Source organism: Quercus robur, chromosome 2 (genome assembly GCF_932294415.1).
Source record: "Quercus robur chromosome 2, dhQueRobu3.1, whole genome shotgun sequence".
In the NCBI taxonomy this organism is placed as follows: domain Eukaryota; kingdom Viridiplantae; phylum Streptophyta; class Magnoliopsida; order Fagales; family Fagaceae; genus Quercus; species Quercus robur.
Window position 1 is genome coordinate 77,122,843 of NC_065535.1, and position 72,089 is coordinate 77,194,931.

The following is a 72,089-nucleotide window of genomic DNA, read 5'->3' on the forward strand; positions in this document are numbered from 1 at the left end:
GCAGTGGTCACTCCACAAGTATAAATGCTTGTGGGGTGTGGGAGGCAAGGGCCGGGGTTCAAGTCTCTAGGAGAGAGCTTCACACACATATACACTTAGATTAGGCTAGAGTAGAAACTCTATCTTGCATTAAAAAAAAATGTTTGATAAATAAAAGGCATTTTGATTATATTAAACATTGCTAATCAAAGGTAATGGCTTACAAATTTTTTGTAAGCCATTGCACGTTCAAGTAATGGCTTCTTCATCAAATTGTAACACAAATTGGAGTTATACAATAGCAAATCATGCAATGATGTAGTTTTTTAATTAATTTAAAATTTTATAAAATTAATTTTAGTCTACCTCACAAATAGGTAAGTTCCCGTGCATAGCACAAGTTAGGAACCAGTTTTATGGGATTAGGACGCTCTAGAATTTTTAGAGCAGTCCTACATTTCTGTCAATTATTTAATGAATACTAAAATTTTACCAGTCCATATATATTTAAATAATTAAAACACAGAAAAATCCAATTTACTCCATTCAATATTTTAAAATTGTTTTACACATGCAAGTAGAGTTATTTTAAGAATTTTAGATGATGTTACTTAATCCTCACTTGGGCTGTCTAGTGGCAGTGACTGCTTGTGAAACAAAGACCCGGACCACAAGGCTAAGATCAATGAAGTAATCCTCTTTGAGTTCTCTTTTAATTGGCATCTTGACCAAAATCTAGAAACTTGATTTTCACGGGACCCTTCGAGGAAAAAAAAATGGATCTAGTGGCCCACAACAGGCTAAACTAACAGCACATGACTTTCAAGCATCTTCTCACATTATGCCTTTACCAAGTCAAATTATTGGGGCTAGCAATTCCAAGATGAGCAAACTGTTGCCTTTCTCTGACTAACATTAGTCTTCAAATTATTGTTTCAATCCTTAACAGCTTAAACAATCAAATTCATATCTTTCATCTCTTTCTAGCACAAACTATATCCTATCTTAATTTATGCATCTATATAAACCTATCAACCATTCAGCTATTCATTCAGAGTAAAAAGAAAAGACCACCGTCTGAAAACATGGCCAAGATCATTGTGCTATGCTGTCTAATCATCCTTGCAGCATTTGGGTCTGTCAATGGCTCTTCAAAAAAGCAAGAAGTTGGGTTCTATGAACTGAAGAAGGGTGATATCTCTATGAAATTCACCAACTGGGGTGCAGCTATTGTCTCCCTTATTCTTCCGGACAAACATGGTATGTTTTTCCTCTAAGTTATAATGTTGGTTTTTCTGAGTAGCTTTTTACTTTTGCTTCTTCTTTCTCAAAATTTTGTTTCTCATGCTACATATTATTCTCCATTTCTAATTTGTATAGTATTTGTGTGTCTTTTCAGGAAAGCTGACTGATATTGTTCTTGGGTTTGATTCAACTAAGGAGTACCAGGTAGAGTTTTTGCTTCATATCCTGCAGATGTTTTATATTTTTTCTTTCTAGCTTACATTTGTGGTACCAAAATCTCATATGAACATGTTTTCAAGTCATAAAAATACAATATACAAAACAAAAATTTGCCTTTTTGCTTAATCTCTCTCACAAATCCCAATCAAAGTTCAGACTTATGTGATGGCCATATTAGTTGTAGTGTTTTTGTCGTTTGTATGTACTATTCTTGTAGATAAGATAAAGCTGATCCAATGCTGACCAAATGGTAATATTCTTTGTAATGTGTTATACAAGTTGTATTTAGGTGACCGTCCTGTATATCCAAGCTTCATACAAGGAGCTTAAATTCCACATAGACCTTAATAAAAGGGAAAGTTCAAAATTGATGCATACTTAAGGGTAGGATGTAGTGAAGAAACTTGTAGTTCAATCGCATAATTCAATCTCCTTCTTAGAAAAAAGTATGGTCGGAATTACCTAACTACTACTACTACTACTATTATTATTATTATTATTATTATTATTATTATTATTTAAAAAAGCTTATTTTTAGAAAAAAAAATGTATAAAAAATTATTTAATAAAATATTAAATGCACTTTTAATTTGTGTCTTTCGGTCACTGCCAACAAAAACCTTTTTTCTTAAGTGACGAGTACAATATTGACATTTTGTTAAAATTATCTAAAAGTTATTGTTGTTGAAAAAAAGTCCCCCCTTTTTTTTTTTAATTTTTTTTTTTTATGTCATATTACATCTTTCCTTTTGGATCTTTTCACCAAACCATCATTTTCAAACAACTTTTTTATGTTTAATGTTTTTAAAGTTTTGTGTTAAGAATTAATTGGTATTTTTTTGTATTTTTAATGAAAATCTTCAAAGTTCAAATCACTTATTTCCAATTAACTAATTAGTATTTTGATCTAATGATAATGAGCAATCATTTAAAGTATACGTTAAATGAAAATTGTCTTTACAATGATTCAAATGAATTTCTACCAATTAAGCAATAGTGTCAATAATAAATGATTAATTCAATCATCTTCATTACTAAATCATAATAATGATTACAAACAACTTGTGATTATAGCAATGGCCAATTAGAAAAATAATTTTTTTCGAAAGGTATGTTAGCCATTTAGCCATGTAGGTACTAAGAACCTTGCCAAAAGAGCAACATTATAAAAAAAATTGAAGGCGTAGAAACCTAGATATGGTATGTGCTTTACCTATCTCTATCACACAACATTAATTTTTCGTACCCACTCTATATAAATTAATAGGGACCTATCTCTAAACATAAAGCAATTAATAATCTCTTGCCCCGCTCCATGGAGCGGCCTTTCACAACAAACATGCTACATGTTTCCTGCAATATTTCTCTCTCACATGAGAGTGAATCTTATAAGCGTGAAATTGTTCATCAAAAAAAAAAAAAAAAAAGTGTGAAATTCACCCATGTGTGAGTGATGTTACATACAATCTTTATATAAAATTCTACCTTCAATTTTTTTAGAAATATTGATCACCATGCTTGAGTGTATCGATCCATAACTTTTTGCTATGGGTTTCCTAATTGAACTGAAGGTCAATATTTCATTTAAAAAATTGATTACTCACGGTAGAATATGGTTGGGATGGTTCAGGTTCTTATAGGAAAATAAGGGTCAAAAAAGAAAGTGGAGAAAATAATGGCAGATGGAAATGAATAATAAGTGTATGTATATTATTTCATATGACATGTGATTCGTATTTCTATGTATATGCAAGGTTGTCACTTGGTTCGAAAAGTTTTTATATGTATTATTTTTAATCAGAATTTTTTATCCTCATTTTAAAATTAATTAAGTTTAGTCTTTGTTCCATTCAAATAAGTCTGTTTGTTTTTAATTATAAAATTGTATCAAACTTCAAACCGAAAAAAGTAAATTCGTTCCTAAAAAAAAAAAGTAAATTCATCCTAAGTCCTAACACAAGGGGAACATATTTTTAACTCTAAAATTTCTTGTGGGCTCCGAGGAGCTGTTTGAATCTATTCAAATTTAAGCAAGTGGAGAATGGTCACAGAAAAATTTCAATTATGTTGATGATTTTCGCTGGCTTTGTTGTGTAATAGTAACTCATAATACGTCCATAAAATTTATTTAAAAAAAAAAAAAAAAAAAAAACTCATAACTCGTGCAATTACTTAGATGTTCCATGCTGGTTCATGATTCCCATCTGATCACTTCACCAATTCACTAACCAAAGTATTCATGATTTTTTTTTTTTTTTTCTGATTTATAAAAAAAATGAAATTAAGATTTTGAAATTGGGTTTTGCCTGCATAAAATTTTCTTAAATAAGAATACATACATCACTTATGACATCCTCTTCCTCCTGCAATTAAGAGCATCCTGTTGTTCTTTCAATTGATAGTGCAGCGTCTTATGCTAAACTCTATTACATGCCACTATATATTGTTCTTATTTTTGCCAATTTGTTCTTTTTGTATTTTTAACTCTCACACAAAACTGATATCTTGGTTCAAATTTTAATCTTTAGACGAATGCACCAAGCTTTGGTGCTCTTGTTGGACGAGTTGCAAACAGAATTGGAGGTGCTCAGTTTACTTTGAACGGAACGCATTATAAGCTAATTGCTAATGATGGGAATAACACACTTCATGGTACATTATTCTTATTTTAGTATCATTTTTCCCTGGAAAATTATATATATTTTTATTTATTCTGTAATTCCCATAATAAAATATTTTTTTGATCATAGGTGGACCCAAAGGATTTGGGCATGTTGTTTGGAAGGTGAAAAAGCATAGTAATGAAGGTCATACTCCTCACATTGTTTTCACCTATTACAGCGTTGATGGTGATCAAGGTATGTATAATCATTAATTATTTTCACTAAACTTTTCTCTATTAGTGTACTCTAGATTCTTATATCAATTACTTTCATCCTTCTTCAACAAATACCAACCAAGTTTTAGTCCCAAAATTTTAGAGTGGGCTATAGATCTTCAACGAACTAATTAGAGTAGTTGGTCACATATATTCTTTTTCACCATCCTAGTTTATTCACAGTCATATTCTTTGTTACATCTTTAATTGTTATGTATTTTTTTTTTCTTTTTTTACTACTTTTATTGGTGATATTTGACTTTGATACTTTTATGAGTAAATAAGAATGTACAAAGTGATGACCTTTGTTATATAGACCATCTCAAATGATAAGCTGATGAGCAATCTTTTGGTTGAAAATTTAAGAACCCCACTTGCTTCAATGTTCTGCAGGATTTCCTGGTGCTCTCCTTGCCACTGTCAGATATGCACTCATTGGTAACAACCAATTGAGTATCACAATGAAAGCCAAAGCTCTAAACAAGCCTACTCCAGTGAATCTGGCCCAGCATGCATACTGGAACCTAAATGGCCATAACAGTGGAGATATCCTGTCTAATGTGATCCAGATATTTGGATCCCAGATCACACTTCTTGATAGTCATTTTATTCCCACTGGAAAATTTGAATCAGTGAAAGGAACACCCTATGATTTCCTCAAACCACACCCGATTAAAAGCAAGATCAATGGGCTAGCTAATGGTTATGATATCAACTATGTGCTTGATGATGGTGTTGGCCACAAGTTGAAGAGGGCAGCAGTGGTGCATGATCCGAAGTCAGGAAGAGTGTTGGAGCTGTCTACAAATGCTCCTGGTGTGCAGTTCTATACATCTAACACTCTGGATATTAAGGGAAAAGGAGGATTTGAGTACAAACCATTTGCAGCACTATGTTTGGAGACTCAAGCATTCCCTGACTCAGTCAACCACCCCAATTTCCCTTCCACTATTGTAAGCCCTGGAAAGCCTTACAAGCATTACATGCTCTTCAAGTTTTCTACTAATTAAACCTCCATCTGATTAGCCATGTGTAATAAGGTCAATCTCTTAAATGGAAACGTTAGAGTTTGAGTATCAAAGCTCTTACATTTTGTGGTTCAAGTAGTTGTAATAATTGGCTGAAGGAATAATTTTTGAGGCAGAGGCACTTTTAGGCTTTGGTGATCAGCACCAAGATTACTCTAATTTGGTGTAACTTTGTAATCTTCCCTTAGTCAACTATTCAGGCCAACGCCTGATTTTTTTTTTTTTTGGTGTTGTTTCACAAAGGCTAATGTGTTTGTAACTTGTGTCTCTGTCACTCCCTAACAAAAACCTTTTTTCTTATAGTGACGAGGACAATATTGACATTTTTGTTTTTGTTTTTGTTTTTTTTTAAGTTATCTAAGGGTGTGTTTGTTTGAAAGTGAAATAGGGTAGATAAAACTTTAGAGAGAAAATGGAAAGGAAAACTTTTTTGGAATGTGTTTATTTGGGTAGGGAGGAAGGAAAATAAATGATGAGATTCAAGTATTTTTTCCCTAGGCCCACCAAAAAGTTTTCTCCAAAATAGAGAGAAAACTGAAGGGAAAAATTAGGCATCATTTTTGGACAAAAATATCTATATACAATTGCACATAGGCATCATCACGTTGCTTTTCTTCACAATTTTTTTCTTTTTTTCCTCTTGGACGTGGCTGCCTCTTTTTTATTTTTATTTTTATTATTTTTTTTTTGGGCAGGCTTGTCTAGTATTCTTTTTTTTTTTTTAGGTGTGATTTTTTTTATGGACAAGATTTTTATTTTAAAAAAAAATTAGGTGATCGATTTTTTTTTTTTTTTTGGTTTATCACTTTTTTGGTTTTAATTGGGCATCATTTTTTAACAAGGGTATATGCATAAAAAAGAAGGAAATTAAAATCTTTTCTACTCTCCCACTTTTCCATCCTCTCACAATTTTCTATCCTCCCACTTTTTCACCCCTCCAACCAAATAGATCCTAAAAGTTTTTTTTTTTTTTTTTTGGTTGAAAAAAGTATCTTTCATTTTTTTTTTTTTTAAATGTCATATTACACCTTTCCTTTTGGATCTTTTCATCTAACCATCATTTTTGAACAACTTTTTTATGTTTTGTCTTTTGTTAAGCTTTGTGTCAAGAGTTTTGCAATTCAATTAGTTAATACCTCCTTGCATTTTCAATGAAATCCTTTAAATTCAAATCACTTACCTCCAACTAATCAATTAGTGTTTTGGTTTAATGCTAATGAGCAATTATTTAGAGCAGATATCGCAAATTAAAACTATCTCTAAAAAAAAAAAATGATCCAATTAATGTATTTCTACCAATTAAGCAATAATGTCAATAATAAATGGTTTTTTTTTTTTTTTTAGGGTGAATAATAAATGATTAATTAATCATTTTCATTAGAAAATTATAATAATGATTACAAAAAAAAACTTGTGATTATAGCATGGGGGGTAATGGCCAATTACAAAAATAGTTTCTTCAAAAGGTATGTTAGGCAATTAGCCATGTAGGCTGTAGCAACCTTGCCAAAAGGACATTATAAAACAAGTTGAAGGGGGTAGAAAGTAGAATCCTAGATATGGTATGTGCTGTATGGATTAGGAAGGACCTAATGCTATCACCCAACTAATTTCTCGTGCCCACTCTATACAAATTAATATTTCATAGCACACATTCACTACAAAAAAATCGTCCTGTCCTAGCATTTTTTTTTTCTGGTGTTTTTACAAACCGCCGTAATAGATAAGCCTATACCAGTGCTTTTTGAAAACACTGGTATAGGAAATCATATTACAGTAGCTCAAAATTGGCGCTTGTGCTGCAATAGGAGGCCTATAGTGGCGTTTTTCAAAAACGCTGGTATAGGTAGCCCAAAAGCGCTGGGATAAGGTTCTTGATTTCCCTTAGGGGGAAAGACCTATCCTGCTGCTTCAAAAAGCGCTGGAATAGGGTTAACCTATTCCAGCGCTTCAAAAAGCACTACAGGTCCCTCCATTCCCTTATAAAGAAATACCTATCCCAGTGCTTTTTGAAACACTAGAATAGGGTCCACCTATTCCAGCACTTCCAAAAGTGTTGGGATAGGTCACCTATAAGGATTTTTAAAATTTTTTTTTTTATTTTTATTTTACACAAGATAGAATTTCTACTCTAGCATAATCTAAGTGTATATGTGTATGAAGCTCCCTCCTAGAGACTTGAACTCCGGCATTTACCTCCCACACCCCACAAGCACTTATACTTGTGGGGGGATTTGTTAATTATCAAATGACCAATACTCCTCTAAACCTAAAAAAAGACCAAAGTACCCCCCAAAACATTGAAAATGAGCAAAAACACCCCGATACCTAGAAAAAGACCAATATACCCCCGAAGCCTAATAAATAATTGAAATACCCCAAAAACATCAAAAATGACCTAAACCCCCCCTAAGGCATCGAAAATGACTAGAGTACCCCTTCTTTCTAAAACTAGCCAAAATACCCTCGATTTCTTGAATAAGAATAAAATGCCCCTATAAGTCTGGTAAATGACCAAAATGCCCATAGAAAGACAATAAGTGTCCAAAACACACCTGACACCCAGAAAATGACTGATACACCCCCGAAACATAAAAAATGACCGAAATACCCCCAAAACATCGAAATGAATCCTAATAGCTAGGAAATGACAAAAGCACCCCCCATGCATAAAAAGGTGGAAAACCCCTTGATTACTTGAATAACAATAGGGGTGACAAAATCAACCCAAATCCATTTGCCCACCCAAACCCGCCTACTTAAATGAGACCCAAACCCACCTAATTATTAATTGGGTTAAATGGTTATTAACTCAATTAACATTAACGTTTATTGAGTTTTAAATGGGTACCTAATTAGACCCAATTATGATCCAAGTATCATTTCTACAAATCAACCAACTTTAAAATACCCTAAAACCACTAAAATTACGAAATACCCCTTAAAATTAAAAAAATGACCAAAATACCCCCAAGTATCATTTCCTGGCGCTTTTGAAAAGCATTGGTACAGGTCTAGCGACCCTATACCGATAGTCACTATGTGGCGGTTTGAAGCGCCGGGAAAAAAAAACGCCGGGATAGGAATTTTGACCCTATCCCAACGCTTTTTGGGGCTATCCCAGTAGTTTTGAAAATGCTGGGATAGCCCCATTTTTTTGTAGTGATCCTACATGCATATTCCATGTAATATTTTTTCCGTATGAGAGTGAATCTTGTAAGTGTGAAACTCACTTATGTGCGAGTAATGTTGCATGCAAGGCGACCCTATACTGATAGTCACTGCGTGGCGGTTTGAAGCGTCGGGAAAAAAAAACGCCGGGATAGGAATTTTAACCCTATCCCAATGCTTTTTGGGGCTATCCCAGTAGTTTTGAAAATGCTGGGATAACCCCGTTTTTTTGTAGTGATCCTACATGCATATTCCATGTAATATTTTTTCCGTATGAGAGTGAATCTTATAAGTGTGAAACTCACTTATGTGCGAGTAATGTTGCATGCAATTCTTATATAAAATACAACCTTTAATTTAAAAAAAGAAAAAAAAAGAAATATGGATCACAATGCAGAGTGTATTGATCGATAATTTTTTGCTATGGGTTTCCTAATTGAACTGAAGGTCAATATTACATTTAAAAAATTGATTACTAACAGTAGAATATGCTTGGGATGGCTCTTATAGGATAGTAAGGGTCAAAAAAGAAAGTGTAAAAAATGATGGCAGATGGAATTGAATAATAAATAAATAAATAAATAATTTATATTATTTCATATGACATGTGATTCTTATTTCTATGCATATGTATGGTTGCCACTTGGTTCGAAAAGTTTTTAAATGTATTATTTTTAATCAAATTTTTCTTATCCTGATTTTATTACATTAATTAAGTTTGGTCTTTGTTCCATTAAAATAAGTTTTTGGTCTTTGTTTGTTTTTTCTCCCCTTGATAGGATACATTTGTCTAATAGGGTTTATTTACTTTCTAAGTATAATTGTATTTTAATCATTATAAAACTAAAATCTCTAACTTTTATTTGACTTTTTTTTAACTCCCTTAAAACTTGACACGTAAGTTTTGCACCCTCCACAATTTTATACATCAGGAATATTAAAAGAATAATAATAATTAAACTCTCCTTCTCCCCAACAAACAAAACCCAATCAATTTAAAAATTCTTTTGAAAATATTAGTACTATTTTTTTAAAATCTCTTAAGTAGTTTTTATGTAAATTGAACGGGTTAGTGACTAGTTTAAACAAAATAAACTCATAAAAATATATAATATATTCATCCTAACAAAAGGGCAACATATTATAAAGGAAAATGCTATGGACACAAAAAAAAATCCACAACTTTTGCTACAATTCACTACGTGGCGAGTTGTGAGTGGTAGAGGTAAAATGGTGAGTATACACCTTCACCAAAAGTTGTGGACTTTTTTGTGTCACTAGCATTGTTTGAATCTATTCAAATTTAAGCTAGTGGAGAATATGGTTCTTGAAAATTTTCAATTATTGTTGATGATTTTCGCTGGTTCACAGTTCCCATGGGAACTCACTATTTTAATTGTGAGAGCTTTCCTTGGTCGCTTGTATTTGCTAAGTCTTAAACTTTACCATGACAGATCTGATCACTTCACCGATTCACTAACCAAAGTAATCATGAAATTTAAATAATAAAAAAATTATAAACAAAAAATTGAAATTAAGATTTTGAAATTGGATTTTGCCTGCATAAAATTTTCTTAAATAATAATGCATACTTTCACTTATGACTTCCTCTTCCTCCTTCAATTAGAGCATCTGGTTGTTCTATCAATTGATGGTGCAGGGTCTTATGCTAAACTCTATAAAACGCCACTCTATATTGCGCTTATTTTTGCTAATTTGTTCTTTTTTGTATTTATAACTCTGACACAAAACTGATATCTTGGTGCAAATTTTAATCTTTAGACGAATTTCCCAATGTTCAGTGCTGTTGTTGGACGAGTTGCTAACAGAATTGGAGGCGCTCAGTTTACTTTGAATGGAACACTTAATAAACTAATTGCTAATGATGGGAATAACACACTTCATGGTACATTATTCTTATTTTAGTAGCATTTTTTCCTGGAATTATTATTATTATTATTATTATTATTTTCTGATTCCCATAATAAAATACTTTTTTTCATAATAGGTGGTCCCAAAGGATTTGCTCATGTTGTTTGGAAGGTGAAAAAGCATAGTAATAAAGGTCATACTCCTCACATTGTTTTCACCTATTATAGTTTTGATGGAGATCAAGGTATGTAAAATCATTAATTATGAAAGTTCAAAAACGTGTACAAAACACCTTTGAACGTTTAGACCCCCAAAATACAACTTAACCAATTCAAGCAATATGTCAAACAATTAGTGTGCGGAAACTTAACACATGCTATAATATGAAATTGGTTATAAACTATCTAAGCCATAACAAAATAAAATCCACAGCAGATAAATATAAAGGCAAAGATAGAGAGGAAGGAAGATGCAAACACAAAGACAACACGCGATGTGTTATCGAAGAGGAAACCGAAGTCCTCGGCGAAAAACCTCTCCGCCGCCCTCCAAGCGGTAATCAATCCACTAGAAAATACAGTTGGGATACAAGGACAGCAATAGACCCTCCAAGCCTAATCTACCCAGTGCACCTAAGCCCTCCAAGCTTCTTGCTCCAACGAGGTTGCGTCGAACCTTTTTCTTTTCTAGCTTCCCGGATTCCGCTACTAGACCGTAGCATCAACCAATGAAGATTGGCTCCTTCCTAACTGCTTCCCAGAAATCCAAACAACTGTCTCACAGAGATGATAATGGTGAGAACCAGGTTTGGTATAATGCCTCTCAAGGATTTGACAATGGAGAGGAAGAGAGTAGGGGAATTTGAAGAGACTCTAAGGTATAGATTGTGGGTGAAACAATCTGGTTTTTCTTTAGGGTTTCTCTCTCAAAATTCTCTCTGGAAGCTCTCTTTCAATCGTGGGTTAAAGGGGTATTTATACTGGAGTGGGAGAGGAATGCGAAACGTCAGGTTTTACAAAACAGGGGTGGCTCGCGGCTTGACCTCGCGGCTTGACCAAGTCGCGAGATCCAATCGCGAGTTAACCGTATGGCCAGTTGTCCTGTTTTGTCCTGTAGTGCTCCAGCTAGCATGACCGTTCATCTTCCAGCATGCTTGGCACGTGTGCTGCTTCTGGCGGCTTGCAGCCGCGAGTCCACCCGCGAGTCCCAGCCGCGAGTCTCTGTTTTCTTGCACACTCTTGAGCAAACTTCACTCTATCTCACTCACTACCCTTACAACAAACCCACCTAAATACAGGGTTACTAAATGCTGAATTACAAGCAAATTTGGCACGGAATAAAGCCAATTAGATGGTTGAATAAATTCAACCTTACAATCTCCCCCTTTGGCTATTCCGTGACAAAACCCTAAAACAGACTCTAGACTTAACATGTGAGTTGGGAACAGTTGAACAAAACTCACTCACACCTAACTCTAGAAGCTGTGAAGCACTTGAATCATATGAACATAATACTCCTGAAACAAAATAATACACCATGATCATTGTAAGCAGAAAATTATAAATGCATATGAAACAGGCAATATGTGATCAAGCAAAAATGGAGTTAATAAACAAACCATGGCTTGATCAACCAAGTGAACACCACAAGGTAGTGATCACAGTGCTCATTCACACTTGGAATGAACACAAGAACATACAAGTTAACAAGCACAAGACAAGACACTTGTATGCACAACACTCAACCAATGCATAACACACAAGGCATATGCATCTAGGAACAATCCTACAAGGGCACAAGAGTGACAGTACATGAACCAAAATGCAGAACATTTAGATTAAAGTACTGATTTCAACATAGCATAAAGGCTGCACTAAGCAAGGTACATACCATAAAGCCTACAAACTATGCATAAAACATTAACCCTAAAAGCTTACAAAAGCACATGGGTACAAACCACAAAAGCATCCTGAATAACAGTTTACAAAACACAATATATCAACTTAAAGAAAAAAATTGAAACTGAAAAAGAATGTAAAGACACTCCCCCTTAAGTAATATTCTCCCCCTTTTTGACCGGAATGGCCAAAGGGTCACTGGTCATGCTGAGTTGTGAAGCTGTCAAGTTTAGCAGCCAGGACATCAATCTGGTCTTGCATGGCTCTCATCCTGTCAGAGTGCTCAGTTTGGACTGCCCTGATCCCATCAAGCCTTTCCAGAATGATCTGGAAAGCATCTGGAGGTGTATCTGCAGAAGTTGAAGCTCTGTGTCTTTTGCCACTCCTCCTAGGTGTTGAGGTTGATGCATGCCCTGCTGCCTCTGCTTCTGTCGCTATTGGGACAGCCTCTCCTTCATCACCTTCATCTTCTTCTCCTGGAAGCCTAACACTTATCCTTTTGCAGGTAAGCTTGTTAATTGCAGAGGGTGTGGACATGGGACTGATGTCTTGAGGGATTGGAACACCCTTCCTTCTAAAAATCCTCATTAGCAAACTGGGAAAGATCAATTTGGGCCTAGAGGTTGTTCTAGTCTCATCCACAATGGTGTCATAAATGTGGGAACTTATGTCTATGAAATTCTTTTCTTTGAGATCCATCAGAAAAACTGCTCTAGCACAATTGATTGTAGTCAATTTCTTAATGGGATAGAGGTTAAATATCATGATTATTGTAAGGCACCTCATGTCCACTGGAAAGGCAGTGGTATTCAAACATTTCCCTTCTCTCTGCCCACCTATCCTTTGTTGAACTGTTTCAATAGAAACACTCCTATCCTTGTAATTGATAAATTCTTCATCATCTAATCCTTCAAGCCCTAATGCATCATCTATGACATGAGCATCCAAGACAGATTCTTTACCTCTCACCCAGCAACTTAATTCATTCTCCTTTATCACAGCATTTGAGTAAAATTCCCTAATTAGGGGTTCACACACAACAGGGAAACCACTCAGAAGTTTTTCCCATCCTCTTCCTTCAAAATAGCTGGGAATAAAGGTTTGTCTTAAGTCCTCCAAATCTACAAATCTTTCTTGAATGATTCCTGCATTCAAGAAGTTATCCTTGTATCTCTCAAAGTGGTGAACTGACCTAAACAGTTTAGAATCCATCTTTAATCTTTTGTCAGCCTTCTTTGCAGTAGATTTCTTCTTCTGAGGTGAGGGAGCCATCTGTGAACAATCAGAAAAGCCCACAACAGCATAGAACAATATATGTGCAGAACCAGTCAGTACCATGTAATTAACAAAGAGATATCATTCATACAAATTAACTTTGAACACTTAAACAATAAGCTACTTAATCAATCACATGGATAAACCAAGCCTAAGATAGGAAACACATGAACAACATGGAGAAACTATCCTAAAGGCAGATATATGTCATTGAGACATATAATAAAAAATGACATGACACACAATCAGAATTATGAGACTAACAGAAGCTCCCAACAGATTAACACAATAAAACATGCATATTCAGCACAGTAAAACTCACAACCTCAAAATGAACAAATAGAAACAACTCAACAGCTCAAAGTTCAGATTAAAATAAAAGAAACACTTAGCTAGGCACAAGATGAAGAGCAATAAGGATATGACTAACATCAACACAAACTATAGCAACAGCATCCACAAGCTAAGCATGAACAAGGAGCAGAAACCGAAACATAAACCCATTTCAAAATCATAATCATATGCGAAAAAGTCAAAGGGGAAAAGCACAAAATCAAGAAGAAAAGAGTGTAAAACTGAAAACCCATACCTGTAGCTTGACGATTTTGAGCTACAAGAATGCAACAATGGAGATTGGAAATGGGAGCACGGAGTGTTTGGGAGGGAGATAGTTTAGAGAGAAGATGAACAGTCACAAAAGTTCGAGGGAAAACTGAAAAAAGTTTAAAAACAGCTCCTGTTTCTGCAAAACACGCGATTTTCGCGACTTGATTTAGTCGCCACACAGTCGCCAGATCAAGCCGCCAAAGCACTCAAGAACAAAATTTTGAAAAATTTTTCTAAGTGTTTTTCGCGACTGGAAGGTCTACCCGCGAGTGAGTCGCGAGCTGAGCCGCGAAAATCTCTGAGTGAACCTCGCGACTGGACCTTCCACTCGCGAATAAGTCGCCAAAAATGACCAGCGAAGATGCGACTGACGCTCGCGACTTGACATACCCGCGACTGAGTCGCCAAAACAGGGCAAAACTGGATTTTTGAAATTTTCAGATTTTTCAAATAAAATACTTTCCAAAAACACCTAAAACACTCAAAAATCTTTTTGTGCTTGAATTAACAAAGATTGAGCCTGTGAAAACACATTTCAATAAGTACAATCACACAAATGAATATGGCATTTATTGAACATAAACTTGTGTGTTGTGTGTGGATACTAACAATGAGATAGTCCTTCGGCTAATGTGAAGCTTCAATGATCAATTCAACCAAGGCATACACAATTAGCACTAGATCATGTGACCCATCTCAATTATAGAAATATGTATATATGACCTCCCACACAACTTGATAACATAACTTGGAGCTTTTCATTTGACTCCACTTTCAATCATAACATTTGATCTTTTTGATCTTTTTGAGGCAATCACCTCTCATTGTGAGAGTGATATTTGACATTTCACCTTAATGAATAAGCTTTTGGCTTTTTGAATAAACATTCACTTTAATATAAGGTCGCTTACCCTTTTTCCTAGTCAAATACTAGAATGTGCGACAGGCTTTTGCAGCTCAATATCTCTTTTCATTTGGAGATTTACATTTGGTGAGCTCTTTTTAGCAAAGCAAAAATAAAAAATGGGAAGATATATAGACACAAGTCTATGCATGTCTCAAGATCAACATAACCATTCACTAATCATTCATGACAAGTTTGAAGATCTATTTACAACAATCACATAGATTTCAAGATTTTTCCCACAGTGATATGAGTGCATGTAAACAAGCAATGCTCGAAAATGCACAAAGCCATTAGCACAAAGGTACAAGGCAAAACAAGTTTTGAGACAAAACTCAACAAAGTCAATCAAGCTTTTTGATTTTCTAATTTTTTTATGTGATTTTTGGATTTTTGACACAAGAAACAAAAAGATTGATATGACAAAATTAAAAATATTCACAAGAAGACAAGCAAATAACCAACAACAAAAACAGCAAACAAACCAAACAAACATAGTCACAAAGCATAGGAAGTATTAATGCATGGACATGTTGTAATGCTTATGCATGAGTACCCTTTTTCACCCACACGTCACTTGCGTTTGGGGTGATTTCCTTATAGGATTGGGTACGGGAGTTAGGGCTTTCAAACCTTCGTGAGAAGCTTTCCAAGCAGTTGGTGAATGCACCAATCATCTTCATCACGTTCATCATTCCGGGATCTCCATTTTGATCTCTAGATTGATCACCTGCTCAAATTCTCCTATCATTTCTGGGTCCTCCTGACCTTTGAGGAGTTGCACTGTTCTTTGCCCTCAGCTTTTGGCAATTTGGTCGAGTATGTCCTTGAAGTCCGCAATAATGGCACACATAAGTTCCTCTAGGACCTCTTTGTGGTCGTGGACGTGACTTGGCACGAGATTCAGACCTGCCCATAGACTGATTACGGGGATTCAGCATCCGTTGGTCCACCACATTCTTCTTCTCCTCCACCTCGAGCTTCACACCAGTAAGGTCAGCTACAACTGGATCTTTGGCCTTTACAAACTTCACCTCTTTAGTGACATTTCCAGATGAACTACTTCCTCCGGTATATCCCAATCCGGATTTGTCTGTAAAGCTCTTTTGAGATGATATAACATCATCTAGCTTCTTGGTGGTGACCCTCTCTATTTTAACATTCGCTTGCACAACCTCATTCTCAAGAAATCTCACTTTTGTGTAAGCTTCGGACAACTCACCATTCAGTGTTTCTATCTCACATTTGGCCTCCCTATATCGAATTAGGAGACTTTTGTAGTCCTCCTCAGCCTTCTTCATTTTTCTCACAGCAGCCTTGGCCACCCTTGTGTACTCACCCGACTTCTCCAAGAGTGAGTTATAATTCTCTTGAAGATTTGCTGTGCTTTCTTCTTCTTCAACTTCTGATTCTTCAACAATTCCTAGTGATTCATCATCACTATGTTCTCCAAGGTCTCGTACAAGCAGATTCAACTCATCCAAAGACTCAACATGAGCAATAGTCATAAAAGCTGAATAGTTCCCTTCTCCATCACAGCTCTCTTCAGATTCTGAGTCAGACGAATCTGAGTCACTCAAGGTCGTGGCATACACCTTGTCTTTCGATTTCAAATAATTCGGACATTCCTTCTTAAAGTGTCCATGCCCGTTACATTCAAAACAAGTGACACCTTGTGTGGATTGGGATTCTTTTCCATCTTTCTTTTTGAAATCCCTCTTCTCCCTTCCAGAACTTTGGAATTTTCTTTTATCATCAAGTTTGCCATTATTTTTGAATTTCAAAAACTTTCTGAAATTTTTGACAAGATAGGCTACATCTTTGTCAACCACATCTTCTCCCGATGAGTCTTGATCTTCCACCTTCTCATTAATGGTCTTTAGAGCAAGGGATTTACTCTTCCGTTGATTGGGCAGCGACATCTCATAAGTCTGCAGAGAACCAACCAGCTCCTGTACTTTGATGTCGTCAAGATCCTTGCTCTCTTCAATGGCTGTCACTTTAGCACGAAAACTTTCCGGCAATGATCGAAGGATCTTCCTTACAATCTTTGAGTCCTCCGTTTTCTCCCCCAAGTTGAACTTACTGACAACCACCTCATTTAGTTTCCCATAGAAAGAGTCAAAAGACTCATCCTCACTCATTTTGAGCTCCTCAAACCGAGTGGTCAGCATTTGTAACTTGGTGTCTTTCACTTTCTTCGTGCCTTCATAAGTTGTTTCCAGAATCTCCCATGCTTCTTTGGCAATGGTAATGTGAGAAATCCTGTGAAATTCATCTGGAGACACATCACAGAAAATAGCATTGAGTGCTTTACTGTTAGCATTAAATGCAGCAAGTGCTGCCTTATCCCATGTGGATTTGGCTGCCTCAGGTTTGGTCCAACCAATCTCAACAGCATCCCAAACGGATTCATCAATAGAACACAGAAAAACTCTCATGCGAACCTTCCAAAAAGCATAATTACTACCATCAAAATATGGAGGTGCATTTAGGGATTGAGACCTATCCATCTCAAAAGGGAGTCAAAGATCACACAATGGTAATGAAACCAATAGCAGTGTACCTGCTCTGATACCAATTGAAAGTTCAAAAACGTGTACAAAACACCTTTGAACGTTTAGAACCCCAAAATACAACTTAACCAATTCAAGCAATATGTCAAACAACTAGTGTGCGGAAACTTAACACATGCTATAATATGAAATTGGTTATAAACTATCTAAGCCATAACAAAATAAAATCCACAGCAGATAAATATAAAGGCAAAGATAGAGAGGAAGGAAGATGCAAACACAAAGACAACACGCGATGTGTTATCGAAGAGGAAACCGAAGTCCTCGGCGAAAAACCTCTCCGCCGCCCTCCAAGCGGTAATCAATCCACTAGAAAATACAGTTGGGATACAAGGACAGCAATAGACCCTCCAAGCCTAATCTACCCAGTGCACCTAAGCCCTCCAAGCTTCTTGCTCCAACGAGGTTGCGCCGAACCTTTTTCTTTTCTAACTTCCCGGATTCCGCTACTAGACCGTAGCATCAACCAATGAAGATTGGCTCCTTCCTAACTGCTTCCCAGAAATCCAAACAACTGTCTCACAGAGATGATAATGGTGAGAACCAGGTTTGGTATAATGCCTCTCAAGGATTTGACAATGGAGAGGAAGAGAGTAGGGGAATTTGAAGAGACTCTAAGATATAGATTGTGGGTGAAACAATCTGATTTTTCTTTAGGGTTTCTCTCTCAAAATTCTCTCTGGAAGCTCTCTTTCAATCGTGGGTTAAAGGGGTATTTATACTGGAGTGGGAGAGGAATGCGAAACGTCAGGTTTTACAAAACAGGGGTGGCTCGCGGCTTGACCTCGCGGCTTGACCAAGTCGCGAGATCCAGTCGCGAGTTAATCGTATGGCCAGTTGTCCTGTTTTGTCCTGTAGTGCTCCAGCTAGCATGACCGTTCATCTTCCAGCATGCTTGGCACGTGTGCTGCTTCTGGCGGCTTGCAGCCGCGAGTCCACCCGCGAGTCCCAACCGCGAGTCTCTGTTTTCTTGCACACTCTTGAGCAAAATTCACTCTATCTCACTCACTACCCTTACAACAAACCCACTTAAATACAGGGTTACTAAATGCTGAATTACAAGCAAATTTGGCACGGAATAAAGCCAATTAGATGGTTGAATAAATTCAACCTTACAAATTATTTGTGTGATGCCCCAATTTGATTGATTGTGTGATGTGTGTGGGTGTGTGATGAGTCCCACATCGGGTATTTATTGGGTAGATTTGGGCTTTATAAACAACTGCAAGGAGCCTTAATTGTGATTAGTCCTTTTGAGGTATAGCGCAGATGTGGCTAGTACTTTTTCTTGAGTTGTTACATATGGTATCAGAGCCGGCCCAGTAATCCTGTGTGGGCCCGGAGACACTACCCCACAAAATGGGCCCTAACGAGGACGTTAGGGATTTAAGTGAGGGAGATTGTGATGCCCCAATTTGATTGATTGTGTGATGTGTGTGGGTGTGTGATGAGTCCCACATCGGGTATTTACTGGGTAGATTTGGGCTTTATTAACAACTGCAAGGAGCCTCAATTGTGACTAGTCCTTTTGAGGTATAGCGCAGATATGGCTAGCGCTTTTCCTTGGGTCGTTACATATTTTTAAGTAGGGGAGATTGTGATGCCCCAATTTGATTGATTGTGTGATGTGTGATGAGTCCCACATCGGGTATTTACTGGGTAGATTTGAGCTTTATTAACAACTGCAAGGAGCCTCAATTGTGACTAGTTCTTTTGAGGTATAGCGCAGATGTGGCTAGCGCTTTTCCTTGGGTCGTTACATATGGTATCAGAGCCGGCCCAATAACCCTGTGTGAGCTCGGAGACACTACCCCACAAATTGGGCCCTAACAAGGATGTTAGGGATTTAAGTGGGGGAGATTATGATGCCCCAATTTGATTGATTGTGTGATGTGTGTGGGTGTGTAATGAGTTCCACATCGGATATTTACTGGGTTGAACTGGACTTTATTAACAACTTCAAGGAGTCTTAATTGTGACTAGTCCTTTTGAGGTATAGCGCAGATGTGGCTACTGCAGATGTGGCTAGCGCTTTTCCTTGGGTTGTTACAATTTACACTAAACTTTTCTCCATTATTGTAATCTAGATTCTTATATCAATTACTTTCATCCTTCTACAACAAATACCAACTAAGTTTTAGTCCCAAAATTTTTAAGTTGGTTATAGATTCTCAACAAATTAGTCAAAATAGTCGATCACATTTATTCTTTTTCACCATCCTAGTTTATTCAAACTCATATTTTTTGTTACTTCTTCAATTAACATATCCCTTTTTTTTACCTACTTTTATTGATGATATTTGACTTTGATACTTCTATGTGTAAATAAGAATGTACAAAGTGATGAAGTTTGTCATATAGACAATATTCTCAAATGATAAGCTGATGAGCAAACCTTTGGTTTCTTATAAAAAAATATTATAAAAAATATTAGCCTGGATAAGACCCATCATTTTTAAAATGGTATTTTGTATAATGGGAGATATATAAGATCTTTTTCACATAAAATTAGGGGTGGCAAAATTATACACGATTTGCAAACTAGATACGATACGAAATTAGCAGGTTATGAGCTGAAGCTTAATGAGTTAGTGTCATATTCAAGTTGACATGACTGAACTATTTAATAAATGGAGTGAGTTAATGTCCAATCTATGAAACCTGTTTGACTCGTTTAATTAAATGAAATTTTACCAATATACCCTTCAAACCTTAGGTATATAAACTTATTAGTTGTTGTAGTTTATTTTCTTTGACATATTATGATTGATTATTTGTGATATTAAGATATGTTTTAGTTTTGAATTATTATTTATGATGTAGTTACTTGTTAATTTTGAATTTTATATTAAAAAAATATTTTTTGTTTTTTTATAATTCATATCAATTTGGTTAATACTATTTTTTTTCTTTTCGTTTTGATAAAATTTGATAAACAGGTCAACATAACTAACTCGTTTAATAAATAGGTCGTGTTAGAGTTGAGGAATTTTGACCCATTTAATAAATATGTCGGGTTAGTGTTAACTCATATAGTCAGATATTTATGAGTCGACATGACACAAACCTAACACGCGAACACGAATTTCCACCGGTACATAAAATAGGTCTCATATAGTGATATAGTCATATTTATGAGTCTACCTCTATGTGAGAGATATATACTAGGTCTGTATTTGGTTACACCTTATATCCGATAGTTTATTTGCATGGTATGAGATAAAAAGCTAAAAGCTAAGATATTTTTGAAAAGCTAAAAGTTAGATATTTGAAGTAAAGTTAAAACAAAAAGTTGAAAGTTGTAGCCAAATGGATATGCACTGGTTACACGATATAAAAATTCCAAAATGTAAGACTCTCCTTATGTGAGAGAGACCCATCTTATGTGAGAAAGATATTATATATTCCCCAATACAAAAATAATTAATTAATTAAAAATTTAAAAAATTTCCATGGTTACAACCAACTTTTTTTGGGAGCAAAAAGGAAATATTTAGTGCTAGGTTTTTATCCTTCATACCTTTTTCTTTAAATAAAAAAAAAAAAAAAAGTCTTGATCCTATGACCTATGCATAGGGATGACCATGAGGTGAGTTTGGGTTAGGTTTCCTTGAATTCGAAAACCAAAACCTAAAACTTGATCCTTGCCTCGCCCCAATCTTTGTCTTGAGTTTATGCCCCATGCAAGTACCCCAACTTGACCCAAACCCAATTTTAACAAACAATCCCTCCAACCTAATCATATCTTGTTAAATGTTCCATGATGGAAAAGAATGTAGTGACCAAAAAAAAAAAAAAAAAACTCAAAATGAAAATACAACACACCTTAAGTTCAAATTCAAATTTTAGTGGCATTATCATGGCTTGCATGACTCCTTGTTTTTAAATGAAAATACAACACAACAGAAAAATAGGAAAAATCAATATTTACAAAAAAATTGGAGCAACCTATGGGCAATGAGCTATGAATGAGTGATCCTCAAGTTCCCATATCTCGTGTTTCAATCACGCGTTAACAATCCTTCGTCTCTCCAAATTTGGTGCTCACAAGCCACAAATTCCAGTAATGTTGCAATGAGATTTTGAGAATCAATTACAAAAACACCAATCCTATTTAGGAATCTCCCTCAATTTTTAATTTTTTTAATTTTTTTTTTCGAGTGCTCGTGTACTAAAGGGTTTTAGCCATCCCTAAGATTGATCGTAGCAATAATCAGCAACAAATCTAGGTCCATAACCTACATGTAGGGATAAGGAGATTCTTAGTTAAGATTTTTTTAAGATTCTTAGTTAAGATTGATATTTTTGTAATTAATTATCAATATCTCATTGCGACATTGTGGAAAATTGTGACTTAAGTACCAAATTTGGAAAGAAAGACTATTAACGCATGATTGAAGCATGGGATATGGCAGGTTAAAGAGCACTCATTCGTAGGTTATTACCCGATGGGATCTACTTTTTGTCCAAACTTTTGTGATTATTAATTTGTCCTTTTTTTTAGGGCAATCTGCTCCAATTATGCCCCATGACCATCCTAAGTTAATATATGCTCTCAAAACATACATTAATTATCAATTTAAAAAAGAATTATAAAAAATAAAAAAACTGTCAAAAAATTATTTATTTATTCATTTTTCAATATATATATATATATATATATTTTTTTTACCATGGTTTATTAATGTATGTGACAGTAAAACTCATTGGCCAGTGACCCGACTTTACCAAATCTCACTTGAGGAAAAAAAAAAAACCTTCGAATCAAAATCAGCATATTAAAACTGTTTGTATGTTCCCCAAGTCCAACCCAAACATTAGCTCTGAGAAATGGTTGTATATTTTTCAGCTCCTTTGGTTCAAACCCTCACACTCACACACCTCCCCTACTTGACTCTCAATTCAGGTACCTTCCATTGCTCAACATTTAGTTTTTTCTGAACTATGTCAAGCTGCATGTTGATTGAGTAAATCCCATCTACTTGTACTATAATTTCCAAGTTTCTCAACTTTCCCACTTCCTCTCTCTCTCATTTTAATGATAGTTTCGCGGTACTTTTGGTTAAACTGAATGGTATTGGCAGATACATGGAACCTTTGCAGATCAAATTCTTGGGTCAAGCATCGTTCAGTGAATGCTAACCGTAATTGTAAGGAAACCCAATTAGGCCAAAGTTGTAGTTTTGCAATGTGTGCTTCTCATTCTTCATCTGGGTCGTACCAAAATTCAAAGAGGGTATGGATTTGGACACAAAGCAAAGAGGTCATGACGGCTTCTGTAGAGAGAGGATGGAATACTTTCGTTTTCTCGTCCAAGCATCGACAACTTGCCAATGAGTGGTCTTGTAAGTTCCTTAGGACCCTCCTCTTGTTCTTCTTTTGTATTTCTAGATTACGATCAGCTTATAGTTTTGTTTTGTGTAGTTTTGTGCTCTATGCTTCTTGGATAGACACCAGCAAGAGAAAAGATGGGTATTTTGTGACTTATTTTTGGAATAATGGTGGTTGAATGATTAAATTCAAGCACTTTAGGCTTTTAGGAAAACTGGTAGAAAAATGGGTATTTTGTGACTCATTGTTAAAATAATGATGGTTAAATGATTAAATTCACACACTTTAAGCTTTTAGGACAATCGGTAGTTTATCGTGGTATCAGGGTAGCAGTTGAACCCTCTATCCACTCTACTTTCCATTTAAAAATTTAAAAATCTCATGTTGGATCCCACCTATTAAGGGAGAGATAGGGCATGTGAGGGAGAGTTTTAAAATAATAGTGGTTAAAGGATTAAATTCACCATGTTTTGAATAGCTTAAAATTTTAGGACGTGGTAATTTATCACCAATGTGTGGATGTTGGTGATTTTCATTATATTTTTGTCAAAGCATGAGCCTTTTTGCTTGTTGGTGTTGTGAAATATGGAATCTTAGATTGTAAATTTGGTTGTGAGGTTTACAGTGATTGCGTTGATATGTCCTCTTTATGTTGAAGAGGGAGGGATTTTTGATAATGAGAATAGAAGGGTTGCCACAATTTTTGAGGTTTCAAATCCGCAAGAATTACTGCAGCTAAAACCAGCAAAAGGGGAGGAGGAGAATGTTGTTATCAATTTACTAGATTGGCAGGTATGCCTTTTGCTGACTGCTGAAGATAATTTATATCATATAAAATTTGTTTCTTTTATGTTCTTATATTGGCAGTCAAGAACTGCATGTCAACTATCTCAGTTGTATGATTTGAGCTAGAATGAAATGAAGTTTACCATTGTCTTAAAATATCAGTGGCTGGGGATAACTCTTTCTTGTTAGTACTGGTAATAAGAACATTGAAATCTTGTCATGGTTGCAAAGTCTTGGCCACTTGCTTACTGACTTGAATGCTACCCTGGATTGATGAGAGAGTAAGATAATCATCTGGAAGTCATTAATAGATGATACTTTGTTGAATTGCAGTTTTCATAGCTAAGCGTGGGCTGAATTAATTGAATTTACTGAAATTTTATTTTATGTCAATGATTTTAGTGAAAACTTCTGGGACTTGCCTTACATGCATTAGGACACTAGATGGCTTTAGTGTTTTCTTCCATTGCTCCTAACTTCCTGTTCATCAATCTGCACAATTCATATACAAAGGCATCATTGGGAGGGGGTGGCTTTAAATCCCCCTTTCAATATTACAGTCATGACAGCACATGTGCGTTATATGATAACACTCATAAATTGTTTTGATCAGGGATCGCTTACATAATCTTTGTAGCACTTTTTGTCACAATTATTCAATGAACCTATCTTGATTCCTGCTCCTTTTAAATGCAATGCTACTTCTCACTTGGTCCTATTTTTTTTTTTTCTTAGGTTATTCCTGCAGAGAATATTGTTGCAGCATTTCAGGACAGTCAAACAACAGTGTTTGCCATATCAAAAACTCCCTCTGAAGCTCAAATCTTCCTTGAGGTACAATTAAGATTCTCTAACATTGGGGCTACAATGAACTTCGCATTTTTGAAGGACTTCTTAGATGATCTGATTTGTTAATTTTTCTATTTAGATGCATCCTAAGATCCTTTTCATATTCATTCTTCCTGTTTGTAGGCCCTAGAGCAAGGCCTAGGTGGTGTTATTTTAAAAGTTGAGGATGTGGAAGCTGTTCTTGAGCTAAAGGTAATTCATTTTTGGTTGGGACTTGTGGAGTAGTGAAGCATTGCTTCTTATCATATAAAAATTATCAGGACTATTTTGACAGAAGAGATGAAGTGAGCAATCTTTTGAGCCTGACCAAAGCTACTGTAACTCGAGTTCAAGTAGCTGGAATGGGGGATCGAGTTTGTGTAGATCTCTGTAACCTTATGAGACCTGGTGAAGGGCTTCTGGTATGCTTCCACTTTCTCATCTGTAATTCTACAATCATGATTTATTATTGTGCTAATTGAATGGGATGCATTCATTTGTATGGCCCACTTATTTCTCAGGTTGGATCCTTTGCTAGAGGACTATTCCTTGTGCACTCAGAATGTTTGGAGTCAAATTACATTGCCAGCAGACCTTTTCGTGTCAATGCAGTAAGTTTTGGCTTTGGATTTTTTAGAGTTGATATTATGATGAAGGTTTTCTTGTAAATCGGCAAGCACTCTAATCCCAAAGGTTTGCTACATCAGTTGTCAGTTCAATAGTGAAGCTAATAGTGTCCCAGTTCAGCACATCCAATTTACAATTTATTTATTTTTGCTTATTAATCTTAAGCATTGTCTCAAAAACCTTAAAGCAGCTGTTTGGAATCATTCAAAGGAAAAGTTGTTCCATTTCCTACATCATTGTTAATTGTAATGTTTTTCATACAATTCTTTACGAGTCAATTGTTTTCTCAGATGTACATTGCATACCTTTCAATTAAATACTGTGGAAGTCTAGATAATTTTTTTTTCCCATTCTCTGCAAAATCCAACTACCGTATATTCCCCACCAATTCTTTATATAATTTGGAATTGTGAAATGACTCTGTCAACTCAGCATGTGACATCTACAAAGCTTGTGTTTTGAAGGCTGGCATGGGTGTTGAATCTTGGTCCCTATTTTTTTTTCTTTATGTTGGTATGTAAGGCATGCAACCATGAACAGCCAGCTCTTTTCCAGGAATAAAAGAAGTTTGTTACTGCCATTTGGGAAATTAGAAAAAAATATATTTAGGCAACAAATTCATGTTCCAATCTTCCAGTCACCAAAGTACTGGAAGGTTATCAGAGCCATTTTTTTGGATCTACTGTTCTTGTATTCTTATGCAGCTGTATTTACCAAGTATATTGAAATTTTACAGGGACCAGTACATGCCTATGTTGCTGTTCCAGGAGGAAAGACTTCCTACCTTTCTGAGTTGAAGGCAGGAAAAGAGGTGATAGTGGTTGATCAAAAAGGTCAACAGCGAACTGCAATAGTTGGGCGTGTGAAGATAGAGACCAGACCACTGATTCTTGTGGAGGCGAAGGTTAGTTTTAAATTCTGTAAGGAAGAAAGAAATTGGTCTTCTGATAATATTTCTAATCCAATGACTGTTCATTTTGGTTGGTGCTATTTCACATGCTGAAATTGCTCAAGTTCACAACTGCCTATGATAGCATTAATTGTTCAACAATTATTACCAAGTACATTTGCAAAATGCATTTAGAATCCCTAATACAGCTTACTACCAATTTTAATTAACGATTCAAGATTAAGTCCTGGTAGTTAATTAATTTAAGCACAACATTAATCATGGATAAACAAGTAGAAGATAAACATCAGATGATTTTTGCATATAAAGGTGTTGTATTGCCATCTTCCATAGTACAACCTTAATCAAGGTATAGGCTTTTCAATGTTTTCTGTTGGCATCTTCCTTAGTAAATTAGAGTTTGATTTTTCATATATAAAGGTGTGGGGTTTGAGGTAAGATTGGCCACAAAAGCTACCTTGAAGCCCAAGTCAGTGCTTTCCTTAAAAGGATTCACTTGACTGAATGACTGGCAAAATTTTCTGTCCAACTTATTATTATATTCGTTTGACTGATTATGAAGTTCTCTTGACTGAATTTTGCAGACTTGCACAGTGAACAACAATATTTAGTCTTCAACCTCAATTACACCATGCAAACACAGTTGAAAATTGTTCAATGATGACAAGCAAACTTTGTCATGGAATTAACCAACACCAAAAATTCTAACAACATCCATGCCATGTGGGGTACTTTAGACTCGTTTGCTCTGAAGTGGTACGCAAAAGTGCAGAAACTGACATAGGAAGTGGTCAAGTAAACATTTATAAATTTTTCTATTACAGCAATGTCATCAAGATAGTATGTTGTGATTTAGGTGGTCAAGAACAAAAAGTGGATAACATTTAATGACAGAACTGCAGTATAGTTTGCTGGTAATAATGTCGAGCTATATCTGATAAAAAAGGGTTTCTGTATAGAAGAGTGGCAATAACTTACTGATATTTAATCTAAGAGATTGCTTACTATTATAATGGTTTGCAGTTTATTTAGAGTAAATAGGGAGTATTGTATCTAAGAGTGATTAATTATACTTATAAAAAAAAAGAGTGTGATTAATTGCATATTTTCAGTAAATCTAGAAATAGCTTTCTTTAAACCATGCAATCCCTGAAAAGTATTAATTCATTAAGGGAAATAATGTATGGGGAATCTGATAAGACTGAAATATGTATATCTTTGGTGTGTGTGGAGGGATGAAGTTACTAAGTTTTTCACTTGAACTATTGTGACTTCTGAATCGAGCTCTTCTATGTTTTGTTGTCAAAATAATGCAGGAAAAAGAACGTCATATGATTTGATACATCTTTAGTCTTTATGTTTGCCACTGCCTATCATTTAAATTGAGCTTATTTCTAGTACGTCCAACCATTGTGACTTCTGAATCGAGCTCTTCTATGTTTTGTTGTCAAAATAATGCAGGAAAAGGAACGTCATATGATTTGATACATCTTTAGTCTTTATGTTTGCCACTGCCTATCATTTAAATTGAGCTTATTTCTAGTACCTCCCAAATTTAAGTGCTCAGTTAAAAGTTGTCGCTTGTATAAATAATTAAATAGAGCTAGTTTCTTATGCTAATTCACAGCCTATTCTTAATATATATTAAACTTGGTCTATTGCAGAGAGATCTAGATACTCAAACTATTTACAGTATCCTTCTACAGAATGCAGAAACAGTTGCCCTTGTCTGTCCCTGCCAAGGTATAAGACTATAGCAACTGGTTTCTTGTAGTGTGAAGTTATCTATTTCAATATTTGTATCCATTATATGATAAGAGTTGAAATTTTCTGCTCATCCTCTGTAGAAACTGGGCATCAAAAGACAGCAATCCCTGTGACATCACTTAAAGTTGGAGATGAAGTTATGCTGAGAGTACAAGGAGGGGCCCGCCATACGGGAATAGAAATTCAAGAATTTATTGTTGAGAATTGAGCAAGCAAGATTACCATGTGAAATTTGTTCATGAATAGTTGCAGATACAATGCAAATAGAGATAACCGACAATGTTGAAGTCTTACATATGCACCTGACTGAGATAATGAGATAAATTTCCTCATGGAATTGCATTTGTATTAATTGTATTATTTAGCCAAATGTTCTACTTCAACTTTTATTGATAATAAAATCTAACATGTTTATTTTGAGTCAGTTTGTTATCGTCCTTTTCTTTTAGCTTTCAAGGTTATTTGTTCATCTACAATTTTTTAAGGTCTCACTTTTAGTCTTTTTTTTTTTTTTCTAAAAACAACCATATTTTAACCAAATTTCAATGAAGGCAATCAACAAAATGCCAAATAAATTTTTTTTTTTAAAATAGTTGCAGTATTTAACTGAAATATTTACAGCTCTAGATTAGAACCCAAACTGGGATATTTCTATGGCCTTTTGAAGACGAGTGACTTGGATGTGGGCCATCAGCCAAGTCCTCAATTAAGCAGTTTGAAGGAGTGTAACGCAGTGTCAGAGCATGTGATGGGAATTATGATTGCACCCAAGGAATTCATATTGGAAATTATAATGTGAAAGAAAGGAGTGGGTGATGTCTTTTCAACAAGATTCCAAGGCCATTAACCGGACCCTTAAAAGTATCCTAAATACAAAAGGAAAGAGAGAGAGCTATGTATAAAATTTGTCATTATTGCACCATGAAATTGATTGCAACGGAAATTCTTCCACTAGTTGGTTTCTTCTCAATAATTTAGAAGACCTGAACTTTTCAGAAGTCATCACACGAAGTTACCTAGGAAATTTCTCGGATGACTTACAGTATTTCTCGGATGACTTACAGTACGTGTATAGCGTATTAAAACCTCCATGACGAGTCACATGTAGCACACAGCAACTACACACTTCACAAGAACAAAGCAAATTCACACTTCACAAGCATGACACACTCCATTTCAGTTTCCATAATGGCTGTAGGTGTTAGTTTTGTTTTTGCCTATGCTGCTAGTATGGTTTTTACAACCACATTAGTGGCAGCATCTGAATCTTCAGCACTTGATCTGGAAGCAAAAGCTCTACTTGAGAGTGGGTGGTGGAGTGACCATACTAACGACACTTCAAGTCGTTGCCGGCCGGGGTGGCTCGGTATAACTTGTGATAAAGCTGGAAGCATCATAGAGATTGACCTTGCAGATAAGTTCCCGGTGGGAGGTAAGTTCAGTCAATTCAACTTCTCTTGCTTCCCAAATTTGGTAAGTCTTAGTCTTGCTGGAACTGGACTTGGGGGCTGCATCCCGCAAGAGATAGGTGCTCTTTCAAAACTCAAGGACCTTGACTTGTCTAGGAATTCTCTTACAGGTGAGCTACCTCTTTCTCTTGCAACTCTTACCCAATTAGAAAAGCTTGAAATTTCTTCCAATAAACTCAGTGGTCTCATTCCCCAAGAATTGGGGAATTTGAATAACCTTCTAAGACTACACCTCAATTCAAACAACCTTAATGGTACCATTCCTTCAAATATAGGAAAGCTAAAGAAGCTGGTTTCTTTAGACCTAGCATATAACACGCTCACTGGTCTAATCCCTTACACATTGGGTTACTTAACCAGTTTGACCCATTTGTCTCTTGGTTCCAATTATATCAACGGGTCCATTCCTCCCCAAATAGCCAAACTAAGAAAACTCAGTCACTTGAGCCTCGAAAATAATGAACTTATTGGCCTAATCCCTGTAGCTGTGGGTGATTTATCTGATTTAAAAACTCTGTCCCTTAGTTCGAACAAACTCGAAGGTTCCATCCCCCAAGAGATAGCGATGTTGACCAAATTGTCTTCCTTGGATCTCAGTGTTAATAGGCTCAGTGGACCAATTCCTTCATCCTTGGGTGCTTTAACCAATTTGAAAACTCTCTCCATTCATTCAAACCAAATAAATGGTGTTATATATAGTCAAATTGGATTTAATAACCTTTTGGAGGACCTTGACCTATCAAACAACGACATATCTGGCATTATACCGTATGAGCTTACTCTACTAACGCACCTGGAAAAGCTCAAACTTTCTTCAAACAAACTTTCTGGCAAGATACCTCTTGGTATAGAAAAACTTGACTCTCTTTCTGCTCTAGACCTGTCCCAAAATGAGCTGATCGGTCCCATCCCAACTCAACTTTCGGATATGTTGGAGGAGTTGTTATTGAGCCACAACAACTTAAATGGAAGCATTCCCTTTCAAATTGGTAACCTTAGCTTGCTAACCACTTTAGACCTTAGTCATAACCATATAAGTGGAGAAATCCCTTCATATCTTGGAAATTTGACAAACTTATTGACCCTGGATCTCAGCCACAATAATCTCACTGGCAACATTCCCTTTTCTCTCATTACCAAGCCAAAAATAAATTTGTCTTACAATTTGTTGAATGGTACAATCCCAGAAACTTTAGCGAAGTTTCTTCCACCAGAGTCATTAATGGGGAATAAGGATATACACTTTGCCAATACAGATTGCCCTCTTTGCATTCCGTCTTCCCCACCTGTTGGCTCCATGAACAATGGAAAAAGCAAGAAAGTCATGGAACCCAAAACAATTCCTCTTCCCATCGTAACTTTCCTTGTCTTCTTATTAGTTGGAAGTTTGTTATTCTCTCTATGTAAGTTTGAGAATAAGCAATCTGAGACAAGAGAGAAGAAGAATAAGCAATCCGAGGCAAGAGAGAAACAGAATGGCGACATATTCTGCTTTTGGAATTATGATGGAAAAATTGCATACGAAGACATCATTGAAGCAACAGAAGACTTTGACATCAAATACTGTATTGGAACAGGTGGTTATGGTAGTGTTTACAAAGCACAATTGCCCAATGGCAAAGTGGTTGCCTTAAAGAAACTTCATTGTTTTGAGGCTAAGAATCCAGCTTTTGACAAGAGTTTCAAGAATGAGGTGAAAACGCTGACAGAAATTCGACATAAGAACATTGTCAAACTTCATGGGTTTTGTTTACACAAGCAATGCATGTTTTTGATTTATGAATACATGAAAAGGGGAAGCCTATTTTGTGTCCTAAACAACGATCTTGCAGCTGTGCAATTGGATTGGACTAAGAGGGTGAACGTCATTAAAAGCATAGCGCATGCTTTATCTTACTTGCATAATGATTGCACCCCAGCAATTGTACATCGAGACATAACGACCAACAATGTGCTACTGAACTCAAAGTGGGAGGCTTTTGTCTCAGACTTTGGCTCAGCTAGATTCCTTGATCCTGCCTCCTCAAATCAAACTATAGTTGCTGGAACTTATGGTTATGTTGCCCCAGGTAAACTATTTATCTCGTTGATCCCTATTTATTAATCTTTTTCACTACCACATCTTAGTTTAAAAAGGTTGAAAATTGATACTAAGTGGGCTTGCCAAACAGTCACGGTTGTTGAATTTTCTAAATATGTTATTATAACAGTTGTATCACTAAGGTGTAATATACATGCACGTTGAACTTTGTATGCTATAACATATTTTTAAAAGTTTGTTCCCAATATTTTGTGCCTTCAATTGTGAACAAAAAAGAAGTTCAGTACTCATTAATAAAAGAAGAAAACGATCATTGATTTCGTTAATTGCATTCTTTTTTTAATTTTTTTTTCCTCCAATGCAGAGCTTGCCTATACTATGGTTGTGACTGAAAGATGCGATGTATATAGTTTTGGAGTGGTAGCACTAGAAACATTAATTGGGAGGTATCCAAGAGAGATGTTGCCATCATTGTTGTCACTATCTTCTCAAAAAACAATGCTATATGAAGTGTTAGACCAACGCCTTCCACCTCCGGATCAAGTGGTTGCCCATGATATTGTTCTCATTGCAGCAATTGCATTTGCATGCCTACACACCAAACCAAAGTCTCGGCCAACAATGAAATGTGTGTCTCAAGAATTTCTTGTCCAACAGCCACCACCAACCAAGCCATTAGAAGGAATCTCGCTAAGACAGCTATGGAATCAAGAAATCTACATGGTTTGTCAGATGGAAACTAAACCATGAATTTTTGTTTTCTGGGTGAGTATCATATTTGTCTAAAGACAGATAAAATGGTACTATGGAAAAAAAACTAATATTGCACTGAAATTAATTTTCCTTTCTAATTGCATCATCATAATATTACTGTTTATGCTATTGCCATTCGATTCAGAGCCAAAATGCATCTTCAATGTGGATATTCACAAGTTCGTCCTTTGTGTTAGATTACGCGCAAGGATTTCATCAAGAATTCCAAATCTTTTAAGTGATCAAAATTCGAAAGCATGTTAATCTCGTTTTCCATTGTTGATTTCCTTCCTTCAAGTTATAGCACCAATGTTCTCGAAATCTTCTTGTTGCTGGGCTGCCATTGTCTGATCAGCTTCATGGGATTTCAAATTTCCAAAATGACAAATCTAAGAATTTTATGTGCATTACCTTCCATGAAGTTAACTGCAACTTGATTGAAGTTTTTTTTTTTCGAAGATGAAACAGAGGAGCCTTATAAAATGTATTTTCAATATATTGGAGCAAATTAAGCTATCCCAGCATTTACAAAAATATGATTTTCCTTTCAAAGGAATGCATTTACATGAATGACAATATTTGGTTATTGCAGCTATTTTTTATAATAATACGATGAATAATGTATGGACATTGTTCGAACTGGGGCTCAAGAATTGAGATGGTTGCACTAATTGTTCACTAGAGTTTTGACCGTCACCCAATCACATGTTCGGGAAGTACAATAGTTACTTCAATGATCAAGGCGTAAACATATTACACTCGCATGGGCAGATTCCTTCAGTGAATAGATATTCCATTTTTATGTTGGAAATTTTTTTTCTTCCAAATCAAATTCGAGAACCCGTCAATTGTTGATTCAAATTATTATTCACTTGTTCATTTAATTATCTAACTTATTTTATTATTATATACCTTAGTTTTTAGATAACTTAAATATTAAATTTTTTTGGTAAAATTATACTTTACTATCTTAAACTATAACCCGTGTTACATTTTGCACCCTGCCATTAATTTTGCCATTATCTCAAGTAGCAACACATGAAAAGACCAATTCTCAATTAACAATTTTAATCACTCTCAAAAAAAAAAAAAAATCCGTTTATAATTTTAAGAAAATCAGTTAAATCTAGTCTTTTTGAATTAAGAAAATCAGTTAACAATTTTAATCAATCTCCAAAAAATATTATCACCAAATTACCAAGCCAAAATGGCAATCACACAAGCACAAATAATTACATGAAAAACCCTTTCTCATGGAATGGAAAAAATTACAAGGCCTACTTTGAATAAATCAAGTATTATAACATCAATTACAAATTCATTTTTCAAGTTAATGCCTAACTTGAGATCCACACCAAATACGATATTTTATCTCTCTAATAATTTATGTAAATTCACTTGAAATCTTCACCCACATTGAATACAAAAACTTCCCATGGATGTAGCACCCAAAGCCTTGTTATTTTTCTTTACTCTCACACGCACTCACTCCACTTTTTTTTTTTTTTCCATCACTATGCTCACTGCAATTTCTCTTATTTTCTCTTATGCGGCATACTCTTTTTTTTTTTTTTTTTTTTTTTTTTTATTCTCCTCTTCTTTTTTATGTTTTGCAACATTAATCCTAATCTCACAAACTCTCTTTGATTTGTGCACTTTACAAAAACCTTTTTGAGAGAAAATCCAAACATTCTTGTCTTTCTCCTAGTACTACCTCCCATGCAAAAAATCCTTTTTTCCTCTCTTGGTTTCGTTCAATTTTTTCTCCTCTCCCCATAGAAGAGGATCCTTGGGCCAAAACCATTAAATTCTTCGTTGCACTGTTTATTTATATGACTTAATTCCTCTTTCTTTGTGAACAAGAAATACATTATTTCTTTGACAAGAAATATACTTTCCTTTCACTCTAAGAAATATCATTTTCTTCCAAACCAAGTAAACCTAAAAATAACCAAATTAATTTTTCATTCTTCAACTAAAAAATCCAATTAGCTTTACAAGTCACTGTTGGATTTTGAAACAATTTTCTTACAATTCTCATAGAAATTGTGACGTTAATTCCATTTCCAGCATATTTCAATTTGCAATTTAGCAACAATTTGGCAAACTTGAAGCCAACCCATCTAGTAAATCTACTCATACAAATTCATTTATTTTAGAGTGCTAATTCTAGATGAAATATTCTTTTAAGTGGAACTTGTTCTTGACTAAATGCCATTAACATTTAAAATTATACTTGATTATTAGTGGTATAAATTCTTAAGTATAAATCATGGCTATTACACCATTAGCTGATTCCACTAATCTATTTAAGGACCTCATCTGAAACCTAAAAGTCAAATATAAATCATGGCCATTACACCATTTATTGATTCCACTATTAATTTGGACCTCTTATGAGACCTTCAACCTTCAACAAATTGTAGGAAATAAATTGTGGCCATTAAACCATTTACTGATTGCACTTTGCACTAGTCAGATTCTTTGCAACTTGTCCTAATTAACTCAAATTGCTAGCTTCACAGCAATTTCACTAAAAAGAGAGCTGGACTTACAGACATCCAACAGGGGCGCAATTTGGAAATTGCACTTCAAAAAGAAATTTCCAAGATGATTTGGAATTGAGGAAATCTCACGAGAATCGATTTCAAGATGATTATTCAGTTATAAAAGAGGAATAGCCCATCCGAACTCTCAAAATTTTTACTAATAATATTAGTATATTGAACTAAAATGTCTTATTTGCCCTCCTAACACAAAGGACAAAAAACTTTTCTATTTGTTGTGCTGTACATGTACTAGTTTGTTTGACTTTTATTCAATTCACGGCAATTTTTCTTACACCTAATACTAACATTCCGTTTGTTTTGATAGAAAATTTTGTATAAAGATAGTTTTTCGTATTTTTTAGTGTTTGGTAGTATAATAAAAAAAAAAAAAAAAAAAAAAAGCCAAAAGAAAACTATTTTTAGTCAATATAAAAAGTATGACGTGTTTTTAGAGATTGTTCTACTAATTTTTTTTTGGAAAACAACTCTATTTCATAGCAAGCTAAATAAAGGAAGTTAACGGATTGTTTTTCAACTCATTTAAAGTTACTACTAAATATTGAAAAAATGAGATAGCTTTAAAGAACTCTTATATGAAACTAATGGCTCCCACCTGGTAATGATTAAAAAAAAAGAACAACCCACTACTCGGAATAAGAGTCAAAACTAAGAAGCCTAAACCTAATAGAATTCTGAAACAAAGAAAGTGTAAATATATATATATATATATATTTATATTTATATTTATATAAAAAAATAATATTATATAATATAAACTATGGGCCAGAAAATTCATGGCCCAGGCCCGCTCTATATCAAGGCCCAGGGCCTGATCTGGATGAGTTTAATGCACGGATAGGATAAGTGAAAAGACTGCCAATACTGTGGTAGAGAACTCTGTGCCTGACAGGCCCCTATTCTTGGCCATGCTATTCAACCTTTACGTCTACTCCCAACCACTGGGGGTATGGGCTGATAAGACAAGTCCTCTTCCCCAAAGGTAAAGCGTACACGTGGACCCTAAAGAGAGGGAGGAATGCGAGTATAAAAGGAAACGAAAGCCAAGAGAAAAAAGAGGAGGGGAGGGGGAAGAACTTGATGCTCCTCGGACTAAGTCCGAGGAGTCCAACCCCTCAGGCTATGACGCTGTAGGGCTTGAATGTTCAAACCGAACCCTTTTTTACATGAGCCCCCCTAAAATCAGGACCGGACCATCGCCCCGTGATCAAAGGCAAGCCTTTTAAGCCCACTCTCTACAAATCATATTGTGAGGGATCTTTTATATAGGAGCCCAACGTCATTCCTGGGCCGTTAAACAATCGTGTCCCTACATAAACAAACTACTTTCAAGCACACCTGACGCCTCCCATCAAAAAAGAAAATTTCTTTTGGTACTAGTCTCTTTTGGTTTGTAACCTAGAGTTTTTGTTGAATTTTTAAAAGCATTCATGCCATTGAATTACATTTAAATATTCACAGATATATTGCATATTCTTAATACTAAATTTTTGGCTCCACCACTACTTACACGTGAGCTACCACTTTCTCTTTCAAATCTTACTCAATTAGAGGAGCTTGACATTTCTTCCAATGAACTCAATGGTTTTGTTAGAGATATATTAGACATATTAGCCTAATGTAATAAACCTAAGCTCACTCCTACTTGTACTAGTAATCTAGGGTTTAGTCGTCTATGTATACTTATGTTAGGGTTCATTATAACACAGATTATTGTACTACGTTCTTACATAATAAAGTTGTAGCCCTTAAGGGATTCTTCCGTGGCCATAGGTCAACAAGGCCGAACCATGTAACCCTTGTGTTCTCAGTGTTCCTATTCTATACTTTTCCTTCTGCATCCACTCTAACATATATAATATGGTATAACACATCGTTGCTAATATATTTAACAGGTACCATTCCCCTAGGATTGGGTAATTTGAATAACCTTCTTGTATTACGCCTCCGTGCAAACAATGTTTTTGGTACCATTCCTTCGAATATAGGAAAGCTAAAGAGACTTGTTTCTTTGGACCTAGAGTATAAAATGCTCAATGGTCCAATCCCTTATTCGTTGGGTTATTAACTAGTTTGACCTGTTTGTATCTTGGTTCCAACCTTCTCAGTAGGTCCATTCCTCCACAAATAGCCAATATAAGAAAACTCAGTTATTACTTGAGCATCAATAATAATAAACTTATTGGTCCAATCCCTTCAGCTATGGTCATTTAATTAATTTAGTGACTTTATTCCTCAATTCCAACAAATTCAATGGTTCCATCCCCTGAGATATAGGAAATTTGACCAAACTTGCTTCCTTGGATCTCAGTGTTTACAGTCTCAGTGGATCAATTCCTTCATTCTTGGGTGGTTTAACGAGTTTGAGAGCTCTCAACATTCATTCAAACCAAATAAATGGTACGATAAACTCTGAAATTGAATATTGTACACTTTTGGAGCAGCTTGACCTATCAAACAACAACATATATGGTATCATACCATATGAACTTACTCTATTAACCCACTTACAAATTCTTAAACTTTCCTCAAAAAAACTTTCTGGAATGATACCGCTTGGTATTGAAAATCTAGACATTCTTATTGTTATAGACCTGTCCAAAAATGAGCTGATCGGATCCATCCCAACTGAATTCCCAATACTTTGGAGAAGTTTTTGAGTGACAACAAATTAAGTGGAAGCATTCCCTTTCAAATATGTAACCTTAGCTTGCTTGCTACTTTAGACCTCAGTCATAATTTTATAAGTGGAGAAATTGTTGGGTGCACGTGACACCCTGGAGTCCAGCCCACTTGCTACCTACATGCCTTGTCAAAGCTCATTTATGAGCTTGGTTCCAGAAGTCTTCAAGTCAGCCATGCCTCTTAAGGAGACTTGACTGAAGCATGTCTAACATGCTGAAGGAAGAAAGGAAATTGGGTGGCAAAAAGCATTGTCTGACTTCTCTTAATGAGAAGTGTTGCAAAGCGTGTGGGACACGCTGAAGAAAAAGAAAAGAAAGAAGCAAAGGCCATTCGGCCTTGGAGAGTGCTGAAGCAAAAAACAGATAGCCACATTCGGCCAGTGTGTGTGAGTTCTAGAGAGAGCAAAACACAAAGGGATATTCAGCCATTTTGAGAGGTGCAGTCTGTGTGAAGAAATAGAGAGAAACACAGTGAGAGTGTGAGAGAGTGGTGACATTTTTCTTTGCTCAAGTTACATGCAAGGAAGAAAATTGGTGGAGTTTACATGGAATTTTTGAGTGCTACAACCGTGGAGAGTTGGAGTATTCAGAGGAAGATTTTGCTACTGGCTTTGTGGTGAGATTGTATTTACTCCTTGAGATTTATTTGTTGTATATCCAATTTATTGTGAACACAAGTTTAGCATAAACTTGATAGTTGTAATCTCTATTTCATAGTGGATGTTTTTTGGAGCTGTCCCGTGGTTTTTTCCCTCTTCACTAGAGGGTTTTCCACGTAAGATTTGGTGTTCTTGTGTGATTGTGTTTATGTGGTGCTTGCCGGAATTTTTTTTTGTTTCCATAATATTGCTATTGCTTGGTAGTCATTAATTTTAATTCACACATAGAGGATATTAGGATTTTTCCCCAACAGAAATCCCTTCCTATTTTGGGGAGTTGACAAACTTGTTGAACTTGGATCTCAGCCATAATAATCTTACTGGCACCAATCCCTTTTCTCTCTTTTACAAGACAAACAAGACAAATATAAATCTGTCTTACAATTCCTTGAATGGTACAATCTCAGTAGCTTTAGTGAAAGCTCTTCCCCCTGATTCACTAATGGGGAATAAGGATTTACACATTGCCATTACAGATTTCCCTCTTTGCATTCCACCCCACCCATGAACAACGAAAAAAGCAAGAAAGTCGTCATGCAACCCAAAACAATTCTGTTTCCGATCTTAAATTTCCTTGTCTTCTTCTTAGTTGGAACCTTTTTATTCTCTTGATGCAAGTTTGAGAAATAGATCCAATTAAGCAAGAGAGGAAAAGAATAGAGACATATTCTATAATTGGAATTATGATTGAAAAATTGCATACGAAGACATCATTGAAGCGACAGATGACTTTGACATCAAATATTGTATTGGAATAGGTAGTTATGGTTGTGTTTACAAAGCACAATTGCCTAGTTGCCGAGTGGTTGCCTTAAAGAAACTCAATCATTTTGAGGCTAAGAATCCAACTTTTGACAATAGTTTCAAGAATGAGGAGAAAATGCTAACAGAAATAAGACATACGAATATTGTCAAACTTCACAGGTTCTGTTTACACAAACAATGCATGTTTTTGATTTATGAATAAATGAAAAGAGGAAGCCTATTTTGTGTCTTGAGCAATGATCTTGCTGCTGTGGAATTGGATTAGAGCAAGAGGGCGAATGTCATTGAAGGCATAGCACATGCTTTATCTTACATGCATAGTGATTGCACCCCATCAATTGTACATTGAGATATAACGACCAACGATGTGCTATTGAACAAAAAATTCGAGGCTTTTGTTTCAGACTTTGGCTCAGCTAAATTCCTAGATCCAGCTTCCTCTAATCGAAGTATAGCTGCTGGAACATATGGATACCTATTTAATTAGGTTTTTCACTTCCATATCTTGGTTTAAAAAGGTAGAAAAGTGATACTAAGTGGGTCTTGCCAAGTAGTCATGCTAGCTGAATTTTCTAAATTTGTTTTTAGTTGTATCACTAATGGTGTGTAATATATTGAACAAAAAGAGCAACACAACACGTAGTGAAGAATAATACAACTCTTTATTTCATACAAAGACAAGGAGCTCTATACAGATACACACGCCACATATAAACACCCGTCAACTTTGCCTCTTGCACTTTTCCTTCACTAGACTTTTTAGAAGACACACACCAACTCACCTATGCACTTTACTAAACACACTAACTTTTGTATGGACACTTGGTCACTCACACTATGACTTGGTGCTTATGCTTCACACACAAAGTGGGAGCCCTTTGGTCCCTGTTATATACGTGCTGAAGTTGGTTAAGTCACCGACTTTGAATTTTCCAGCACATTCATTCACTAACAGTAAAACAGCAAATATCTTTGTGTTGATTTCTAACATAATAAACATGCAAGTTGAACTTTTGTATGCTATAACTAGGGGTGACAATTTTTATCCATATCCATGAACCCACCCATTACCCACTTTATTTGGATAAGTCTTAACCCAACCCATTTGAATATTTGGGTTAAATGGGTAAAGATCCATTTGGTTATTTAATTAGATGGGTCTAAATGGATAATCCCACTTATACCCACTAAACCCATCTAAAATTTAAATAAACAACATAAAATCTAAATTTCTAGAAAATGACTAAAATACCCCTGAAACTTAAAAAATGACCAAAATATAACCAAAACCCAAAAAATAACCAAAATACCCCTAAAATCCAAAAAATGACCAAAATACCCCTGAAACCTAAAAAATGACCAAAATACCCCCCAAAACCTAAAAATTACCAAAATCACCCCAAAACCAATAAAATGACCAAAATATCCTTGAAACCCAAAAAATGACCAAAATATCCCCAAAACCCAACAAATGACCAAAATACCCCCCGAAACCTAAAAATTACCGAAATACCCCCAAAATTCATAACATGACCAAAATACCTTTGAAACCCAAAAAATGACCAAAACACCCCTAAAACCTAAAAATTACTAAAATACCACCAAAATAAAAAAAATGACCAAAATACCCCTGAAACCTAAAAATGACCAAAATACCTCCAAAACCCAAAAAATGACCAAAATACCCCCGAAGCCTAAAAATAACCAAAATACCTCCAAAACCCAAAAAATGACCAAAATACCCCTAAAACCTAAAAATTACTAAAATACCACCAAAACCCAAAAAATGACCAAAATACCCCCGAAACCTAAAAATGACCAAAATACCTCCAAAACCCAAAAATGACCAAAATACCTCCAAAACCCAAAAAATAACCAAAATATCCCTGAAACCCAAAAAATGACCAAAATACCTCTGAAACCCAAAAAATGACTAAAATACCTCTAAAACCTAAAAATGACCAAAATACCTCCAAAACCCAAAAAATGACAAAAATACCCTCGAAACCCAAAAAATGACCAAAATTTCCCCAAAACCCAAAAAATGACCAAAATATCCCCAAAACCCACAAAATGACCAAAATACCTCCAAAATCTCTAAAATGAGCAAAATACCCCCTAAAACCTCTCAAATGTCCAAAATATCCCCAAAACCCAAAAACTGACCAAAATACCCTCAAAACCCATAAAATGACCAAAATACCCCCAAAACCCACAAAATTAGAAAAATACCTCCAAAACCTCTAAAATCAGCAAAATACCCCCCCCACCCCCCCCCAAAAACCTCTAAAATGTCCAAAATATCCCCAAAACCCAAAAATTACCAAAATACCCTAAAAACCCAAAAAATGACCAAAATGCTTCCTAAACCTAAAAAATGACCAAAATGCTTCCTAAACCTTAAAAATGACCGAAATACCTTTGAAACCTTAAAATTACCAAAAATACCCCTGAAACCTGTAAAATGATTAAAATACCCCAAGACCTAAAAAATGACTAAAATAACCCCAAAACCTAAAACAATGACCAAAATACCCCAAAAACAAAAAAAAATGACCAAAATACCCCCAAAACCTAACAATTACCAAAATACACCCAAAACTTAAAAAATTACCAAAATACTCCCTAAACCTAAAAAATTACCAAAATACTCCATAAACCTAAAAAATTACCGAAATACCTCTAAAACCTAAAAAATAATTGAAATACCCCAGAAACCTAAAAAAATTACCAAAATACCCTGAAACCTAAAAAATGATTGAAATACCCCCAAAACCTTAAAAAAATGACCAAAATAACCCCAAAACCTAAAAAAATTATCGATAAAAACCCCTAAAACCCAAATTATGACCAAAATGCCCCTAAACATGTAAGATGACCAAAATACACCTGAAACATCTAAAATTACTGAAATAGAGGTTTCGGGGTATTTTGGATGTTTCAAGGATATTTTTGACAAATTCAATGTTCTAAGAGTCTTTCATTCATTTTATAGGTTTCGAGGGAATTTCGGTAATTTTTTAGATTTCGGGGTTATTTTGATCATCTTTTAGATTCTAAGGGTATTTTAGCATTTTTTAGGTTACGAGGGCATCTCTGTCATCTTTTAGTTTTAGGGTTATTTTGGTAAATTTCTAGGGTTTAGAAGTATTTTGGTAATTTTTAGGTTTTGGGGTATTTTGGTAATTTTTTAGGTTTCGGTGGTATTTTGGTCATTTTTAGGTTTAGAGGGTATTTCGGTCATTTTTTGGGTTTCAAGGATATTTGGTATTTTTTGAGTTTCGGGGGTATTTTGGTATTTTTTGAGGTTCGGGGGCATTTTGGTACTTTTTGAGGTTTTGGGGGTATTTTGGTAATTTTTTGGGTTTTGAGGGTATTTTGGTAATTTTTAGGTTTTGGGGTATTTTGGTTAGTTTTTGGGTTTCGAGGGTATTTTGGTAATTTTTTAGGTTTCGGGGTATTTTGGTCATTTTTTTGGTTTCGGGGGTATTTTGGCCATTTTTTGGGTTTTGGAAGTATTTTGGTCATTTTTAGGTTTCGGGGGTATTTTGGTAATTTTTTGGATTTCAAGGGTATTTGGGTAATTTTCAAGTTTGGGGGTATTTTGGTCATTTTTTGGGTTTTGGGGGGTACTTTGGTCATTTTTTGGGTTTCGGAGGTATTTTAGTCATTTTTAGGTTTTGATGGTATTTTCGTCATTTTTTTGGGTTTTGAGGGTATTTTGGTCATTTTATGAGTTTGGGGGTATTTTGGTCATTTTTAGGTTTTGGAGGTATTTTGGTCATTTTTTAGGTTTTGGGGGTATTTTGGTAATTTTCAGGTTTCGGGGGTATTTTGGTCATTTTTTGAGTTTTGGGGGTATTTCGGTCATTTTTTGGGTTTCAGGGGGTATTTTGGTCATTTTAGTGGTTTTTAAGCATATTTGGTGATTTTAGAGATATCAGGGGTATTTTGGTTATTTTAGAGGTTTCATGAGTATTTTGCTAATTTTAGAGATTTTGGGGATAATTTTGGATGTCCAATGGTATATTGGTAATTTTGGAAGATTAGGGGTATTTGCATCATTTTTGGTATTTATGGGTATTTTGGAGGTCAAGAGGGTATTCAAGTAGTTTTAGAGGTATTTGGGTCATATTGGGTTAAATGGGTGGGTTACTAATTAAATGGGTTGGGTTGGTAATGGATAATTAATTTATATATAAACGGGTCATAAATGGATAAATGGATAATTATACACCCAACCCATCTATGACTCAACCCATTTATGACCCAACCCACCCATTTGCCACCCCTAGCTATAACATATTTTTAAAAGTTTTTCCACAAAATTTTGTGCCTTAATTGTGGACAAAAAAGAAGTTCTATGCTTATTGATAAAGGAAGAAAACGATCATTGATTTGGTTAATTGTATTTATTTTTGTCCTTCAATGCAGAGCTTGCTTATACTATGGTTGTCACTGAAAAATGCAATGTTTATAGTTTTGGTGTGGTAGCTCTAGAAACATTGATTGGGAGGCATCCAACAGAGCTGTTGCCTTGTTATTTTCCTCGTCTTCTCAAAAAATGATGCTATGTGAAGTATTAGACCAACGTCTTCCACCTCCGGATCCAGTGGTTGTCCATGATATTATTCTCATTGCAACAATTGCATTTGCTTGCCTACACACCGAACCAAAGTCTCGGCCAACAATGAAATGTGTGTCTAGAATTTCTTGCCCAACGGCCACCATTAACCAAGACATTAGAATTAATCTCACTAAGACAGCTAATGAAGCAAGAAATCTACATGGTTTGTGGAAACTAAGCCATGAATTTTTATTTTCAGGGTGAGTGTCATATTCATCAAAAGACTTGGATGAAAATGGTACTGATGGAAAAAACTAATTTGCACTAAAATTATTTCCTCTCTAATTGCATCATAATATTTATGTTTATGCTACCATTTGATACAGATCCAAAATGCATCTTCAATGTGGATGTCCACAAGTTCTTCCTTTGTGTTAGATTACGTGCAAGGATTTCGTCAAGAATTCAGAATCTTTTAGCAGATCTAATGCATGTTAATCTCCTTTTCCATTGTTGGTTTCCTTCCATTCAGTTATAGCACCAATGTTCTCAAAAGCTTCATGTTGCCAGGCTGCCATTTCCTGATCAGCTTCATGATATTCAAATTTCCACATGACAAATCAAGAATTTTATGTGCATTACCTTCCATGAAGGTTTTTGCAACAGTTGAAGATTTTTCCTATTCGAAGATGAAACAGAGGAACATTATAGTTTGTATTTTCAATAGATTGGAGCAAATTAAGCTATGCCAACATTTATACAAAAATGATTTTCGTTTCAAAGGACTACATCTACATGAATGAGAATGATGATATTAGGTCGTAGCAGCAAATCTTCATAATAATATGATGAATAATACATGGACTTTGTTTTAACTGGGGCTCAAGAATTAAATAGTTGCACTAATTGTTCACTAGGTTTTTGACTGCCATCCAATCACCTGTTCGGCGAGAACAATAGTTACTTAATGATCAAGGCTTAAACATAATACACTTTCATGGATATGCAGATTTTCCTTCAGTGAAGAGAATTCCCTTTTTTTATATTGGACAAAAATATTATTCCTAATCGAATTGGAGAAACCATTATTTGTGAATTCAAGTTATCATTCGCTTGTTTGTTTAATAATGCAACTTATTTTACAATCATTATATGTCTTATTTAAATGACTTAAAAGATTAGAATTTTCATTAGTGGTCATCTAAATTTCCATATAATGGGTTGAGGTCATAATCAGTTTGGAGAAAAAGTTTGTTCTTAATAAAATTAATTTCTCATTTGTTTTGAGGGAAATGAACTTCATAATTTTGGGTATACTACAATGTTCTTGTCTTGTTAGGTTTTGAATGCACTAATGAAAAATGTACTCACACTTACTGCCTTCGTCAAACCGATCTCAGTGTACGCATTAGCAGTAGCCAACGGTACTATTTCACCCAACGTCCCTAAAGACAGCGACTCAACGATTTGCTAACGATTCGACAAGGACAAAGGTTGAATTATACATGAAGAATATCTATAAGACACTGATACCTATAGTATTTATGCAAAACTAGTATTTGATTGGGTTACTGAATCTTAGGGTAACAATTTACAGATACAATGGCTAGAAAAGTGAAATTCCATAGGTGAAGATGTATTGCTCTTGTGAGGCAAAATAATGTGCAGATACGTTGGCTAGAAAGTGCAGCATTTAAGTTAGATTTTGTTGTATCTGATAGTCCCAACATACGTAATTTGCCCCCTTTTTTTGGGTCATTTTGGGTATGTGCTATGAGAGCTTTTGTCCTCCTAACTTTACTGTTTCATTCTCTTTCTTTCTTTCTTTCTTTTTGTTTTTTTTTTTTTTTATGAGAAGAAAATATTACATTCTGTTTCTATTTATCTATGAAGATTTTTTACGACAAAAGGGGAAGGAAAAAAAAAAAAAAAAACCTTATAGTTTCTTGTCAAGACTCAAGATCACCATAACTCCTAGGTTTAGAAGATATGCACATAGGATTTTTTTTTCCCCCTATTTATTTCTTTTTTGAGTGCAAAAAGTAATTGTCTTTAGAGGCTATGACAATGTATTGGTCATTAAAAAGGGTTTTATATATAAAATATTTATTCTGCACACTCGGTGTATTACATTGCCTTGACCTCAAGTAAATGTAGATCCCAAGTGGAGGATTCACAAGTGGAATCCACCACCACATTTAAAAAAAATCAATAAAAAATCAAGTGGGTTGATTAGTTTCATATTTTTATATAGTGGTGTTTTTAGTTGGGTAAGTGTGAAATGAGCTCTAGTTTCATATAGAGTCATTCTCATATATTTCTATTTAATGTATGAAGATTCTTTATGACCAAAGGGGAGAAAAATCTCTATAGTTTCTTATCAAGATCACCATAATTCCTAGGTTTAGAAGATGTGCTCATAGGCTTTATTTTTCCTATTTATTTATTTTCTGAGTGCAAAAGGTAAATGTCTTTGAAGACTGACAATGTCCTAGTCATTTAAAGGGGCTTTATATATAAAGTATTTATTTTGCATGCTCGTGTATTACATTGCCTTGATCTCAAGTAAATGTAGTTTCCATGTAGGGCATTCATGGAATCCACATTATGTTAAAAAAAATCTATAATAAATCAAATGGATTGATTAATTCATATTTATATATTGTGGTCTCTTTAGTTGGGTAGTTGTGAAATGAGTTCTAGTTTCATATTGAGTCTCTCATATATTTCTATTTTACCTATGAAGGTTCTTTATGAACAAAAGGGGGGTGGGGATCCCAAATAACTTCTCATCAAGATCACTATAATATTAGGTTTAGAAGATATGCAAATAGGAATTATTTATTTATTTATTTATTTTTAAAGTGCAAAAAGTAATTGTGCTGGTTAAAAAATGATATCGTGCTGGATATTAAATTGGCTTTATTACATAAAGTATTTATTCTACACCCATGTATTACATTTCCTTAATCTCAATTAAATGTAGATACCATGTAGGGGATTCACACGCAAAATCCACCTTATGTGAGAAAAAAATCTATGATAAATCAAGTGGATTGATTACTTTCATATTTTTATAATGTGGTCTCTTTAGTTTGGGTAGGTGTGAAATGAGTTTTAGTTTCATATAGAGTCATCCTCATTTATTAAATTATATTATAATAATTGAAAAATGAATAAAAATATATAATATAACAAGATATTTTAATATCTACATAATAAAGAGATTCTAAAGATGCACACCTATTTTATAATATATATTTTTTGAAAAAACTATTTTATAATTAAACTGTTATAATAAGTAGAAAAGTGTGATTCAAATGTGGGGTATTCTTCACACTTCCTCATTCTCCATCCCCTGTATTTTTTGTCTATATTATCTCAAAAAAAGAAAAAAAAAAGAAAAAAAAAAGGAGTATTCTTAAGGATTCCCTCAAATTCCCTCCAATTTTTAGCTAGATGTGTGACACATGTCATTTATTTGGTTTTTAAATGTCATATGTCTTACATTTAATAAAAATTGGAAGGAATTGGAGAATTCAAATGGAGGGGAGCTTATAATAAAACTTTTCCGCATATCTAACAGAACTACAACTAATTAAAAGCTTGTAATATTGTTTCAATTGTTCATATCTAAATAGGGTTAACTATGGATTCAAGTCATAATACATGGTTTTGTAAAACTCTATGATTTTCCCCATCTAAATAAAGCATGTTAGTCTTGCTTAAAGGTTGTTTGAACCGTTTTTGAGGGCTTCTCACAATTTTTGCCACTTTAATTTTTTTCTTTGGTCTTTTTAGCAAGGTTTTCAGACCCGGACCATTCATTGAACCGTAAAAGGGAGAGGTTCAAGGTTTTTGAGGTCAAACCGAGATCGAACCGGGGTCGAACCGTGATGACATCATAATTAATTTAATAATTAATTAAAGTCTAAATATAGATGTAGGGATAAGGGCCCAAGATCATATTTGGTTCTTAGGCTTTGTCTGAGGACATTGAAAGGTTCGAGGAGGAACAAATAGTTATTAGGGGTTCCAATTTAAAGTCTCATAAGTAAGAAACGAATGGAAAGTGATTCGAGGAGGAACTCCTCTTTGGATATGATGAATGCAGCTCAAATATCTATTCCAGCAATTAGAATGACCTTCTAGAAAGCTCCAATGACAGGGATATGCCTCATGAACATATGAAAAGGAAGGAAACCCAAAAATATCTAAGGAAAAGCTACTACCACCGCATTAAATGCGCTGCAGCTACTTTTCTGGCCGCATTTATGTGGAGCCTTGGCTATCACAACTCACAGAAAGCCAAAGAGAGTGTCTGATGGGATAGGTACTCAAGTAAGGGCTCAGACGATCAACAAGTGTAAGATCAAGATGATCCTAAGGGAGCTATATAATGTGAGAGATCCTCCATGAGAAAAGGATCGGAAAAATAGAGAGAGAACATTGTAGCAATCTAAATTGTCTTTATATCCAATTGTGATCAATTTATACAAGGTGACCTCCTCGGACTAAAAGTCTATTGATATCAAAACCTTTTATTTGTGTTTGATCGTCATTTAATTCAGTACTAGCCGTTGTCCAACTCACTAGGGCTTAGTTCTTTGACCCACTCTCTACAAATTTATTGTATTGAGCTTATTGGGCCAAGATCCCATACATCTGGGCTTAGACCGTAAATCAGGTCCCTACAATTGGCGCTGTCTGTGGGAAGAACTGGTGTGACAATGAGTACGACGTCTAAATATGGTAGGATTAGGTCCTCATTGAGAAGAATCCATGGGTTCTAGGCGACAGGATGATTTCCTTAACCTTGAACGTAAGCGAGATCAAGAAGGTAGCGCACACACCACGCATGCTAATAAAAGTCATTCTCGAGTTGGGAGTCATGTCTCTCAAGAACAGAAGAAAGGGCCATGCAAAGGGAGATTCAAGATTTAAAGAAGAAGTTGCACCATGCACAACGAAAACGAACCCCTTCCAGTTCTGACGTCTCCTCCAGTGATGAAGAGGATGCTAGTTATTGGCAAAGGTCAAGAACTCCACCAAACGAGTCTTTCTCCTACGATGAAGAGCACCACCATAGGCAAAAATACAAGAGCCCGCCTTGTAAAGGCTTGGGAAACAACGCTATGAGCAAAGCGTTGAATCAAATCTCCAAATCACCTTTCACACGCAGGATAGAAAGGGCAAAACTTCCTCAGTGGTTCCATTAGCCCATGTTCACCATTTATAATGGTCGAACGGACCCTGTAGAACATGTGAACCAGTTCAACCAGAGGATGGCTGTCCACTCTAAGAACAAGGTCTTGATGTGTAAAGTATTTCCCTTCAATTTGGGACCTGTGGCGATGAGATGGTTCGATGGTCTGAGAGCCAATTCCATAGAATCCTTTAAGGAACTCACCCAGGCCTTTGGCTCTCATTTTATCATGTGTAGTAGGGTACCTCAGCCCTTGGATTCGCTACTGTCCTTATCCATGCAAGAAGGGGAGTCCCTGAAAATGTACTCGGACAGATACTGAGAGATGTATAATGAGATAGATGATGACTTTGATGACGTAGCCATCAGCACTTTTAAGGTCGGCCTCCCGACCGAGCACGATTTAAGGAAGTCTTTGATTGGCAAACCTGTTACTAGTGTGATCCAACTCATGGACCGGATTGATAAATACAAGAGGGTGGAGGAAGACCAACAGCAAGGGAAAGGTAAAGCAAAGGTTATCTTTCAGGAGATGAGGGATTTCAAGTCAGACCGATTTAATAATAACCGACCTCGGAGAGATTTCGCTGGACAGTCAGGGTCTGCCAACACCCAGGCAATTAATGTGGTATTTTGAGAATCGATGCATTAGGTTTTGGAGAAGATTAAGAACGAGCTGTTCTTCAAATAACCGAACAAGATGGCTGGAAACCCCACGAGGCGCAACCAGAGCCTTTATTGCCAATACCATTAAGACCAGGGGTACACTATAGAAGACTGCAGGAATTTGTGAGACCATCTGGACTAGCTGGTTCGGGAAAGGAAGTTGAAGCATCTGCTGCACCATTCCAGTGGCCAAGCAGAGCAGACAGGTTCGGATCCCCGGAAGGATGCTTCTTCAAGACCTCCTCTGGGAATGATCAATGTCATCTTTGTTGCTCCTAGTAGGACCGGTTTTCGTCTCTCCAGAGTGATGTCTATGGCTCGACTATCTACCAAGGATAACAGTTTAGAGCCAAAAAGAGTCAGGAAAGAAGCCCCACAGGTTTTGGGCTTCTCGAACGAAGATAAGATCGGAACCATCTAACCCCATGACAATGCTCTGGTGGTCACACTCAGGATAGGGGGATATGATGTGAAGAGAGTATTAGTAGATCAAGGCAGTGTTGTCGAGATAATGTATCCTGACCTGTACAAGGGACTGAATTTGAAACCCGAGGACCTAACGGCGTACGATTCCCCTCTAGTAAGTTTCGAAGGGAAGACTGTTACTCCAAGAGGTCAGATTAGACTACTCATACAGACCGGTTCGGACATGGTGGAAGTGGATTTCATTGTGGTGGACGCTTACTCACCCTACACAACTATTATGGCTAGACGTTGGCTTCATACCTTAGGAGTCGTCTTTTCTACCCTGCACCAGAATGTGAAATATCCATCGGAGGGCTAGGTTAAAGAGATTGTGGGGAATCAGTCCATGGCTAGGCAGTGCATAGTGGCTACCATCTTACATTGGCCCGAAGCTGAGCCCTCGGCCTTTGGTGAAAGGGGCTTATAGCAATCAAAAACTTCGGTATTGCCCGATAATGGATCAACCGAGGAAGCAAAGTGCGAAGATCTAGAAAAGGTTATCCCCAAAAAACAACCTCCTCGGCACTCATCCAGAGATCATTCTAATGCTGTTAAAGATGAGGTAACAAAGCTTAAATAGGCAGGGGCTATTAAGGAAGTTTTCTATCCTGAATGGCTGGCCAATATTGGGGTAGTGAAGAAAAAGAATGGGAAATGACAAGTATGTGTGGATTTCACGGATTTAAACAAGGCTTGCCTAAAAGATCCCTTTCCTATTCCTCAAATAGACCAGCTGGTAGATGTGACTGTAGGCCATCCTCGGATGAGCTTTTTAAATGACTTTCAAGGATACCATCAAATACCATTAGCTCTAGACGATCAAGAAAAGACAACTTTTGTCACTCCTACTAGAAATTACCATTACAAGGTGATGCTATTTGGCTTGAAAAATGCGGGATCCACCTATCAAAAGATGATGACTAAAATGTTTAAACCCCAATTGGGCAAGAATATTGAGATCTATATAGATGACATGGTGGTGAAGAGTATGGTGGTGCCTGAGCATGTGAGAGATCTCGGAAACATTTTTGAAATTCTGAGGAAGCATAAGCTACACCTTAACGCTTCCAAGTGCTCTTTTGGTGTGGGATCAGGCAAGTTTCTAGGCTATATGGTGACTCATCGGGGAATCGAGGTCAATCTCGATCAGATTAAGGCAATAAAAAGTCTACAACCACCTCGGAATCCCAAAGAAGTTCAGAAGCTAACCGAAATGACTGCTGCTTTAAACCGGTTTATCTCTCAGTCAGCAGACAGATGCAAACCCTTCTTCCTATTGATGAATAAATGGAAGAGATTCAAGTGGACCAAGGAGTGTGCTTTGGCCTTTTAGCAACTTAAAGAATATCTATCTCGGCTATCTATTATGTCCAATCCTCAGGTAGACGAGGTTCTGTTCACTTATATCGCTATGGCCCCTCATGCTATAAGTTTGGTGTTGATACAAGTTGACAGTGGCGTACAACGGCCAGTTTATTATGTAAGCAAATCACTGCTTAAGGCCGAGGTTCGTTATTTACCACTGGAGAAGGCCATCTTGGCGATGGTGCATGGCATATGAAAGCTCCCCCATTACTTTCAAGCACATACAGTTGTCATCCTGACTCAGCTTCCACTTAGAACTATACTTCGAAGTGCTGATCACACGGGGAGGATTGCTAAATGGGGCACGGTCCTAGGGGCTTTTGATATCAAATACATGCCTTGTACTTTTGTCAACGGCCAGGTCCTCACGGACCTGGTGGCCGAGTTCGCTGAACCCTCACTAGAAGAAGTAATAGAAGCACAACACATGGACGGAAAATCGGTTGGCGCAATCTCCCTGCAAGAACCTTTATTCTGGAAGGTATACATTGATGGTGTGGCAAATCCAATAGACTTTGGAGTTGGGCTAATTTTGATCTCACCTGAGAAGCTTACCATTGAGAAATCATTAAGATTGGGCTTTTCGGCCACAAATAATGAGGTTGAATATAAAGCTTTTCTGGAGGGAATGTCCATGGTTCAAAGAATGGGAGGAAAGTCAGTAAAAATGTTCTCGGACTCAAGACTAGTTGTCGGCTAGGTGAAGGGCGAACTAGAAGCAAGAGATGAGAGGATGCAAGGTTATTTAAGTCAAGTTAGGCATTTGCAATAAGGATTTGAATCCTTCAGTCTACTACACGTCCCTAGAAGTGGAAACATATATGTCGATTCCCTAGCCACGCTTGCAACCTCTTCGGCACAGAACCTACCTCAGGTTATCCTTATAAAAGACTTGTGCAAACCCACAGAGGTAAAGGGAAGGGAAGGGTGGTTCATGTTCATCAAGTCAGAGTAGGGCTGAGTTGGATGGATCCCATAGTACTATTTCTGAAAGAGGACATCTTGCTGGAGGATAAAACAGAAGCTGACAAAATACAGAGAAAGACACCTCGTTTCTGGCTATCTGAAGACCAAAAACTATACAAGCACTCTTTTTCTGGGCCATATCTACTCTCCATTCACCCTGAGGCATTAGAGTTGCTCCTTGAGGAATTACATGAAGGGATTTGTGGAAGCCATACAGGAGGCAGATCTTTATCTCATAGAGCCATCACTCAGGGCTATTGGTGGCCGAATATGCAAAAAAAAGTGCAAGACTATGTGAGGAAATGTGATCAATGCCAAAAATTTGCACCAAATATACATCAACCAGGAGGAATCCTTAACCTCCTATCCAACCCTTAGCCATTTGCTCAATGGGGCTTAGATATCATTGGTCTATTCCCTAAGGTTGCAGGGAACAAAAGGTGTTTGCTGGTCGGCAAAGACTACTTTACTAAATGGGTTGAAGCTGAGCCCTTAGCGAACATCAGAAACTTGGACGCCAAGAAATTTGTCTGGAAAAACATTGTTACTTGGTTAGGGATCCCTCGCATCCTCATCTCGGACAATGGCCTTCAGTTTGATAGCAAATCTTTTAGAAGATACTGCTGTGATTTGGGAATTATGAACATATATTCTACACTAGTTTATCCCCAAGGGAATGGACAAGCCGAGACTGTTAACAAGGTCATAGTGAATGAACTCAAGAAGAGGTTGGATGATGCGAAGGGAAAATGGGTGGAAGAGCTGCCATATGTCTTGTGGACGTATCGAACCACACCTCACAGGTCAACAGGGAAGACTCCCTTTTCAATGACTTATGGGACCAAGACCATTATTCCTTTAAAAACTGGCTTCCCAATGCTAAAGACCAGCTCATTTAATCCGAGCAACAACAATGAGTTACTAGAAAAGAGTTTAGACTTTATTGAAGAAAGAAAAGAAAGTGCAATGGTTCAATTGACATACTACCAACACAAGCTCATGATGCCAAGGTAAAGCTGAGGCCATTAATGCCTGGTGACTTGGTATTGAGAAAAGTTCTGGGTACTGTGAAGAACCCAACGTGGGGAAAGCTAGGGCTCAATTGGGAAGGACCATATCGCATCACCTTGGTGGCTGGTATAGAAGCATATTTCCTAGAAGACTTAAATGAGCATGTAATATCGCACCCTTGGAATGTAAACAACCTAAAAATGTATTATTATTAATGAAAGTTTCCTTTGTTAATATGTTCATTTGTTGTATGAAAGCATTATACTTTCCTTTATTCATTCTTTTATAAAGTGTTTAAACAGAACCCTAGACATGCCTGGGTCCTCGGACCAAATGCTTTGGGGAAATTAACACATTATGACATCTATCTGAGCATTTAAACAAAACCTTAGTCATGCCTGAGTCCTCGGATCAGATGCTTTGGTAAAATTAACACTCAGTGATATCTTTATAAGTGTTAAATAGATTCTAAGTTATGTTAGGTCTCTCGGACCACATACTTAGGTGAAATTAACACTCAATGGCATCTTTATAAGTGTTAAACAGATCCTAAATTATGTTAGGTCTCTCGGACCACATACTTAAGTGAAATTAACACTCAATGACATCTGTATAAGTGTTAAACAGATTCTAAGTTATGTCAGGTCTCTCGGGCCGCACACTTAGGCAAAATTAACATTCAATATCTGACCCCACAAACCACATACTTAAGGGAAATCAATACTTGATGGTATATTGCTAAATGTTAACACTGGAGTACTTATTTGTCCCTCACTAAGTGTCAAAACAAATCCAGGATTATGCACAACTCCTCGGATTGATGGCTTTGAGTAAGTTAAGGACCTTGATTATTTATATAAGTGTTGAGTCATTTCACAGTGCAAGCATAGGGTAAATCTCTTTGTTACTGATACACAGTTGTTTCCAGTTTTTATTAAAGTTAGTACAACAACAATTCGATACTATTTATGACAATCATAAGCTTCGAAGGACATAAAAGTAAAGGTACGAGAGATAAAAATAAAAGAATTTTTCATTAAACAAAAGAGGGAATACATTGTCAGAGGGCAGAACGCCATTAAAAAAAAAAAAACTACAAAAGAAAATCTTGTATCTGGGATCCTAGGCCTTGGCTTGAGGAGGGTCTTTCTTGGGATCAGCAGCCTCGGAGTGGACATCACCCGCTTTAGACTTAGCCTCTACATCCTTGGCCTGGGAGACCACATCCCTAATTATAAGAGCATCCTCAGAGGGGTGGTGGCGTTCATTGGAGGCTGAGCCTCCTCACCCACTCCAGCCCTTTTGGAAATTTCAGCATCAGGATGGGAGCTTGGGTGGTGGAGAGTTGCTCGAAAGGAGGAACCATACCCGGAATTTCTCAAATATCCTTTGGGAAGAAGATACTCTCGGCCCTTCTCAGCTCGAAGTCTACAGGGACTCCCGCCCGGTCCATTGCTACTCTCCAAGACTCGGTGCAATAGTCCCTGCACACTGCAACCACCTCCTCTGCCAGGCGAGTCTTCATGTCTAGCACCCCACATTCATAGGATGCGGCCATCGCGGCCTTAGCGGCTTCCTTGGCCACCTGAGTAGCATCCTTGGCTTTCTATTGCTTCGCCTTAAGATCCAAAACGTTTTGCTTTTCGGTGGCCAGGTTTATCTCAGTTACATGCAATTTCTGGCGCTAATCCTCCATTTACCTCTTCGTAGTTTTTAGGCAAGCCTCAGCACTTAGGCGAGCCTTGTCCGCCACCTTCAATTTCTCAGAGAATTGGGCATGTTCTTCTTTAAGGGCCCTAAAGGCTTTCCCAACTTCAAAGAGGGATTGGGCCTCAGCTTTGACTTCATCATGAGTTTTTTTGACCTACTCCTCGGCCACGTAAACCTGCTGAGTAAGCTGCATGACAATAGCAGAGTGATCAAAATATATGCATATGAATAAATAAGAATCTCGACGTTAAACTCAAAAGAGTATTGACTGACTTACCATGGCAAGATCCCTTTTCAATGACATGAAGAGGTTAGGTTGCCTAGTACGCTTAAGGCCCTCTATATCCCGGGGGAGAAGTAAAGGTTGCTCTAGGGCCTTGGTGAGGACGGTGGCATACCCCCTTTGGGATTCCCAGATCGTGGCATCCCAAGGAATGGGAGCACCCTCCACCTCTAACCAAGGGGCCCAGGAGTGCTGCCCTCAGCGTACTTCAGCTTCATCCCGGCTCTTCACCGATTTAGCCTTTTTGTCCTTGGGATTCTTGGCCTTCTTTTGTTGCTTGGCTCCCTTTTGAGGCGCCACCTCGCCTTCCTCCAGATCTTCAACTAGCTTTTTCTTCCTCAAGTTTGGAATGGCCTTCAGTCCGAGGTCTGTAGGTGGAGGAGGAGGAGGAAGAGGAAGACTAGGAGGAACTTGGATCTTGGGAACTTCCTTTGACGTGGACCCTTTTTTCTTGTTTGCCAGCAACCCCTTTAAGCCGGACCTTGGCTTCAAGTCCATTCCTTCTTCTTCGATTTCTGAGCTAATGTCGGCCCGAGTGACAATTAGCTTCGAAGGATGAGCTGTAGAGAATCTATCGGACTCGTGTTCAGAATTTGAGAGCTCCACAAGCCTTTCTGGTGCTCCTTTTACCTCCTTTAAGAGGAACTGATCGATCTCAGTGTCAAGAGTATGACGAGAAGAGGCTGACTCCTCTCTCAAAGTAGCTACCTGAGGAGGAGTGCGTTGAATAGGTAATTCAACGGGCGGGAGATCTCTCTAAGCCAAAAATCCTTACTTGGATACCTCTATGCGGTTCAACCTAGAGTTACCGACCCCTATCGCCTTCCCCGCGTTCTGGAATTGACGAGACAAAGGCTCATAATCTAAAATCAAATGGGCAGCTCTTAATTGTCTGTCTTCGCTTATAAATACTTTAGACCTCAGCAACTTGTTGAGACCTAGTATGTTGACAAAACTTAGTCTCAGGACGACGTGGTTTTTATTTGCAAAAAGTATCCGAAAAGGAGATTACGGTTAGATCAATTGAGACTATTATTCGAGAAGACGAAATGATAAGGCAGGGTGTAATAAAAAAAATAAAAAAAAAGAGAAAAAAAATTTTGCTAAAAAAATTAAGAGTGCTAAAATCCCCTGCCAAAGGGACTAATCCTAGAGGTACCCCACCTGGCTCTCCCGCCTGAGTTGGGCAATGAAGACTGTCTTTCTATTCCTTAGAGACAATCAGGTAGTCATCCTTCATGCCCTTATTAGACTTGGGGAGACAAGATATCAGCCTAATGACCTCGGACCGGGACTTGAGATAGTATCCCGTGTCGACGAGCTTATGACACTCATACATGTGAACCACATCATGCCACGTGAGCCTTAAGCCCATTTGCTCGTTGAGAGCATCTACGTAGCCCAAGACCCTAAATAGGTTAGGGGCGCACTGATGGGGGGTCACTCTGTGGTTAATCAGGTAGTCCCTAGTTATCCTACCCATGAGAAGTGTCATTCCTCCCTCTATGAAAGTGATCATAGGAACGACGACTTCACCCACCTCTCTATTGGTATGAATTTGGTTTGGGGCACAATATGACAGGGCTACTCCCTGTGGGATGTGATATTTGGCCCTAAAGCCCTCCATACCAGCCGGAGAGTCAACTAGATGTTTAAATATACCCATTTGAACAAACTAAGAAGATGCGAAAGAAATTTTTTGAAGAGAAAAAAGGCCGAGGGGTTGGCCGAGGAGGAGAAGAAGAATTTAAAAGAAGCAAAAACTTACGAAAGTAAATGTATTAATCCTGATCCTTTAAAAGTGATCTTTCGAAAAATTTCTTAAGAACAGAGTTATAGAGTCTTAGGAACTTAGAGTATTTTGTGGGCTGGAGTGCTAGGATTCTCTGGAGCACTTGAAGATTTGTGAAGTAAAGAAGAAAATGAGTTCCCTCAAGGCTTTATATAGAGGGAGAAAATGAGTGGGAATACTCCCGCTTAAAATTCTAGAAAAATGTCAGCTATTGGATTGGCGCCTCACCATTGGATGCGAGGAACATAACGCTGCCTGGAGTAATTAATGACGCCTCGTGGGCTACGAAGCACCAGTAGCAATTATGAGACACTTAAAACTGCACTCTCGCACGTGTGAATCAAGGAATCAGTTTGTCTTATCTCTTAAAAATCAAAATCTCACTTTTTCTCCTCGAATGAGAGGGAAAAACCAGAATTTTGAGGGGCTATTGTAGGGATAAGGGCCCAAGATCATATATTGGGCCTTGGGCCTTGGGCTTTGTCCGAGGACATTGAAAGGTCTGAGGAGGAACAAATAGTTATTAGATGTTCCAGTTTAAAGTCTCATAAGTAAGAAACGAATGGAAGGTGATCCGAGGAGGAACTCCTCCTCGGATATGATGAATGCATCTCAAATATCTAATCCAGCAATTAGAATGACCTTCTAGAAAGCTCTAATGATAGGGATATGACTTATGAACATACAAAAAGGAAGGAAACCCAAAAATATCTAAGAAAAAGCTGCTACCACTGCAGCTACTTTTTTGGCTGCATTTATGTGAAGAAGACCTCTGAACAGTGCTACCTTGGCTATCATAACTCATAGAAAGCCAAAGAGAGTGTCTGATGGGACAGATACTCAAGTAAGGGCTCAGATGATCAACAAGTGTAGGATCAAGATGATCCTAAGGGAGCTATATAATGTGAAAGATCTTCCATGAGAAAAAGATCGGAAAAATAGAGAGAGAACATTGTAGTAATCTAGATTGTCTTTATATCCAGTTGTGATCAATTTATATAAGGTGACCTCTTCGGACTAAAAGTCTATTGATATCAAAACCTTTTATTTGTTTTTGATCATCATTTAATTCAGTACTAGCCGTTGTCCAACTCACTATGGTTTAGTTCTTTGATCCACTCTTTACAAATTTATTATACTGGGCTTATTGGGCCAAGATTTCATACATCTGGGCTTGGACCGTAAATCAAGTCCCTACAATAGATATTAAATTTATAAAACTAGCAAAATTGACAATATATCTATATATGTGAGGGAAATTTAATGATTTTCAAGCATATATTTAATAATTAAATAAGAAAGTTAATAAAATAAAATAATAACCATGAAAATATTAAAATTTATGATTAATTTTTGAAACAAAGTTGAATATCTTTAAAGGATTTTAATTATATATTTTTTTTATTCCTTGTAAGAGGTGGATAATTTAATTAAGTAGAATAAAATTGTGTTAAGTTGTTTTTATTAAAAAAAAAAAAATGCTAAGGCGTTCATGGTTCTTGCCACTGATTCGTGCGGTCCAACCCCAGTTTTAGGGGTTTACGGAATTAACCAAAAATCCGGTTCTTTATGCTTAAAAAATTGGTTTTCATCCTGGTTCCCGGTTTGCACAGTCCGACCTCCCGGTCCGGGTCTGAAAACCTTGTTGTTGGGTTTTGAATGCACTAATGAAAAATGTACTCACACTTACTACTACTGCCTTCGTCAAACCGATCTCAGTGTACGCATTAGCAGTAGCCAACGGTAATATTTCACCCAACGTCCCTAAAGATAGCGACTCAACGATTTGCTAACGATTCGACAAGGACAAAGATTGAATTATACATGGAGAATATCTATAAGACACTGATCCCTATAGTATTTATGCAAAACTAGTATTTGATTGGGTTACTGAATCTTAGGGCAACAATTTACAGATACAATGGCTAGAAAAGTGAAATTCCATTGGTGAAGATGTATTGCTCTTGTGAGGCAAAATAATGTGCAGATATATTGGCTAGAAAGTGCAGCATTTAAGTAAGATTTTTGTTGTATCTGATAGTCCCAACATACGTAATTTGCCTTTTTTTTTTTTTTTTTGGTCATTTTGGGTATGTGTTATGAGAGCTTTTGTCCTCCTAACTTTACTGTTTCATTTTCTTTCTTTCTTTCTTTCTTTTGTTTTTTGTTTTTTGAGAAGAAAATATTACATTCTGTTTCTATTTATCTATGAAGATTTTTTTACGACAAAAGGGGAAGGAAAAAAAAAAAAAAAACCTTATAGTTTCTTGTCAAGACTCAAGATCACCATAACTCCTAGGTTTAGAAGATATGCACATAGGATTTTTTTTTCCTATTTATTTCTTTTTTGAGTGCAAAAAGTAATTGTCTTTAGAGGCTATGACAATGTCCTGGTCATTAAAAAGTGTTTATATATAAAATATTTATTCTGCACACTCGGTGTATTACATTGCCTTGACCTCAAGTAAATGTAGATCCCATGTGGAGGATTCACAAGTGGAATCCACCACCTCATTTAAAAAAAATCAATAATAAATCAAGTGGGTTGATTAGTTTCATATTTTTATACAGTGGTGTTTTTAGTTGGGTAAGTGTGAAATGAGTTCCAGTTTCATATAGAGTCATTCTCATATATTCTATTTAATATATGAAGATTCTTTATGACCAAAGGGGAGAAAAATCTCTATAGTTTCTTATCAAGATCACCATAATTCCTAGGTTTAGAAGATGTGCTCATAGGCTTTATTTTTCCTATTTATTTATTTTCTAAGTGCAAAAGGTAAATGTCTTTGAAGACTGACAATGTCCTAGTCATTTAAAGGGGCTTTATATATAAAGTATTTATTTCGCATGCTCGTGTATTACATTGCCTTGATCTCAAGTAAATGTAGTTCCAATGTAGGGCATTCATGGAATCCACATTATGTTAAAAAAAATCTATAATAAATCAAATGGATTGATTAATTCATATTTATATATTGTGGTCTCTTTAGTTGGGTAGTTGTGAAATGAGTTCTAGTTTCATATTGAGTCTCTCATATATTTCTATTTTATCTATGAAGATTCTTTATGAACAAAAGGGGGGTGGGGATCCCAAATAACTTCTCATCAAGATCACTATAATATTAGGTTTAGAAGATATGTAAATAGGGATTTTTTTTTTTAAGTGCAAAAGTAATTGTGCTGGTTAAAAAATGATATCGTGCTGGATATTAAATTGGCTTTATTACATAAAGTATTTATTCTACACTCGTGTATTACATTTCCTTAATCTCAATTAAATGTAGATACCATGTAGGGGATTCACACGCAAAATCCACCTTATGTGAGAAAAAAATCTATAATAAATCAAGTGGATTGATTAATTTCATATTTTTATAATGTGGTCTTTTAAGTTTGGGTAGGTGTGAAATGAGTTTTAGTTTCATATAGAGTCATCCTCATTTATTAAATTATATTATAATAATTGAAAAATGAATAAAAATATATAATATAACAAGATATTTTAATATCTACATAATAAAGAGATTCTAAATATGCACACCTATTTTATAATATATATTTTTTGAAAAAGCTATTTTATAATTAAACTGTTATAATAAGTAGAAAAGTGTGATTCAAACATGGGGTATTCTTCCCACTTCCTCATTCTCCATCCCCTGTATTTTTTGTCTATATTATCTCCAAAAAAAGAAAAAAAAAAGAAAAGAAAAAAAAAGGAGTATTCTTTAGGATTCCCTCAAACTCCCTCCAATTTTTAGCTAGATGTGTGACACATGTCATTTATTTGGTTTTTAAATGTCATATGTCTTACATTTAATAAAAATTGGAAGGAATTGGAGAATTCAAATGGAGGGGAGCTTATAATAAATCTTTTCCGCATATCTAACAGAACTACAACTAATTAATAGCTTGTAATATTGTTTCAGTTGTTCATATCTAAATAGGGTTAACTATGGATTCAAGTCATAATACATGGTTTCGTAAAACTCTATGATTTTCCCCATCTAAATAAAGCATGTTAGTCTTGCTTAAAGGTTGTTTGAACCGTTTTTGATGGCTTCTCACAATTTTTGCCTCTTCAATTTTTTTTCTTTGGTCTTTTTAGTTCATTTTTCACTGACGGAACAATTTTGGCCAATACTTTAGTAGCAAAAGCCATAAGTAAATCAATTAACTAATACTCAGAGGAGCAGACCTTGACATTCTTTCTCCTTGCAATCCTCACATTGATTTTGGCCTTAATTCCATTTCCAGCATATTTCAATTTACATTTCAGCATAAATTTGGTAATACAAAAACCAGTTATTTTAGAGTGCTAGTTATAGATAAAAATATACTTTAAGTGGAATTTGTTCTCGACTACATGCCGTTCACATTTAATATATATTTTTTTTTCTTAAGAAATAAATACACACAATAAAGATTAATCAAAAAATAAAAATACAACTCAATAAAGAGGGAAAGTAGCTTAAACCTTTTTTCTTGATTGTGTTGGAACGATAAGATTAAAGGACCGCGTTGGTCCGTGCCTCTGTGGTAGCCCTTATCATTGCACAATCTAAGGACCTCAGTTGGAACCTTTAATAAAGTTTGGGGAAATAAATAATGGCAATGACACCATTGACTGAGTCCACTAATACAATTAAGGACCTCATCTGATCTGAAACCTTTAATAAAGTGTTAGAAATAAATCATGGCTATGACACCATTTAATAATTCCACTAATCTAATTAAGGACCTCATATGAAAACCTTTAATAAAGTGTTAGAAATAAATTATAACAGTGTGTTTCAGTTTGCTCAACTAATAAAGTATATTTTTCTAAAAAAAAAAAAAAACTAATAAAATATATTATTGTCGAATAAGCATGCAAAATCTTTAAACTAATAATAAAAAGTCATTATCATATAGCAAATGTCACATTTTAAAATTCTATCATATCTATAAAAAAAAAATAAATAAATAAATAAATCATGGAGTCTTTTGGGTTAATATTGCAAAATCTGAACTTAATTTGCGTTATAGGTACTGTTTGAACTTAATTGGCGAATTGAGGAAAGAGAAAGAATTTCGACAACAGTGTTGCCGAAATTCAACAAAAGTAGGAGAGAGAAAGAGAAAAAGCTAGAGAGAGAAAGAAGAGGAATTTCGGCAACGCTGTTACCGAAATTCCTCTGCCCAAATTCCTGCCCGGTCCTGTGTAAAAAAGCAATTGCGGCAATGCCATTGCCGAAATAGGGAAAAAAAGGAAATTTCTTTTTTGGTAATTGTGGCAATGGTAGTGCTGAAAATGGGGGAAAAAATTGAATGGAATTATGGCAATGTCATTCACAATATTTTTATAATACTTTCACAACAAATCACAGGTGATTAGTTATTATTAGTTCAAATTTGATTTTAACACTGAGATTACTTTTTTAATCTAATAATAACAACCTGCCATTTAAAATTTGTTGTAAAAATATTGTAAAAATTGTGTGTACCTATCATTTCTTAAAAAATAATAATAATAATAGAATTGTGGCAATAGGATTGCCGAAATAGGTGTAGAAAATTTAGCAATGCCATTGCCGAAAATGTGAAAAAAAAAAAAAGAAAAAAAAAAGAGAAGAATTGTGGCAATGGGATTGCCGAAATTCCCATTGCCACAATTCTAAAAAAAAAAAAAAAAAAAAAAAAAAAAAAAAAAAAAAAAAAGAAAAAAAGAAGAGAGAAGAATTGTGGCAATGGGATTGCCGAAATTCCCATGGCCACAATTTTTTTTTTTTTTTATAATTCTTCTTCGGGAATTGTGGCAATGGGATTGCCGAAATTCCCATTGCCACAATTCTTCTCCTTCTTTTTTTTTCTCACATTTTTGGCAATGGCATTGTCGAAATAGGTGAAAATTTTCTACACCTATTATTTATTTATTTATTTTTAAAGAAATGATAGGTATATATAATTTTTACAATATTTTTACAACAAATTTTAAGTGGCAGGTTGTTATTATTAGATTAAAAAAGTAATCTCAGTGTTAAAATCAAATTTGAACTAATAATAACTAATCATCTGTGATTTGTTGTGAAAGTATTATAAAAATATTGTAAACGTAACACTTTTTTAAAAATTTCTTCCTAGATTTCGGCAACAACATTTTTTTTTTCCTCTCATTTTCGGCAATGACATTGCCATAATTCCATTCAATTTTTTTCCCCATTTTCGGCAATGCCATTGCCACAATTACCAAAAATAAATTTTTTTTTTTTCCTATTTCGGCAATGGCATTGCCGCAATTGCTTTTTTACACAAGACCGGGCAGGAATTTGGGCAGAGGAATTTCGGTAACAGCATTGCCGAAATTCCTCTTCTTTCTCTCTCCAACTTTTTCTCTTTCTCTCTCCTATTTTTGTTGAATTTCGGCAACACTGTTGCCGAAATTCTTTCTCTTTCCTCAATTCCTCAATTAAGTTTAAATAGTACCTATAACGCAAATTAAGTTCAGATTTTGCAATATTAACCCAAAAGACTCCCATTTACTGATTCCACTAATCTAGGGACCTCGTATGAAACTTTTGATAAAGTGTAAGAAATAAACCGTGTCTTTTAAATTATTAGCTGATCACACTAGTAAGAGACTCTTAAAAAGAAAATGAAAAAAAAAAATTGCTGCAATTCCAATTTCCAACAACGCGCATTGTGGAAATTTTCACTTCACATTATTTGCGCCATGGCCCCCGCAAAAAAATTTTAACAGTTGATTTATAGTGGGTAAAAATAAGACACATCATCTTTTTTATAAGACCTGGCCCCACAAGAAAATAATTGCCCTCTCTCCAATCCATTTGTGATTTTTTCGTGTCTCTCGGTCTCTCCCCAATCCAATTATCTGACACTCATTCTTTTTTAGGTTTGACTTTTATTTTTAGCTTCTTTTAGAAGTTTCAACCTTTAACATCTTTTCCAACAAGTTTATGCAACTTTCACTTTACTTTTCTATAACTTAAAAGTCATCTCTTTGGCTTAACATTCTTCTCTTGGCTTTAGCCGGTTCTCTCCTTACTCCTTTGCAATATCTAATTTGGCTTACCAAATACTTTAGAAGTGGTTTGAAACATTGAATAAAAAATGGCATTGACAAAGTAGTGTTCTCCCTTTCTATTTCTATTTGTTTATCTTACAATTTATGGTTTTTTTTGTCTTTAATTTGTTCAACCATTGGGTAAGCTTTATTCACTATTCGTGAAAATTCAAAACTGCTGATATGAGAGCCACTGCCTAATTGTGATTGCAAATTTAATACTTACATTGAAATTAAAAATTTAAGACTTAAAATTTAAGACGTATGTATTTATGTATCCCAGATGATTTTGAGGAAATCATGCGGGTAGATTTCATGTAGATTTAGTGTGTGTTTGGATAGAACTTATTTTGCTGAAACTGAAAACTGAAAACTGAAAACACTGTAGCAAAATAATTTTTAAATGTGTGAATAGTACTGTGGGACCCATTTTTAATGAAAAAATTGATAAAAAATGAAATTTGTGGGTCCGTAAACAGTGCATATATACACTGTTCACTGCAGAAAGTCAATATTTGCGGTTACTGTTCATTGAACAGTAACCGCAAAACGTGTGAAAACCAAAACGCGTGAAAACCCAAAAAAAAAAAATAAATAATAAAAGGAACAAAACGCAGCTCCAAACGCAGAAGCTGAATACAAACAGACCCTTAGTGAGAATCACGTTGGTGTTCCTTCATTCAATGTTAAAAAAATTAAAAAAATAGCGCACTCATTAACTTGACTTTTTTTTTTTTTTGATAAGTCATTAACTTGACTTTCAGTCAAGTCATATCTTTAGATTATTAAAGTGTATAATCTATATCTTTATAATATCTTTAAAAACATATTGCATTTACTACAGTATTTAATATTTTTTAATTTGATGCAAATTTTGACAAATCTATCGTTATAGATTACATTATATTCGTATATTCCCCATACTTGTATAATTTCAAAGTTATCAAAAATTAATAGCCATGTTATCAATTAATTGTTTAAATTCAAGTTTTTATAGTTTAAAATAATGCATAAAAGATTAGTTTATGAATCAAATGGTAAATAACATCTAATTGACATGAAAATTTGAATGTTAAAGACTATATAGAACATATAATTCAACGATAAGATTTTCAAAATATGAATAAATTAAAAAAATATTGGGTGGTGTAACATAAACTATAAATAAATAAAGTTGTTATCTTTTTATTTTTTTATTTTTTATTGTTAGATGTGATCCTATTTTAATGTAAATATAGTATATATGATATAATGTTATTATGTTATAGTGTTTATAAATATATATACCTTTTATTTTGAGTATTCTTCTCATTATATTTTAATCTATATATTTGCTATTTTCTCTCATATTCTCTCAAAAAGAAGGTGATTATGCTATCCCTCTCTCTAGTTTTTTTAATTTTGTCTTGCAACTCTACTTTAGGTTGATGAATTTTTATGGTTTTTAATATTTCTATTTTGGGTTGATACATTTTAGTGTTGTGTTTTCAGGGTTCCCCACCACAAGTCCTCTATCTTTCTTTTATAGCTTTGGTTTGATCTTTTTTTTTTTTTTTTTTTTTTTTTGAGTTAATCATGTCATTCACTAGTTTGGAAGTGATAATTTGAATTTATATTAAAATACAATTTACATGGCTATGTCTTTGAATGTGCCTACCAATTATTTGTTGTAATTATATGATAAATTTTTATTTTCATAATAATTTTCTTAAGAGAATGAGAAATTTAAATAATAAATTCGAATCTTAAATATTTTAGTTCTACCAAAAGAAATTAGGAAACTATAATACACAATAACATTAGTCAGAAGAATATGGATCACTGAAAAAAAGACTAATATCAATTAAAAAAATGATAAAATTATATATTTGTAAAAGGATTGAAATTACTTCTATAAAAAAGATACCGTATTTAACGGAAATATTTACATCTCCAGATTAGAACCCAAAATGGCAGAATTCTATAGCCTTTTGAAGAAGAGTAGTGACTATTGACTTGGATGTGGGCCATCAACCAAGTCCTCAACTAAGAAGTTCGAAAGAGAGTAGCGCAGATTCAGAGCGCGTGATGGGAATTATGATTGCACCCAAGGAATTCATATTGGAATTTGCAATGTAAAAGAAAGGAGTGGATGATGCATTTTAAACAAGATTTCAAGGCCATTAATTGTATCCTAAATCCAAAAAGAGAGAGAGAGAGAGAGATGTATAAAATATGTCGTTATTGCACCATGAAATGATTGCAATGGAAATTCTTTCACTAGTTGGATTCTTCTCAATGATTTAGAAGACCTGGACTACGTTGAAAGGATCGATAGTCATCCCACGAAGTTACCTGGATGACTCAAGAAAATTTCTCGGATGACTTACAGTATGTGTATTAACGTCACAAGTAGCACACAGCAACTACACACTTCACAAGCGTGGCTCACTCCATTTCCATTTCCATAATGGTTGTACGTGTTAGTTTTGTAGAATTGGGGAATTTGAATAACCTTCTAGAATTACATCTCGGTTCAAATAAACTTTTTGGTACCATTCCCTCAAACATAGGAAAGCTAAAGAAGCTGGTTCTTTTGGACCTAGAATCCAAGATGCTCATTGGTCCAATCCCTTTCTCGTTGGGTTACTTAACCAGTGTGACCTATTTGTCTCTTGGTTCCAACCTTATCAATGGGTCCATTCCTCCACAGATTGCCAATCTAAGAAAACTCAGCTACTTGAGCCTCAATAATAATAAACTCATTAGTCCAATTCCTTCAGCTATGTGTCATTTAACTAATTTAGAAACATTATTACTCAGTTCCAACAAATTCATTGGTTCCATCCCCGCAGATATACAAAATTTGACCAAACTTGCTTCCTTGGATCTCAGTCTTAACAGTCTCAGTGGATCAATTCCTTCTTCCTTGGGTGGTTTAACCAATATGGGAGTTCTCAACATTCATTCAAACAAAATAGATGGTACCATAAATTCTGAAATTAGATATTGTATACTTTTGGAGCAGTTTGACCTATCAAACAACAACTTATATGGTATCATACCGTTTGAACTTACTCTATTAACCCACTTACAAATCCTTAAACTTTCCTCAAACAAACTTTCGGGAATGATACATCTGGGTATCGAAAATCTTGACATTCTTTCGGTACTAGACCTGTCGGAAAATGAGCTGATCGGACCCATCCCAACTCAACTTGCCAATACTTTGGAAGAGTTGTTATTGAGCCACAACAAGTTAAATGGAAGCATTCCCTTTCAAAATGATAACCATAGCTTGCTAACTGCTTTTGGTAATTAACCTCAGCTTGCTAACTACTTTAGACCTCAGTCATAACATTATAAGTGGAGAAATCCCTTCATATCTTGGAGACTTGACAAACTTATGGACCTTGGATCTCAGCAATAATAATCTCACTGGCAACATTCCCGTTTCTCTCTTTTACAAGCCAAAAATAAATTTGTCTTACAATTTGTTGAATGGTACAATCCCAGAAGCTTTAGCAAAATATCTTCCATCAGAGTCATTAATGGGGAATAAGGATTTACACATTGCCATTACAGATTGCCCTCTTTGCATTCCTTCCCCCCACACCCCCCCAACCCTCCCTCCCCCCCCCCCCCCCCCCCCCCCTCCCCCCCCAATTGTTTGCTCCATGATCAATGGAAAAAGCAAGAAAGTCATGGAACCCAAAACAGCTCCTCTTCCCATCGCAATTTTCCTTGTCTTCTTACTAGTTGGAAATTTGTTATTCTCTCGATGTAAGTTTGAGAATAAGCTATCCGAGGCAAGAGAGAAAAAGAATGGCAACATATTCTGCTTATGAAATTATGATGGAAAAATTGCATACAAAGACATCATTGAAGCAATAGAGGACTTTGACATCAAATATTGTATTGGAATAGGTGGTTATGGTAGTGTTTACAAAGCACAATTGTCCAAAGATAAAGTGGTTGGCTTAATGAAACTTCATTGTTTGAGGCTGAGAATCCAGCTTTTGACAAGAGTTTCAAGAACGAGGCGAAAATGCTAACAGAATTACGACATAGGAACATTGTTAAACTTCATGGGATTTTTTACACATGCAATGCATGTTTTTGATTTATGAATACATGAAAAGGGGAAGCCTATTTTGTGACCTAAGAAATGATCTTGCAGCCATGCAATTGGATTGGACTAAGAGGGTGAACGTCATTAAAGGCATAGCACATGCTTTATCTTACCTGCATAATGATTGCACCCTAGCAATTGTACATTGAGACATAACGACCAACAATGTGATATTGAACTCAAAGTTCGAGGTTTTTGTCTCAGACTTTGGCTAGGCTAGATTCCTTGATCCTGCCTCCTCTAATCAAATTATAATTGTCGGAACATATGGTTATGTTGCCCTAGGTAAACTATTTTTCTCATTGATCCCTATTTATTAACCTTTTTTTACCATCACAACTAGGTTTAAAAAGGTAGGATATTGGTACTACTAAGTTGGCTTGCCAAATATTCATGCTTGTTGAATTTTCTAAATATGTTATTAAATATAACCGCTGTATCACTAAATGTGTAATAAACATGCATTTTGAACTTTGTATGCTATAACATATTTTTAAAAGTTTGTTCACATTATTAATTTTGTGCCTTCAATTGTGAACTCAGTACTCATTGACAAAAGAAGAAAACGATCATTGATATCTTTAGAAGCATTCATTTTATTTTTATTTTTGTCCTCCAATGCAGAGCTTGCATATACTATGGCTGTGACTAAAAAATGCGATGTTTATAGTTTGGAGTTGTGGCACTAGAAATATTAATTGGGAGGCCTCCAAGAGAGATGTTGCCATCATTATTGTCATTATCTTCACTAGAAACAATGCTATATGAAGTGTTAGATAAACGCCTTCCAGTTCCGTATCAAGTGGTTGCCCATGGTATTGTTCTCATTGCAGCAATTGCATTTGCATGCCTACACACCAAACCAAAGTCTAGGCCAACAATTAAATGGGTTTCTCAAGAATTTCTTGCCCAACGGCCACCAACCGCCAAGCCATTAGAAGGAATCTCATTAAGACAGCTATGGAATCAAGAAATCTACATGGATTGTCAGATGGAAACTAAGCCATGAATTTTATTTTCTGGGTGAGTATCATATTTGTCAAAAGACTTAGATGAAAATGGTACTAATGGAAAAAAACTAATATTGCACTGAAATTATTTTTCCTCTATAATTGCACCATAATATTTATGCATATGCTGCCATTTGATTCAGAGCCGGATAGCACCTTCAATTTGGATATCCATAAGTTCATCCTTTGTGTTAGATTACGTGCAAAGATTTCATCATGAATTCAAAATCCTTTAATTTAGGTGATCAAAAGCACATGTGAATCTCCTTTTCCATTGTTGATTTTCTTCCATCAAGTTATAGCACCAATGTTCTTGAAAGCTTCTTGTTGCCAGGCAGCCATTGCCTAATCAGCTTAATGGGATTTCAAACTCAGGGTTTGTGTCAAGGAGATCCTCTATCACCATATCTTTTCCTGTTATGTGTTGAAGGTTTGTTAGCAATGATAAAGAAGGCTACGGTGGTGGGTGATTTACATGGAGTAGCTGTGTGTAGAAGAGGACTGAAGCTCTCACATTTATTCTTTGCAGACGATAGCTTAATTTTCTGTGAAGCATCTCTAAAGGAATGTGACTCTTTGCAGCGAATATATCAAGTTTATGAGGCAGCTTTGGGTCAACAACTGAATAGAACAAAGACATCATTGTTTTTCAGCTCTAATATGGACACAAGTGTGAAGGAAGAAATCAAAAATCGATTTGGAGCATAGGTGATCAGAAATCATGAGAAATATCTTGGTCTTCCGTCGTTGGTTGGAAGAAATAAACAAAACTCATTTAATTCAATTAAAGAGAAACTTGCTAAGAAATTGTCGGGTTGGAAGGAGAAGTTGAAGTCAAAGGCGGGGAAAGAAATTCTTATCAAGGCGGTGGCCCAAGTTATTCCAACTTATACAATGAGTTGTTTCAAGCTTTCGGATACTCTATGTGATGAATTGACAAGTTTGATTAGAAATTTCTAGTGGGGGCAAAAGCAAAATGAAAGGAAGACAGCTTGGTTAAGTTGGGAAAAGCTATGTATGCCTAAGTTTTATGGGGATTAGGATTTAAATTGCTCAAACCATTTAATTTGGCGCTTCTTGCAAAACAAGGGTGGTGTTTGCAGGTTGGAAAACACTCTTTGGTCTTCAAAGTTTTTAAAGCAAAATATTTTCCTGATTGTGATTTTGTGAATGCTTGCATGGGGAATAATCCTTCTTATATTTGGCAAAGTTTAATGGCTGCACAAAGGGTGGTTAAACAGGGGATGAGATGGCAGGTTGGTAATGGGACCAATATTAGCGTGTGGGGTGATAAATGGCTTCCAAATTCGTCTTCTCATATGGTAATTTCTCCTCAAGTTAACATTTCTCCAGATTTTCGAGTTTCTGAGTTGATTGACTCTAATAATGCTTGCTGGAATTCGGGCTTAATTGAACAACTCCTTTTACCTTGTGAAGTGGATACTGTTAAATGTATACCGTTGAGCACGTGCCTACTTGCAGATAAGCTGATTTGGGCAGGGACTAACAATGGGCTGTTCATTGTCAAAAGTGCTTATAAGGTGGCTGTTGATATCTTGGCTGCTTCTCCTTTGGGTTCTTCAGGTTCTAGTTCGGATGAGAGTAATATGAAAAGGTTTTGGAAGCATGTTTGGAAATTAGATGTGCCTCATAAGATTCGACATTTTGTGTGGAGGGCATGTCGAGACATATTACCTACAAAGAGGATTCTGAAACACCGACAAATTCTAGTTGAGGATATTTGTGCTAAGTGTAAACTGGAGTTAGAAACCACAAGGCTTGTGTTTTGGTCTTGTCCTAGAGCTCAAAATATTTGGAAATGCTCTGGAATTTTCCAACCTGGTTTTATTGGTTTATTCCCTTCTTTTCTTGACTTGTTATGGAAGATGATGATGCTGGATGATTGTGAGGAAAATATTTTAGCATTGGTGGTTACAATTGCTTGGAGTATTTGGACTAATCGTAATGAAGTTCGTAATGGAGGAAAAAAGAAAGGGGAATTAGAGCTACTGCAATGGTCATGTCAGTATTTGCAGGAGTATGTTGGTACCAAAAAGCTTTCAATTAAGGCTGTTCAGGATCAGATTGAGCATTGGTGTCCACCTTCGGAGAATATGTATAAAGTGAATGTTGATGGGGCTGTTTTCTCGGCAAAGAAGGAAGTTGGGATTGGAATTGTTGCTTGGGACTGTCATGGATTGGTGATGGCTGCAATGTCCATGAAAGTGAGTGCTCCGTTGGGTCCTTTGGAAGTTGAGGCAAAAGCTTTTGAGGCTGGTCTGCAATTTGCAAAAGATCTTGGAATACAGGACTTCATTTTAGAAGGGGATTCACTTAATGTGTACAGGGCTCTAGCTGGTCTTTCTCATGCAGCTGTCGTGGTTGCTCCTATAATATATGGGATCCTTGATTCTTGTCATGATATTCGTAATGTTAGGTTTTCTCATGTAAAGCGCAAGGGAAATACACCTGCGCATCTTTTAGCTAAACATGCTTGTGGCATTGTTGATTATCTAGTTTGGATGGAAGAGAATCCTTGTTTCTTAGAACAAGCTTTCCATCATGATGAAATTTCCTTTTAAGTAATGAAAGTTTCTAGTTTTCAATAAAAAAAAAAAAAATAATAATAATAAAATCCAAAATGACAAATCAAGAATTTTATGTGCATTACCTTCCAGGCTTCCATGAAGTTACTGCAACTTGGTCGTTTTTTTTTTTTTTTTTTTTTTTTCAAGGATGAAACAGAGGAACCTTATAGTTGGTATTTTCAATATATTGGAGCAAATTAAGCTATGCCAACATTTACACAAATATGATTTTCCTTTGAAGGACCAAATGTACATGAATGACGATATTAGGTTATTGTAGCAGTTTTTCAAAATAATACGATGAATAATGTATGGACATTTTTCTAACTAGGGCCCAAGAATTGGGATGGTTGCACTAAAATGGTTTAAAAAACCGAACTGGACCTGCCGGTCCGACTTGTTCAACCGAGAACCGGCCTTCAATCGGGTCCGGTTATGATAAAAAATC

General features: G+C 35.7%; 4 protein-coding genes and 1 pseudogene across 6 annotated transcripts; all 5 read left to right on the forward strand.

Annotated features, from left to right (window-relative positions):
• The first annotated feature begins 826 nt into the window (after nt 1-826).
• LOC126715110 (uncharacterized) lies at nt 827-5,570 on the forward strand. Its single transcript, XM_050415551.1, has 5 exons — nt 827-1,239; nt 1,379-1,428; nt 3,972-4,095; nt 4,194-4,301; nt 4,715-5,570. Exons 1-5 carry the CDS (start codon nt 1,065-1,067, stop codon nt 5,329-5,331), a joined length of 1,074 nt encoding a protein of 357 aa, XP_050271508.1. The 5' UTR covers nt 827-1,064; the 3' UTR covers nt 5,332-5,570.
• A 16,826-nt stretch (nt 5,571-22,396) lies between these two features.
• LOC126715111 (uncharacterized) lies at nt 22,397-28,324 on the forward strand. 3 transcript variants are annotated; one of them, XR_007651801.1, is made up of 10 exons: nt 22,397-22,557; nt 22,736-22,996; nt 23,608-23,774; nt 24,504-24,602; nt 24,741-24,809; nt 24,878-25,018; nt 25,118-25,207; nt 25,960-26,127; nt 26,718-26,928; nt 27,798-27,876. XR_007651801.1 is itself a non-coding variant. In XM_050415552.1 (10 exons), exons 1-10 carry the CDS (start codon nt 22,482-22,484, stop codon nt 28,106-28,108), a joined length of 1,278 nt encoding a protein of 425 aa, XP_050271509.1. In that variant the 5' UTR covers nt 22,397-22,481; the 3' UTR covers nt 28,109-28,324. The 3 variants fall into 3 exon arrangements, 1 of the variants encoding a protein (XP_050271509.1); XR_007651800.1 differs by having other exon boundaries at nt 26,718-26,889; XM_050415552.1 differs by lacking the exon at nt 26,718-26,928 and adding an exon at nt 27,981-28,324.
• A 489-nt stretch (nt 28,325-28,813) lies between these two features.
• LOC126715112 (MDIS1-interacting receptor like kinase 2-like) lies at nt 28,814-32,292 on the forward strand. Its single transcript, XM_050415553.1, has 2 exons — nt 28,814-31,438; nt 31,775-32,292. Exons 1-2 carry the CDS (start codon nt 29,062-29,064, stop codon nt 32,158-32,160), a joined length of 2,763 nt encoding a protein of 920 aa, XP_050271510.1. The 5' UTR covers nt 28,814-29,061; the 3' UTR covers nt 32,161-32,292.
• Nucleotides 32,293-37,616: 5,324 nt separating this feature from the next.
• On the forward strand, nt 37,617-43,643 carry LOC126703653 (MDIS1-interacting receptor like kinase 2-like; annotated as a pseudogene).
• Nucleotides 43,644-66,381: 22,738 nt separating this feature from the next.
• LOC126703658 (probable leucine-rich repeat receptor-like protein kinase At1g35710) lies at nt 66,382-69,761 on the forward strand. The gene is made up of 4 exons (XM_050402701.1): nt 66,382-67,225; nt 67,788-67,885; nt 68,714-68,858; nt 69,484-69,761. Exons 1-4 carry the CDS (start codon nt 66,382-66,384, stop codon nt 69,759-69,761), a joined length of 1,365 nt encoding a protein of 454 aa, XP_050258658.1.
• The last annotated feature ends 2,328 nt before the right edge of the window (nt 69,762-72,089 follow it).

What these genes read in the sequence shown, in the direction of transcription:
- LOC126715110 (XM_050415551.1), top strand. Translation starts at nt 1,065, where the DNA reads ATGGCCAAGATCATTGTGCTATGCTGTCTAATCATCCTTGCAGCATTT. An exon ending in TATTCTTCCGGACAAACATG is followed by an intron (nt 1,240 to 1,378) that starts GTATGTTTTTCC and finishes GTGTCTTTTCAG; the next exon opens with GAAAGCTGACTGATATTGTT. An exon ending in ATTCAACTAAGGAGTACCAG is followed by an intron (nt 1,429 to 3,971) that starts GTAGAGTTTTTG and finishes TTTAATCTTTAG; the next exon opens with ACGAATGCACCAAGCTTTGG.
- LOC126715111 (XM_050415552.1), top strand. Translation starts at nt 22,482, where the DNA reads ATGGTTGTATATTTTTCAGCTCCTTTGGTTCAAACCCTCACACTCACA. An exon ending in TCAATTTACTAGATTGGCAG is followed by an intron (nt 23,775 to 24,503) that starts GTATGCCTTTTG and finishes TTTTTTTCTTAG; the next exon opens with GTTATTCCTGCAGAGAATAT. An exon ending in AAGCTGTTCTTGAGCTAAAG is followed by an intron (nt 24,810 to 24,877) that starts GTAATTCATTTT and finishes AAAAATTATCAG; the next exon opens with GACTATTTTGACAGAAGAGA.
- LOC126715112 (XM_050415553.1), top strand. Translation starts at nt 29,062, where the DNA reads ATGACACACTCCATTTCAGTTTCCATAATGGCTGTAGGTGTTAGTTTT. An exon ending in TTATGGTTATGTTGCCCCAG is followed by an intron (nt 31,439 to 31,774) that starts GTAAACTATTTA and finishes CCTCCAATGCAG; the next exon opens with AGCTTGCCTATACTATGGTT.
- LOC126703658 (XM_050402701.1), top strand. Translation starts at nt 66,382, where the DNA reads ATGGTTGTACGTGTTAGTTTTGTAGAATTGGGGAATTTGAATAACCTT. An exon ending in TAGCTTGCTAACTGCTTTTG is followed by an intron (nt 67,226 to 67,787) that starts GTAATTAACCTC and finishes TTGCATACAAAG; the next exon opens with ACATCATTGAAGCAATAGAG. An exon ending in AATTGTCCAAAGATAAAGTG is followed by an intron (nt 67,886 to 68,713) that starts GTTGGCTTAATG and finishes CGATGTTTATAG; the next exon opens with TTTGGAGTTGTGGCACTAGA.